Below are 70,222 nucleotides of genomic sequence, written 5' to 3' on the forward strand. Positions count from 1 at the left end.
CGTTGTGCGAGAGTCACCGGTGGAATAAAAAATGGGGCCCACAACCCCTCCCCAACTCAAGAAACTTTGTGTCACCAGAGTTGAAGTGCCCAGTTTGCTCCCTGAGTATCAAGACTTGCAAAAGGTGTTTGACGCCCAGGAGGCGGATGAGCTCCCCACCCACAAACTGTGCCATTGAACTGGTGGAGGGGGAGCCACTACCCAAAGCCAAGCTATATTCAATGAGTTGGGGGAAGAGGGAGGAATTACAGAGATTCCTGGAACTCAACCTGCGTAGGGGGTTCATCCAACCCGCCCAGTCCCTACATGCCACTCTGGTGCTGTTCAGAAAGAAAAAGGACGGCATTTTACGGCTTTGCACTGACTTCTGCGGCTTGAACGCGATTTCCATGAGTAATGCGTACCCCCTCCCCTTATACGGGATTTCTTAGGGGAGGACCTCAGAGATGCTTACTTCTGGGTGTGCATCAAGGAGGGGGATGAGTGGAAAACAGCCTTCAACACACCACTGGGTCAATACGAGTACTTGGTTATGCTGTTTGTCCTTAAGGGAGCTCCAGGGGTATTAATGAACTTAATCAATGAAGTATTGCACAAATAAGGGCGTGGTCTGTTACCTGGATGATGTTTTGATACACTCGCAAGACCTGCCCTCACACATCCAGTTGGTAAGAGAGGTGCTGCAGACACTGTACGAGCACAAGTTATTTGCCAAACTGTCCAAGTGTGAGTTCCACAAGACAAAGCTCGATTTTTTGGGGTACCGCATTTCCACGAGGGGCCTGGGAATGGATCCTACGAAAGTACAAGCAGTGGTGGAGTGGGAGCCCCCTCAAACCCGTTAACAGCTCCAGAGTTTCCTCGGGTTCGCAAATTTTTATATGGGGTTCATTAATAACTTTGCCGAGATCACCCTTCCCCTCACAGAACTGCTGAAAACCAAGGGGAAGGGGCCACAAGCCACAAAGGGTAGCTCTAGCCTCCTGTGGACGGGGAAGTGGCAAAAGGCATTTGATAAACTTAAGGCCTGGTTTACATCCGAGCCCTGCCTAATATACCCCGATGAAAACAAAAGATTTGTGGTGCAATGTGACACAAGTGACGTTGCCCGCATAGCCGTGTTACTCCAGCAGGGGCCAGATGGCCAGCTGCACCCCTGTGCATACTAGTCAGTGTGGGACAAGGAAGCCTCCGCCATCAAACTGGCCCTAGAAAAGTGGAGGCACTACTAGACGGGGTGTGGGAACAATTTGAACTCTGGACAGATCATAAAAACTTGATCGCTCTCATTGCCACCCGCAACCTCAACAATAAACAAATACGGTGAGTGGGGCTGTTCCCGCAGTTCAATTTTAAGCTGGGGCACAACCCCGGAAAGCTGAACTTTTTGGCAGACGCGTTGTCCTGCCTTCCTCAACACAACAACAAGAGGGAGGAAGTTATCGACTCATTGTTCACGCCCTCCCAGCTAAGCGCATTGGTAATCACGCATGTGCAAAGCCAGAAGGAAAGGGAGCCCCCTGATGGGTTCCTAACCAAACTGAAGCAAGCTTTCCTCGACAGTCCCCCAGAGGAGGATTTACAAATAACAAAGACAGAATGGGCTTTGGCGCCGAGCGGAGAAACTCCACGTGCCCCCCTCTTTACGTAAATTAGAGATCCAGAGGGTGAATGACTCCAAACTGGGGGGGGGGGCATTTTGGGTTTGTAAAGACAGTGCATTTGATTCAAAGACAATTCTGGTGGCCAGGTCTGCGTAAGGATGTGGGGGAATATATAACAGGATCCCCCGCCTGTATCATGGCAAAAAAGAGGGGAGGGTTGCTGCTGGGGCATTTACAACCTCTTCCCCCACCTCGCGCCCCTGGGAATGCATATCCATGGACTTCATAACTGACTTGCTTCCCTCAATGGGGAAGACAGTGATCTAGGTTGTGGTGGACACTTTTTCTAAGCAGGTTCACTTTGTGCCTTGCAATCAACTCCCCACGGCCAAGCAGCTGACTCAGTTGTTTATCTAGCACATCTTTCGGCTACGTGCTTTCCCTGCTAAGGTGGTCTCCGACCACAGCCCACAATTCATTGCCAAATTTTGGTCACACCTCTGTGAACTAGCAGCAATGGAGCAAGGGCTCAGCTCCGCCTACCACCCACAGACAGACGGACAGATGGAACGCACCAATGCGGTGCTATACGTCCTTCCAACAGGACAACTGGGTGACTCTGCTTCCTTTTGCAGAGTATGCTTACAACAACAGCGTGCATAGGGCCACCAAAGTGAGCCCCTTTCAAGCGGTATATGGATATGAAAGCAAACCGTTACCTGAACTTGCCCCCCCCTCATCAGACCCCGCGGACTTTACCAAATGGTGGCAAGAGATAGCAGGAGGTTGGGCGGTTATTAGTAAACAACCACAGAGTGCACAAGAAGCCTACAAAACCCAATATGATAAAAAACACTCTGAAATTTGGGACTTAGCAGTGGGAGACAAGGTGTACATTTCGACCATGCACTTGCCTAATGCACAAAACTGTAAAAAGTTGGGGATGAAATATTCGGGACCTTTTCCAATCAAAAGGATTATAAATAAAGTAACTGTTGAACTGGAACTGCCAAAAAATCTTAAATATGTCCACCCTTGTTTCCACGCCAGCTACTTGAAGAAGGACCCTGGACCCTCGCTTTGGCACCCCCAGATGAAACCACCCCCCCCCCACTCTGGTTCGTGGTCAGATTCATCATGAAGTGCAGGAAATCCTTGATGCCAAGATCAAACGTGGTGAATTGTTTTATCTCATTAAATGGACTCACTTTCCATTAAGTCAAGCCGAATGGGTCAGTTCCAAAAATACCAACTGTAAAGCTTTAATTAAAGGCTTTTACAACAAACATCCTGATAAGCCCAGGGGAAGGGGGTCTTAGGGGAGGCAGAATGTCAAGAGTCACTCCATTTTGTTCCTCTTGTCATATGTATTCAATTGTACAATGCTATGCTGTGCTTGCTATGCCTTTGATATAACTGTAACTTGCTGCTTATCTGGAGGGAGGATGGCATGTCTGTGAATTCGCTAGTTGCTATGTAACCAAGGTCAAAGAGCTGGAGGAGATGCGAACCATGAACTGATAGTAGGCACCTGTGGTGATGAGAGCTTAGCAAAAAAACCCCGCTTTTGCTTGGCACGCTTTGGCTTGAATTATAACGGTCAGAGCAAAGGTCTATAAATTGGAGGGACTGACAGAGAGGTCAGTTCCGACAACGCGCGTGTATACCCATGAAGCTGGAATAAAGATCTTGAACTTCAATAGTCTTTTCCTTGACTCTGTGTCTGACATTAGGGACAGGTCTTGGGTGGTCTTTTGCATCACCTACTCTCTGATCCTTCTAGCTGGAGATGCCAGGGATTGGATGTGGAACCTTCTGCATGCAAAACTCTAGTGCTGAAAGGGTATCATTCAGGCTACAGCCACAAATTCAAGAACTGCTGCTGGGCATCTGCTGCATCCTGTGTTTTAGAGTTGCCAACAACTGCTGCTTCTAGCAGGTGGTTTTTGGAAGATTTTTTTTTCATAAACCACGAACACAGATTTAGCAACACAATCTAGTACTAAAACTATTTTAAAAGGCATGTCCTTTGTTAACTTGATATAGAGGTAAGGCTGGGAGAATGAGTCTTCCTGCATGGAGACCAAACAGTGAACGTTTTCCCATGGGCAGAATATATGTATTAAGTAGCAGTGGTAAGCAGAGTAAGAGAAGCATCCATTCAGTCCATATAACAATATCCATATAATGTGTGTGTCTTTCCTTCCAATGTATATCCAGTGTGTGTGTGATGTGGTTTTTTAACAACAGGAATGAGGGCCTGCCTTGCACTTGCCAAGCCTTTTGTGGGAGCTTTTTGGGAAACCACTTGCATAGTGTGTGGTATCATAAAGGGGATGATGAACTGCTAATGGCGATGATTTGAAGAATGTGCCTGCCTGCAAGAAGAATGACAGGTATGCACAATCTGGGCTGCTCTGAGCTCTCCTCTTCTCTTTGGAATTAGCTTATCTGTAACTCTGGCTAAGGCCACAAAAGGACAGCTGTGCCTGCTGGGGGTCATTAGAAGCAAGGGAGTGGCTATTAGAAGCTCTCACTTGCCTTCCTACAGAGCCCGTCCAGACTGTTCCCTGACGCAACTATCATGCATTGATTGCATTGATCCAGTGTCCCCTCCAACACCCCAACTTGTCTGGATGCCCAGAAATCTTTCCCATGGAATAGTACTGGGGGCCTTTCTCTGCCAGGGACATGACTTGCGTCACATGGGGACGGGAGCTAATATTTACTGTGCTCTCCTTGGGGATGTGTTCGTTTGCTGCAAGGACAGCTGACCTCATTGCTCTCTGTGGTCCTCATTAGCAGTCCCACTCCTCAGCATGGCGTGAGCAGCTCAGCTGCTGTACTAAGCTCCAGCCTCCACTTCTGGGAGCCAAGTGGGCCACTGGTGTGTTACATCCTTCCCAATGAACAGGCTTCCAGTTTGCAAAGTTGTTACTATTCTGGTCTTGCCCTCCTTGGACGTGATGGTTATTAAAGAGTCAAGCTTTGGAGGTCCACCCAGGATCCTTCAAGCAGTCCACTGGCAGTTGTTTTCATGCCAGACACGTTTTGGATAACCTGCAGGGCACCCCCCCCCCCGCAATTAATTGCTCAGACTGTACAAAGGAGAACATCCAACTGTGTAAAATTACTTGCCTCCTGTGCAGAGCATCACTTCTCTTAACAGCTTATGGAAGTGAGATGAAATGGGGCCCATTAGAAATCCCTTTGTTCTTTGCCCACTAAACAATTGTGTCTGGCTTCACTGCTTGAAGGACTACTGCACAGAGGGAAGAAGCGTGGCAGCTAGACATCAGTTCCCCCAAACAGGCTGAGTTTTTGATCAAACAGGAGGCGCATGCTAGAAAGTAGGCATTCACTACCTGCCATTCCTGTCCAAAGATCACTGTTCCCAAAGGGCATATTCCAAGGAACTGGCACAGGGACAGATCACACCCCTGGCAGTGACACAGCACGTTTACCACTAGCCCCCAAACAAACTCCTCCCTACTGCCCCAGCCTGCTGTTCTCCCATATGGATGGTAAACAGTCCTGCCTATAAAAGGAATGTCTCCAAGACAAGGGAAAGGTGGCACCAAAGCCCTGCCAACTCTCCTCTTTGTAACATAATGTACTGAGGCAGGTTTGCTTTGCTTAATCAGGAATCTCACATCTCATATCTCCCCTCCACAACCTGTTATTGTAACCCTGGGGTTGTGAAAGGATTTTGCCTGGGAACAAGAAGACAGAATCATGGAAGACCAACAAATAATACAGCCTGAAGGCAGCAGGGTGGGCTACAGCCACAGCCAGCCCCGTAGCTAGGGGCCATGAGGGGAAGAGGCCATGGTGGACTGCAGGGGGAGAGGACCATTTAAATAATTCAGGAGGCTGGTGACTGCTCCTGCCACCCATCCCATGCTATTTGGACCCCACCAATCAGCTGATTTGTGGGCCCTTTAAATGGCATGAGAGGGGCAGTGGCTGCTCCTGGGTGCCCCTCCCACCCAATTTAAATTGCAAAGGAGAGAGGGGCAGTTTGGGGTGAGCCCCCCCCCCCAATTGTCAGGGGGCCAGGCCCCATGGGCCCCTGGTTAGCTACAGGTCTGGCCGCAGCTATTATGACTGGGCCCAGCGGCCTCAGGCAAGAAAATGGCCACACTCTGATTTGAGGGTTTTGGAGTCTGCAATTGCCAAATGGGTTGGTGAATGCTGCAGCCATGGCCTGCAGTCTGATGCACAGAATAAGAGTTAAGCTAAACTTACCCAATGTTACCCTTTTGTTTTGCACCAAGGAATGGTTTGTATGTTCTCTGCATATATTTAAAACTGGACAAGCTTTTGTGAGGGCAGAGCCTGGGCTGAATATGACCAAGACACAGAGAACCCTCCCAATTCTAGTGTTCAATGCTTTGGTAACGTTTCTAGAAAGTATGACAGCTGGGGAGGGAGACACCCAGGTGACAGGGACAGGATGCCATGTAAAAACCAAGATGGACAGTGGCAGGTGGGCACATCCCCATGCCTTTTTGTTCCTTTTATGATCCACAGTTCATGCTGAAACACAATGCCAGGCTCACCTTGTTAAACAAACCCGCCTACTGCAGGAATGCAGAGACTGATATTTGCAGGGCACAGAGAGAGTTCCACTGCCTCCTTCAACAGATCATGGTGACCCATTACATAGGGAATGACCAGATGTTGCTAGGCAATGCATTCTTTATCTCAGAGGATGGCACATACTCATCCCATGATGGGTAGATGGCTGATCTTGTATCAAACATTGAAAACTTTAAGACTATATCTCTTTAGGACTAACCATCTTTCCAGAAGGATGCAGAGCTATGACCACAGCCACTGCTTGACATCTCCCACATTTGGACTGCTGCAATGCCATTTTGAATTGGTTTGCTGGTCCTAATCCCGTTCACTAGATCCATACGCCACAGTTAAGAAGCAAAGATATTACTTATCCAAGAACGTCTCTTGTGCCTGGGGGATTGTGCAAATGTCTAGGTAAGGCCTGCCAGAACTGGCACAGTTATTGTGACCTGTTGGTAAAGTGTGCATGTCAAGATTCTGGCTCTTGGAGAATTTCCTGTGAGCTCAAGTCCACTGAATCTCAGCTCCAAAACGGTTCTGAATACAACACTACAGGCCTAAACGAATGCAAAGCCATACTAGGTATGAGCAACACACATTTCTTTCTCCAGTGAGCCACCACTGCCAGCCCCACCAGGGTTCTGAGTTAGGTGCTGCGGCTTCCTGCTGGCTTGTGTCTCTGCATCTCTCACATACAGACATAAGCTGTATTGAACCAGTCCATCACATTCACTATTATCTACTCTCACTGCAGCAGTTCTCAAGGGTCTCAGGCAAAAGTCTTTCACATCAGCTACTACCTGATCCTTTTAAGTGAAGATGCTGAAGACTGAACCTGGAACTTTGGCCAAGCAGATGCTGTACCATAGAGCCATGACCCCTCAAGTTCTCATCTTAGAAACCCAGAGAGGTTGTAAATGTACCTCTCCCATCATTCTGTTGTCCCAATTCTACTGCTGCCTCAATCTACCAAACAGGCTTGGCCTAAAGTGGGGGAATCAGAGCCCATGACAAAATGAATGGTAATGCTTCTCAGTGACTATAGCCACAAAGGTCCTTAAAGGTAAAGGTAGTCCCCTGTGCAAGCACCAGTCGTTTCCAACTCTGGGGTGACGTTGCTTTCACAGCGTTTTCACGGCAGACTTTTTACAGGGTGGTTTGCCATTGCCTTCCCTAGTCATCTACACTTTCCCCCCTGCAAGCTGGGTACTCATTTTACCAACCTCAGAAGGATGGAAGGCTGAGTCAACTTTGAGTCCGCTACCTGAACCCAGCTTCCGCTGGGATCGAACTCAGGTGGTGAGCAGAGCTTAGGATTGCAGTACTGCAGCTTTACCACTCTGCACAACAGGGCTCTACAAAGGTCTTTAGAACATGGAAAAGGGAAGGGGCAAACAAGAAAACAGAAAAGGGGTATAAGCAACAGGTCAAGAAGTTGCATCAGCTTGTTCTGAGGCAAGCTGCAGCACAAACAGATCTAAAATTTCCATCACTGGAAGAAAATTTATAAGCTGCAAGCATCCAAGCAGGTTGTGGTTAAGTGTGCGGACTCTTATCTGGGAGAACCGAGTTTGATTTCCCACTCCTCCACTTACACCTGCTGGAACTGTCTGGGGTCAGCCATAACTCCGGCAGAGGTTGTCCTTGAAAGGGCAGCTGCTGTGAGAGTCCTCTCAGCCCCTCCCACCTCACAGGGTGTCTGTTGTGGGGGAGGAAAATAAAGGAGATTGTGAGCCACTCTGAGATTGAGAGTGGAGGGCGGGATATAAATCCAATATCTTCTTCTTCAAGCAAAGTGCTGGACTCATGAAGATGAGCATAAGTGTATGAAGGGGGAAGGAGTGGCTCCCTCATCAGAAGAAATAAGGAGCCATAAGACTAGATGGAACAGAGCCAACAGCAATCATTGTTCTGTTTGTAGAGGCTGGCGAAAGTTGCCTTTTCTGATTTCCTTGTCTGCTGTTCTGCTCACTCAATAGGTAACAGGATTCTGTTAATCAATGTCTCGATCCTCATAAGCCTGCAGGAACCACTCCAGAGCTGGTGTCAAAGGTGCAGACTCTGGAAGCCTTAACTACATGGGAAACTACCCTGGCTTGGAAAGAGCAGTTACCTAACCTGGCAATGGTGAAATGCAAGCAGGAAGGAGGCAAAAATAGGCATGCACAATTGCCTGTATTTTAAAATACTGACAAGGTTGATTTGGACTCCTCCCCTCAACTTGGAAGTCTCTACCCATTGTCATGCATGGTCTAGAAGCCCTTCTTTTCATCCTAGCCAATAAGTGGGTCAAAAAAGTTTAATATTTAAATAATTTTTAGATCATTGTCTTAAATATATACTAAAGGATGGTCTTGCATGCATTTACTTGGAAGCAAGGTCTATTAAAGAGAGCTCCATGGTGCAGAATGGTAACGCTGCAGTACTGCAATCAGAGCCCTCTGCTCACAACCTGATTCCAGTGGAAGCTGGTTCAGGTAGCCGGCTCCAGGTTGACTCAGCCTTCCATCCTTCTGAGGTAAGTAAAATGAGTACCCAGCTTGCTGGGGAGAAAGTGTAGATGACTGGGGAAGGCAATGGCAAACCACCCTGTAAAAAGTCTGCCGTGAAAACGTTGTGAAAGCAACGTCACCCCAGAGTCAGAAATGACTAGTGCTTGCACAGGGGACTACCTTTACCTTTTTTTTAAAAGGTCTATTAAAACCAGTAAGCAGTGGTTTTCAAAGTAAGCAGTTTTGGACTGAGAAGTTAAAAAGAATAGTAGATTTATGACCTTTTTTGATCTCTGACTCAGAGCCACAAATATGAGCACATCAACTGGTCTTAAAGAGACCAGCTGAAAGACTGGCATTCATTTTGGGTTATGATTTCAAAGAGACTCCTTGCTCAGGTATTTCTATGTAACAGCTCTGACATGTCAGCACATATGTAGTTTGCAAACAGTGCACCAAAACTTCTCTGTGCTACTACAAGGGATACCTCAGTGCATCTGCCAGACCGCACAATCCTTCATGGGCACTCTGAAATGCAGTGCTGCTCCAAATGACTGCTCAGGCTGATGGCATGACACTGATGCAAAAAATTAAGAGGTAAGTAGTACCTTAATGACTAACAAACTTAATGGTGGCAGTACACTACACTGTAGTACACTACAACCTTCTTCTGGCCTCACACTGCAGTAACACTCCCTTGTCTTCAATGTACAGATTTGGCCGCCTATACCACAATACATTTGTTAATCTTTAAGTTGTCCTGCAAAGACTATCTGAATCCTGTATGTGTAATTCCTTACATGTACCAAGACACACACACTTGATTCAGCCAGAGAAGAGAACCACACAGCTCTTTGAAAGAGGCAACAGGATTTTCTAAGGAAGAATTCCTATGAAGCAAACAGCACTCCAAATTAGGAGCTAGAAAGAGCAGAAGGCCTGTTGGAGAGGCTTGCTATGGGGGGGGGGGGGCAGGGACAATATAACCTCTTCAGAGCATGTACAGCTATGAGCTTCCCTGGATGAAGGAGAGCCAACTACTCTCCATCTGCATATTGAGAGAGAGGAGAGGGTGTTCCTGAGAAAGAAGCCTGGCTTATCGAGGCAGCTTCTGGCACAAGTTTGTTTATTCTCTTTGAAATAAATGGGATACATTGTCAGGTTATTAACTGGAACTGGGAGGGGAGCAAGTTACAGTGAGAATATTTGAGCCTGTCTTAGGCGTGGGAAAGAGGGCCATGCACTACATGGGACATTGTAGATGCATTATTGGGTCTTCTAATATGCAACTCAGCCTCAACAAGCGACTGGGCTGATGTTGTGAACGTAAATCAGGGCCATGGTGTTAGGGGTATTAATTTTACCCCCAGCTGTTTTTAGGCCCAGAAAAGAAATTATATGGATACCTATTCTTCCCTATCAGGGCAAAAAGAAGCAGGATGGTAGTGATTGTTTTGAGCAGTTGAATGGTACACAGGAAGAGTTTAACTTCCCTGGCAGGCCCTACCCAGTGTCTCCTTCAACATGGCAGGTGTAGTTTGGCCCTCAGTCAGAGTGCTAATCCACCTAGGTCTGTTTTGTCCAACTAGCAGTGGCTCTCTAGGGGCTCAGGCAGCAAAAGATAACTGGAGACTGAACCTGGGACTGAGTGTTTGTGACTGGCGGAAGACCATTTTGTTAACTTCATGGCTGACATCTCTCGTGTCAAATCTAAACATCCAACCATGCCAGTTCTCTTGGAGGTCCACCCACTGGGTCTCCTCCAGGAAAAAGGTAAAAACTAGCAACTTCCTAATCAGAAAATAACAGAATCAGCCATTCACCCAGGATATCAGCAGTGTGGAATTTATGTTTTGAGGGTTCTGGAGTACTATCCTCAGCTCAAACATAAGACCCTGGCAAGCAAGTAAAGGGAGGGGGAGAGGGAGCAAAGAGGATCTTACAAGAAAAACACTTTGCGCTGTTTAAGGTTCCACCTCCAGGTCTTCATGCTGCGGATCTCGGTTTAGCATATGAATTAACTCAGGCTTGCCACCCATTTTCAGAAATAAAACTGAGCCACAGGCCAGGGGAAGCAGCCATGGCTGAGCACGTAGGTAGGGTCCATTTCCCTTCATATGCAGCAAGCACAACACAAGCAACCCTGACACAGTGGGAAAAGGGGAAGAGCTTCTCTGAGTGGGAGCTGGTGACTTCCCAGGCCTCTCTTTGTAGAAGAGGAGAAGGTGAGATTTGACAGGGAAAGGGTGAGACCTCAAGACTAGGTCTGCCTGGTTGCTTCTTTTTCACATGGCCTGCTAAGAAACTTCATCTATTTCTGCAATGATGTTCCAACCAGATCTCACTGGAGCAGCTGTGGTGTGTGACGGCAGCATGTCTGAAGTCCAGATTCCCAGGAAAAGGGCCTGTCAATCATGTGACACCCTTCTTACCCACATGGTTTACTTTTCTCCACTCTGCCTGTCTCACGCTTGATTTAAATGTGAGACTGGCAACGTAAAGAGTTTCTCTGTTACATGGGCTCATTGTCTCATTTGAACTGTGTTGCAACCCATGCAAATTACCTATGCCTGTTTGCATAGCACCCAACTCAGTATCTCCAGTAGCTCTAATATAAAAAACCAACAGGTATAACTTCTTAGCACAGATTGCAGCGCTGTTTAAATGTGAGACACACGTTTTGTGGAAGCACAAAGTCCCAAAGATGAACTCTTCTACCTCACTAACATCATTTTAAACCTGGTCACCATACAGAATAGCTGGCATGGGGGTAGAGAATCACATCAGCCTATGTTATAAAACTGAACTACAGTGTATTATAAACGTAAATTACTGTGCTAGAGTTGTTGCTAGCTGCAACCCAAGCAATTTAGAGCATTCTTGGAATTTCTCTGCGGAAAGACTAAGCGAATTTTTGCAAGGGAGAAAGAAAAGGAGAAAGACAGAATTAGTGACAGCTATGGGATGAGGGGAGATTGCCTTTTGAGTACTTGCTTCTGTGCAAGCTGATAGAAACTGGAATCACCCCTCCCTGGGCCAGCATTACTTTCATTAGGCTCTGCTGCTTTCCCCACAAAGCCGTGCTTCCCACAAGACTGACCAGGATTAGTAAACTCAAGGTGAGGCCAGGCCTGGTGCTCTCCTGGAATTGCAACAGATCTCTAGACTAGAGACATCAGTTCCCCTATTGGAGGCTGGGCTCTATGCCAGCATATCCCTCCTGAGGTCCCCCTCCTCAAACGTTGCTCTCTCCAGATACTGCCCCAAAGTCTCCAGGGATTTCCCAAACCAAAGTTGGCAGCTTTAGGATTAACCCAAGGCTTTCTAATACCTTCTGATCCATACCTTGGAGAAAAACAGCCAGAAAGGAATCAAAACTAAAAGAAATATCAATTAATAAGGCAGATGAGGATAAACCAGCCAAAAACCGCCCCTGGGGCTGAGGCTCAAGTCTCCTAATAAACAAGAGGCCTTCACAAGCACCTGATTCAATCTATTAAATTCACAAAACGAAAAATGAATTCTGTATCGAAGGACACCGAAACTGTGGCGGTTTCGCAGGAGAGGTGCTGCCACATTAATGCCGCCTAAATGGGTAACAAGTCGAAGGAATTTAAGCCAGAACCGGACACCTGACCTCCGCCAGAATCCCAGAACTCGGGGGGGGCGGGGGCGGCTCCACGTGTTTCTCTTCAGGCTTGGCCTGGGCTAGCCGGCCTCGTCCCTAAAGCCGTTGGGGTAACCTGAAAGCAAGTCAAAGACAACTCAAGATACCAGGGGGTTCTTCTGAGCAGCGAGAGACCTCTAGCCCCAGGCGCAGTCTGGCGTCCACCCAGCGTTAACCCGGCACCCCGCCTCCCCATACCGTGCGCCTTAAAACTGTGCGGCAATATGCTGAGCCCGGGCCAGATTGGGGTCGGTGCAGTCCACTCTCCCAGGCCATGGACCAGCAGCCCTCCCGCAGCCTTGCCTCCACTCCACCCCCTCCCGCCGGCAATCAGCAGTTTTGCGCTCCGCCTCTTGAGTAGCCACGTGTAAAAAAACGAACGGGGAGGGAGGAGATGGGCTTGGCTCATCCTTGGGCGGGTCTAGCATTTTCAGCTGAGAAATTTGAGTTTGTGGGGAGGTTTTTTCAGGCTCATTTAAATTGATCTGTAGATGGAGCTTCAGGGCCGCTGGGCTCCTTCCTCATGCAGGCGGGGCCTATGCAATCTGCGCCTGGGCGGCTCAGAGGCCTTTGCTGGCTTTTCTTACTTCCATGTATTGTCGCGCTCACGACGGAAGCTCTCAATCGCCTCCCACCACCCCTTCTATTCTTGCATAGCGAGCTTTTGTTCATCAGGAAATATACTGATTCCTAACACCACTCCTTGGGGAGAGGGTTGTCCAATGAAAACGAACCTGTGCGTGACGTCACCTCTGCAAATCACCATTAATTGCTACTGTTAATTGTTAATCTCATTACATATGCTAAAGCCACTTTCACCAAGTGGGGCGATATATCCACAGTATTCCAATGTATTTCTCTTTTAGGGTAGTGTATCAGAATAATGCTTTTGTATTGACATACTCAAACTGGGGATATTGGCTGTTTATCTCATTACATATATTAAACACATCTTCTACTATATTTTAATGTATTTTTTTCATGATGGCAAACTAGAATGATGTATATATTTATGTTACATGTTAAAAGGTAAATTAGTTGGATAGGAAAAACTTCTGGGAAAGAAATGCCTTCTTTTTGACCCAGGTTTATTAGCAATAGAATAATTAACAGGCATTCTCACATTCTGGCATGTTACTGTTTTATGGTTTCCCACACTAGTTCAACCCAGATCAAAGGTTTTCTGAATTTGTTAATGTTACTATTCTGCTATTGATTTTTAACTTTGTACCACTTGGCATTCCAAACCCCACCAGCTATATGTGGCTCTGCTTACTGTACCTCATTCCTCGTCTGAAGAAATGTGCATGCACATGAAAGCTTACGTTCTGAATAAAACTAAGTTGGTCTTAAAGGTGCAATTGACTCCTATTTTGTTCTACTACTTCAGACCAACACGGCTGTCTATTTGGATCTGTTAATTGTTTAGATATATATAGCTCTTCCCATCCTTTCTGGATGGGGAGCAATATTTCCATCCCTTGCTTTCCTTCACAATCGATTCCTGTGAGTGCAAAGACTGCTGCAACTATTGCTCATCTGTGCTCAGAGGATGACTTAAGTCTGGGCAGTACCATTTCAGAAGTTGGAGGGCTCACAAGTTTGGACGCTGCTTCAGGCAAAAGGTGCCAAGCACGTAAAGAGCTAGTGTGGTGTAGTACTTAAGAGTACTGGACCAGAATGTGGGAGATCCAGGTTCCATCCCCCAACTAAAAGAGAAAGTTTACCAGGTGACTCTGAGCCACTCTTGCTCAGCTTAACATACCTCTCAGGGTTGTTCTGAGGCTGAAATAGCAGCAGAGGGAATGATGCTGTAACCCAAGCTGGGATCCTATTGTGGAGAAAAGCAGGACAGCAGAACTCTTTAGGAACCTAGAAACATGATTTTAAACACACACAACGAAAGCTTTCATAGGGTGCTGAATTTCCAGGCCTTGCCAAGCTCTGTGCTTTTGTGAGCTGTGATACTACCATTCCATATTCACTACCAGTAGCAACATACTGACATTATACCTGCAGGTAATAAATGGATGAAGGAAGGGATGATATTTGGATATGAAGCAGATTTTACAAGCAGGTCTCCTGGGACCCTACATGCACCACCAAGAAACTCTCCACCGTGTGGAAATGAATAATTTCCATAACTGGTGGAATTACCCACTGTGGGTTCATCATTTCAGTCTAAAGACTGACTTGAGTTCAGCAGAATTGAAAAGCTATGGTATAAAATCAAAGGAGTGGAAGAGAAAGCAATTGAGATTCCAGAGAATGTCTTGAGAAATCACTTAATGCAGAAAATTGCTGAGTTGAGCAATTTGTGATGCAAAGATTGCTGCTGCTGTTTGCGCTCATGCTTCTATTTAAGGGGAAAAAATTGTCATTTAGCAGTTGGCTCGATATTGCACATAGAAAATTGCATGGGAACTGGAGGCTTTGTATTCAGCACATTAGAGGGATAAATGAATAGAACTGAGCGATCATAGCACGCAAACACAGAACTTGGCAGAGGCTACAAAATGAGTACCCTGAGAAAGCGTCTGTTTTGTTTAAGGATGATGTTCACAGGTCCTTCACGCTGCCATAGATGGCCCTGGATAGCCTTATTTCATTCACTCTCAGAAGTTAAGCAGCTTAGTGCTTGGATGGGAGATCCCCAAGGAAGTGCAGGGCTTGTAGACAGAGCCAGGCAATGGCAAACCATCTCTGAACTTCTCTTCCCTTGAAAAACTTACTGGGTCATCATAAGTTGCCTGCAGCTTGTTTGCACTTTTCCACCTCCATGTCATAAGTCCTTAAGGCTAATGGTATCTTTTTTATGCTTAAGTTTATAAATCGCTTGCAGTAACTAAAATTTTTTATAGCACTGTATGGTTAGTTAAATTGTCTATATTTTATCTTTTATGATTGTAATTTTAATGTTTTATTATGAGTTAGCTGCCCAGAGTCTGCTTGCAGAGTGGGTGGCATATAAATCCAAAGTAAGTAAGTAAATAAATATGTGAATTTGCATACTTTCTTCCCCTGTGTAGAGACACCAATGGCCCCAATGGCTCATGCATGCTCCTGTGGGGGGGGGGATGAGAAAGTTTCCACTTTGCACAACACCTCAGGAACTTGCTCTTGTTTCCCTCCATACCAAATCTGAAATAATTTAAAATGTATGGGCAATGTCTAATGAAGTGTGGGGAAAAGAGGGGACTGATTGAGATTTCCATTAGCAATGCTGGCGCTTCTGCTTCCTATGTCTGTTTCTGCTTCTCTGTGAATCAGAACTGGCTCCATTACGGTGCTGGTAGGAGGGACCGTTCCCTTGCCTCACAACCAACATTAAAATCAGCTGTGGAGGATCGCTTCCTTGCTTTGTTCTCTTAATTTGAACTGGCTGTGCTCATCATGTTGAGTTTTGTAATGCCGCAAATGGAGTGGGGGGCCTTTGCAAAGAGGTGGGGTCTGGGCTCAGTTTGCTGGGCACAGCAATTGCTGTGCAGATGGCACAGCCCCTGCAGCGTGGCCAGCCAAGTCCAGAAATGTAAAAGCAGGAAGCAGCTCCTTTGCTTCTGACGCAGATGTGGCGGTTGCTATGCTGAGCCGGGAGCATGGTATAGCACGAGATGTGCACTCACATCCCACCATGTGTCACATGAGCTCTGCGCGAGCTGCTATTGGCTTGCTGTGGCTCATGCCACGCCTGGAACAACCACAGTTGCTGCAGTGACATTGTTTTGTTTTGTAAAGCAATCCCCTTGCAGGCATGTCTCAAAACACAACTCATGCCTTCTCATACTCCGATTTAATGACTGCACTTGCCACACAACTTGGGAGGTGCCAGGAAAAGCGGGTAACCCCAGTACAGCAGCCAAACACAAAAAGAACAGGTGATGCTTTCGGCAAGATCAGCAAGCAGGAACATGCTCAATCGAACATTAAGGACATGCCCCTCCCCCAGCTTCTTGCTTCACTTGGCCAAAGTTGCAAAGATGCCATTCAGCAGTTCTGCTTTACAGCATAAAGCAAACCCCCTTCCCTTCACTCTCCCTAAGGAAGCATTGATTCAGAATGAATGAGAGACCACCACATGTTCCTGGTCCTGCTCCAATGCTTTCAAGGGCGGAAAACCAAGACTTTTATTAGCTCTGCTCAGGAGCTGTAACAAATGCCAGAAAGGTTTGCTTGACTTCTGGCTAGAGGAAAATCCATTGGTTTGCAGCAATGCCAGATGCCAACAAATCCACCACCTAATCTTCTGAGCACTGTGAAAGGTTATGGGAAGGTGAGCTGGCAGCAATGGAGAAGGGAAACTGGCCCCTAGCTGGTCAGGCCTGCCTGGTGCTCTTTCACCAGGAGTAATTAACTCATACCTCACCATAGCTGTGTAATGCCCATCCATGTGTATCTTTGGCTGGCAGAGGGTCAGAAGGGGACAGAGAACAGCATCATGGTGGTACCAAATTGGTTGCTGAGTCATCCAGGGTCTGAGCAGGTCTACTATCCCTACAGCTTCTTGCCCATCCTATAAGACCTGGGCAAAACTCATGGGCTCAGACATACACACTTCATATAACCATCCTGAGAGCCTCAATTTAAGACAAAGCAGGCACCCTGCAATTTCCCCTGCAACCAAAATTATCTGCATGGAAGAAGCAGAATTCAACCATCCTGTTGGTAAGCAGAGATCAAACTTCTTCCACAGCATCTGTTATGGGGCAGACTTCTTTGGGATAGGGAAAAGATAAACAAGGAATTTTACATGAGAACCTGACTGTTTTCATTCTTTGAAAGTTTGCCAAAACACTGTACCTGTTCTTGCAGGGAAGAAACTCTGGGCTTGAGACTCATCAGAAATCTGACTGCAGAGCAGGTGCTGGATACAGACACAGCATAGCGAATTGGCTGCTGCAGGACATTCCTTTCATTGGGAAATCATTGTCCCAGATTCTAAGAACTTGAGAAGGCCTCAGCCTATGAAAGCTTGCCTTTTATGCTTTGTGGAACATGTCTACATCAACGCATGAACTGCCACAGAGGACAAATGAAACCACAAAGTGGGATCCTGCAGAACAATACCAGCCTCTATGGACTGGCTAAACATTGCCAGTGAATGAAATCCCTCAGGAGGAAGCGTCTCTTCATGCAGTCCAGGCAGCTCCCAAGGCCTTATGCAAAGACAAGCACTCCATCATAACTCACCACCCCAGGACCAAAATCTTCCCACTCTCCACTACAGCCTCCATTACAATCCTTTGGGAAAGTCATCTGTCCTAATAGCATTGTGTCAGTGTTATCCTGACACCCTTGGAATGCCTCTGAGCTGCACATGCCTTTCAGATACAGATATCTGAAAGATTTGCAAAAAGCCACAGAAATCAGGCAAGCCTCTTCCCCCAGGGCCTTTCAAGAGCGTGGTTGATCTGTGCGAAGACTGGATAGGAATAATGGCCTGAACTGGGGGAAGATTCCACTGTCTGCCTAATTCCAGTGAACAATGCAGTGGAAATTTCTTTGCTGGTGAGCAACTCCAAAGCTGTACTGCTACAGGAACAGAGCTGACAACATGCCGTATAGAGGAATAGAAAGCAGCAGCAGCAACTTTAGGAGAGCCTTGGTTTCTACATCTTCTTCCCCCCATAAACTTCCACTTTCTGTTTGGTTTGTTTCCATCTCCCTGCACGCAGAGCACTTTTCATATGAGGACTCCCCACCTCCCCTTAATAAGAACAAAGATCATCTTGAATGTATTTATACAAAACTTAGACTTTATTGCAGTGTCTCAGGATTTACACCATCAGTTAAAGAACATGACAAACAAGCAAGATCCCATCCTGGAGGAGGAGAGGCAGCTCCCTGAGTCAGCCTAAGACTCCTCTTGCTGCCCCCCCCACCTCATCCTTGACCCACCACTGCTTTGCCCTTGATCTGTCAGCAGCATCATGGGCTAGGGTCCACCAGGGGACTCGTAAGGCAGCTGGCACCAAGCACCTCCTCACACAAGGGTTGTCTGCGTCAATGTTATCAGGTGGGCATAGCCCATCCTTTGCTGTTTCCATGCAATGGCACATTCTCTTTCCAGTCTGAAACCCTGCCATATATAGTTAGTTAGGAGTGCACAAGTCTGTTCATAAAGCAGTTCTGCACCTCTGGTAACAGGAAAATGGGCTGCACACTTCACAAATAGAGTCTTATAATCACCGAATGGCTGACTGTCCAGGCCATGCAGCTGTTCTCCATCCCCCGGCAGGTGGGGAGGCAGCCCTCTCTTTCTATTTTTTTTTAAAAATAGCTGTCTTCCTCCAGTTAACAGTCTTGTGCCAGTGGCCGGGAGATCCTTTCCTCCAGCACATTGTCCTCTTCAGAAGGTTGTGAGCAGGGAGGGACGGATGGCAAGCCTGCAACTCCTTCGGGCAAGGTTGCCTGGTTGTGCAGGGCTCCCCTCCCTTGCACTCTTGACTTCAGGAGACAGTCTCTGGCCAACCCAAGTTAGCCGGCCAGGAATTAACCAGCCCCCTTCGGGGCATCATTCCAGCAGCAGCTTTGGCTGAGCCAGAATCCTCCAAAAGAGAGATGAGGAAACCACTCAGAAGGAGATTAAGTAGAAAATGTTCCGTGGCTCTGCCCACCCCAAGGACAGAGCCACCTTACACCGCAGAACCCCCAGAGTGCTGGGCTGGGGCAGCTGCTCCTCGGCTCTGCTTTTCAGGTGTGGGCGAAGGCACCTCCAGCGGCAGCCGGGATTGGAACTTTTCCAGCTGCTCCGGGCTGGCCAGGTTCTTCAGGAGGCTGTTCTCTCGCTCCAGCTGGGAGTTCTTCTCCACCAGCTCTTTGATCTGCTCTTTCAGTACCTCCACCTCCTCTCTCACTGCATACATCAGGTGGTTCTTGACTAGATCCTGCAAAGGAAGAGAAGGGTGCCCGGGTGAGTCAATGGCATCCAGCCCTACTCCAGAGAAACCTCCCCTTCCCCAGATGTTACTCTCCAAAGAAAAGCAAAGGGGCTGTTAGTTAGGAATGCTTGCCTCCAAACTTATTCAGACAGGAGCATCACAAGACCCCCAGTGTGGGACTAAGCCTAGATGAGTCTTTTTGCAGATTGGGCTTGGTCCAATTGTTTTCCTAACTTAACCTACCTCAGTGGGGCCGTTGTGAGGCTAAAAAGGGGAGACAGAGAAGCAGGCACACCAACTCCTGCTTCTGGAGAAATAATAAATTCTAAAAGTACTAAATAAGTCATAAAAAGACCAGGCTCACATTGCCCCAAGGATCTGAGACTAGCAGCTAGGGTGGCCTTATGGCTGGAGGGCTGGTCAACAGGCAGCACAGCTGTCCAGAAGTTCCAGGGATTGTTATGCAGTTGCACCTACTCTTCAATGGACAAGGTAGGTGGGGAGGAGGAGGAACCCTCAGAAAGGTTCAGGAGCTGGGTACAGTTGTCCAGGAGTTCCCTATCTCCATTCCCAGCTGGGCAAGAATGTCAGTGAGGTGGGAAGGGGCATTCCACAGCTATCCACCAGCCAGTGTGACTAGCTTTACACCTCCCCTCAATAAATGCTAGGAATGATAAATATAGACTTAATAGTTGTTCACGTGCCTGTTTATAATGCTTCTGGACTTTTATGGCTATTTGACATAAAGGGATAAAATGCAGTTGGGGTTTGCCAACTGCCACCAGGACCTACAGCTTGAAAACGCAGAGCTGGTTTAATGAGTAAGCCTTCAACCAGCTATGCACATGACCCAAAGGTCTCTGCTGGTTCCTGCATTTCAAGGCACTGATTAGACTCCCGAGAGTTTGCCGCAGAGCTGACAATAGAGGAGGGCAGCAAAGAATGCGGGGTCCTCCCCACCCCCTCCAGCGAGGCGATCACAGATTGCTTCGGCCGCCCTTATCTAAACGGGAGGCTGCCGCGATGCAGGAAAGGAAGTCCTGGCTACAGGCGGGCGGAGGAGCTGCAATGCGGCGTGGCCAAGAGCAGGCGGCAAACAAAGAACGACCCCTCCCTGCTTCCCTCCCTCTCCAAGCCAGACTCACCATTGCCTGCTCGATCTTGTTGTCGATGGCGACCACGCTGGCCCCCGACGCGCTGCAAAGAGACAAAGAAGGCTGAACGTGAGAAAAGCCGCCAGGCAAAGAGAACTATGGCTCCTCCCCTCCCCCCTTAGCCGCAGCCCCCCCTCCCCTCCCCTCGCGCGTCTGTTGGGCGCTACCTGTTGTCCAGCTTGACTGAGACCACATCACCACCCAGGAGGGATGAGAAGAAGGAGATAGAGAAATTGTGCAGCTGGTAGACAGCCACCTCCATCGGGGACTGGTACATGCCGGTGCTCATAGCCACGGAGCAGGGCTGTTTTGAACTTGGCCCGGGGAACAAAAAAAAAAAATAAGGAGCCCTCAAACACTAACCCTACGCCGAACCGAAACTGCTAGACTACTGCGCCTCTTCCGCCGGTCGCTCTTCCTTATATAGCACGGCTTCCCTGACGTCACATGGTGTCAGCCTGGCATGCAAATAAACCCCACCCCTTCAGTACAAACCGCCAACGCGCCGGCGCGTTCCCAACTAGGCACTTTCTTTTCCCCGCCCTCTCCCTGGCCTTGTGCAAATAGGGAGCAAATATATATGCTTGGCACAGCTCAGGAATGCGGCTGCAAGGCGATGCGCTCGGAAAGGCCGTTAAGCTTAAGGAGAGCATTATTAACGCTTCCGATTTCAGCAAAACTATAGACATCTCCAGTGGCTTCTGTTATTAGTAGCCTCTGTGCTTTTCTTGATCTCTGACAGTCTTTTACATAATTACAGTCTCAAGTTGAGCTTTATATGCAAAATATACGGCACAATATAAACCAACTCTTCCTTGCATTTCGTGGTTCACCCTGAAGCTTATGTATTTTCTCTCCAAGATCCTCAATAAATGCTTGCAATAGTAAAAGGTAAAGGTAATCCCCTATGCAAACTCCAGTCGTTTCCGACTTGGGGGTGACGTTGCTTTCAAATTTTCATGGCAGACTTTTTATGGGGTGGTTTGCTATTGCCTTCCCAGTCATTTACGCTTTACCCGCAGCAAGCTGGGTATAGGACCCACTATAGACATCTGACCACGAGTCATTTTGTAGAAAAATAGGTGGTGGAGCTCATTAGCATAACTCATTGGCCTAGGGTGCCCCCCTACCAGCCAAACACAACCGGATACAAGAAAGAAGTGCCCTGGGTGAGCAAGCCCTGCTTGGGCTGACTAGAGATCCAGCCAGCCCAAGCAGGCCTCACTCACCTGGGGCCCTCCTTGGCCACACACCCCCCCCACACACTAAGGCCAGCAAGCCACCCACTACCCAAAATCACATATGAAGTGGAGAAAGCGTGGCATGGGCTTCTCCAGGGGTTAATGAGGGCTGCTGGGGGTGTGGCAAAGCTCCTAGTGGTTGCCCATACTCCTAATCCAGGGATTGTTATGCAGCTGCACCTACTCTTTAATGGACAAGGTAGGTGGGGAGAAGGAGGAGGGGGAACCCTCAGAAAGGTTAAGGAACTATGCTGCTGTGAGCTCCTGCTGAATTCAAGGCCTGCATCTGACCAAATGGGTTCTCTAGAGTCTAGACCACGAAAGTTTTAAGGCGGAATACAACGGTGACAAAACTTTAAGGTGCCCCGAGACTCCTTTTTATTTGAACTTCAGGAGCAAACCGTTTGCCATCAGTAGGATTGCTTGACTTAACAGGACCTTGACCGCAGATAAAGCGGGGAATGGGGGAGAGGCCGAACATCGCTTTGGTAAACTATGATAGGCCTCTGATCTGTAGCTGTGGCAGGGCAAGGTGGTATCCTGGGGAATGCCGCTGGCTTCTCTCTATCTCATATACGCATACATAAAAGGCCTGCTACTAGGTCAGACCATCTAACTCTGCTAAGCAGGCAGCAGCTCTTTGGAGGCTCCAGCAGAGAAGTCTTTTCAACACCAGCCTAAAGTTCCATTTTCTTGGAGCAGCCAGGCAACTGACCATAGAGACTAATAACTGCAAAGCTGGCCTATTCTAACAACAAGCCCACCTAGTTCTGCTGCTTTGTCTACTGTGACAGCAGCTCTCAGGCAGAGGAAGGGTTTTTATTAGCATCTGGAGATGCCAAGGACAAGCCCTGACCTTCTGCATGTAAATCACGGTATTGCCACTGACCCACAGGCCCTTCGTGTGCAGCTCAGTGTCTTTCCTTTGGAAAGCACTTCCGTTACCACGATGACCCCAAAGAATTTTACTTGGGACTGCGATCCGATTGCATGAATGCCAAAAAAATTGCTTCCGAGCAAAAGCCCTTCGGGCTGCAAATCCCAGCGCTTTGGTTTAATTGAGTTGGCTGCCGTTAGGCAGGAGCAGTCACAACTCTTCCCAGGCCTGAAAGCTGCACAGAGCAAAGCTCAGATATGTTGCCAAATCAATTAGCGCCCCACTGTCCGCAAGCGCCTTCCTGGTCGCCTTGCAAGTGTATTTTGCACATGTGCAAAAAATACAACCCGCGCCCGTTTCCAGCAAACAAAGCCCAGGGCATTACAACACCAGAGTCTGGTTCCAGAAATCCAAAGTATCGCCCAAGCGCAGAACTAGGTCGAGGCTTAAGATTACATAAGAAGTTACCAAAACATGTTGTTGTGTCTTTCGTCAGATCCAAAACGGGCCTTCCAGCCCGGTGTGTCTCTGGTTTTAGGATGACCCCTGGCGGTCACTAGCAGCATGTGCGGGAAGTCATGGAGCAGCTGGGCTTATAGGTTGTAATAAACACGTTTTGCATGCCGAAGATCCCAGCCTCTAACGGCCTGATGTGCTCAAAGGCAGCCTCACAGTCGATTGACTTTCTGCAAAATGCAGAATAAATTAGGGGTTTCATGGTTCACGGGAACGGCTGGGTTCCCAGAGTAAGAAGCAGCACCTAAGCAGGCATCCTCCTTTGGGTTTCTGGGTGGGAAAACAAATGGACACCCACCCACATTATGCCCACCTAGCTGCAGAGACACTATTTTAGGGATGCCACTGGGGCACCAATTGTAATCAAATACATTGCACTCCACCCCACTTCTTGCAATGTCACCTAGCTGCAATTCAAATTGCATGTTATCGGAGCTGTGCTTTCATTCTCACAAATGTACTGAAAAATGCATACCTTTGCACACATTCACATCTGGGGAAGGCAATGGCAAACCACCCTGTAAAAAAGTCTGCTGTGAAAATGGCGTGATGTGATGTCACCCCAGAGTCGAAAACAACTGGTGCTTGCACAGGGGACTACCTTTACCTTTTTAAATCAAGTCTTTGACTCTGCCCAGTGCATAATCTGGCCTCTTTTTCCTTTGGATTAGGAAGCCAAGTGAGGCTGGAACAGGACAGAAAACTGAGTGTTTCCAGGAACAGCCGTCTTGTGCCCCTAGGTCCCCCGCTGCCCTAATCATAACAATGGTCCAGTCCACAGTTCTGCTGAATGGCAGGAAGGCTCTCTGAAGGCTCTATGGCGGCATGGGAAGCAGTGTGTGTGTTTCCTTTGAGCCACAGGAGAGCAAAAAAGCAACACCAAATAATAGCTGCCAAAATCTTCTGCTTGGAAGGACTGCAGAGAGGCCAGGCAGGGAGCCCCATAGAGAGGGCCAGGTGCTTGGTTGCCATGCCACCTTTCTAAATGGCAGGGTTTCTGCACCTTTCAAAACTGTGCAGTGGGCAGAAATAGATTCTTTGAGCCAGGCATACCGTGTTGCAGCTTCACAGCAGTGAGCAAATGTTTTCAGAGCTGTGGCCATACGCAGCCACATCTCCTTTCCTGGCAACATTGTGTGCGTGTCAAGAGCAGCAGGGGCTTCCAATAGCAAGAAGAAGACTGCAGATTTATACCCTGCCCTTCTCCCTGGATCAGAGACTCAGAGTGGCTTACAATCTCCTATATCTTCTCCCCCCACAACAGACACCCTGTGAGGTGGGTGGGGCTGAGAGGGCTCTCACAGCAGCTGCCCTTTCAAGGACAACTGCGAGAGCTATGGATGACCCAAGGCCATTCCAGCAGGTGCAAATGGAGGAGTGGGGAATCAAACCTGGTTCTCACAGAGTCCGCACACTTAGCCACTACACCAAACAGGCTGTCATATTGTTCATGGCAGGCCCAGTGGCTATTGCTAGACTCGGACCTGTGGGGCTTAGGCTCCAATCCCCAGGACTGGATCTACATGTTTTTTGAGGAGGGGCAAAATTAAAAAATGATGCCCCCTTATGGGCCATTCTATCTTATGGTCCCATAGAATACAATAGACTCCATACCAAATTTGGTGCCCCCCCTCTGTCGGCGCCCAGGGCAAGCACCCCCCTCTGCCCCTCCCCCCCAGATCCGACCCTGCCAATCCCTGCTCACATGAGCACAGGTTACTCCCACGGGGCCTGACTTCCCCCTCTGGAAAACAGCCCTTGTTATCAACTTCTACATGGATGGTGCTGTAAGGGCAGACGAGATAAGGCATTTGCAAAAGTGCTGCATAATGATGGCTGCTATTAATAACTTGCTCCCCTCCCGCCCCTTTGGTACTAACAGTGGGGGCAGCCAGGGTGTCGGTGCCCCTCCCAAATCAGACCCTGCCTCTCCTGGCTGGTTATTTTTCACTGCTTGCGTCTGCGGCGGGGACTCTGCCTGCTGGCAGGCTCCCATTTCCAGCTGCTGGGCGGCTGCTCCCTTTGATAGAGGCCTTGGCAGTACTCCCAGTTCTTGGTTTGCTGGCACACCAGCACACAGCCAGGAGGGGCCTCCAAAGCATGGCTGCCTTGTGCTCCTTAGCACTGGGACGGGCTTCCTTTCTGCCTCTGCCGCAAAGCAGCTTGGGGGGGAGGTGGGGGAGAAGAGGAAGCCTGCTTTGTTTTGCAGCAGCAGCTGTGTTCCTTCTCCCCCAGCCCTCCCTCAAAGCGCTCCTTTATCTACCTCATCAATGGGACTCCTCTGGAGCTCAGCACTGCTTGGGAGAAAAACCTTTCTGGCATCTGAACAGAGCAGAGACTCCCTGGATACCACCATAAGTCAGCTGTGACATGACGGCACTTTCCACTACTGTAGCCTCGCTAAGGTCTCCCCCCCTCCACTCACCAGTGGCTGATCACAATGCATGCAGACCCTTCCACAGAGGTTGGCTGGGCCCTCTGCTCAAGTAGCCAGGGAGTCTCTGCTCACCACATGGTTTTCCAGGCAAGAGACATTCAGCGGTGACTGCCATTGCTAACGCTCTGTGTAGCAACCTTGGACTTCCTTGGTGGTCTCCCATCCAAATACTAACCAGGCCCAACCTTGCTTAGCTTCCAAGATGTGATGAGATCAGACTAACCTGGGCTGTTTGTCATATCATTTGGGTTTGCCAAGACATTTCAAAAGACCAGCTCCTGAGAAAGGATGCACTGCATTCTTCTTGCTTCATTGACACCACCTGCCCTGTCTACCCGGCGAGGCAAAGCTTAGCAGAAAAAGAGGAGCCTGGAATAGGAAAGGTGCCACCAGCAACTCCCTGGCAAGGACACTGAGTGAAGGCAGTTTCCTTTTCTATTGTCTAAATGGGAGGGAGAAGGGACAGGCATCTGTACGACAGGCCAAGCACCTCTAGGTTCCTCCAGATCATTTCAGAGACATTCAGTTTGCTTGAGCTGGGATGCTTGGAGGGGTGGCAGAGGCATCCTCTACTTCTGTTTGTACAGGGATGGAGTGTCAGCAGCTCATAAACTATGATCACAGCAGCCTGCAGTCCAATTACCCATGCAAACCTGAAGAAAAGACCCCACTGTTCTGCAAATGGCTTCTCGCCTCCAGAGGAAAATTAGACACCAGCTTTAAATATTGAGGGTAGCTAATGCTTCAGCCTCACTTTAGTGCCTTGACCTCATCAAGAAATCAGAGGGGGAAACCTTCAAATACAGTAGAGGCACCTTCAGACATATTTCTCCCAAGGAAGAGAGCCATAGTAATAATTACAGTATAGAGACCTCAAATGGCTTTTATGGTGGGGAGGTGGAGAGAGAGAGACGGAAAAGGGGGGCAATTTTAGCCCCTTCATTATTTGCTTCATCTATTCTATACTCTACCTTTCTCTCCCTTGGCGATCCAAAGCAGCTTACATCATTCTCCTCCGTTTTATCCACACAACAACCCTGTGAGGTAGGTTAGGCTAAGACTGTGTAACTGACTCAAGGTCACCCTGTAAGGCTCCATGGCAAATCAGGGATTTGAAACTGGGTCACCAGACTGGTCTCCACCCAGCCTTCCAGGTTGCAGCTCTGGGAACAGCCATCAGTGGTCCTTTTCTTGAAATAGAAAAGCGCTGCCAGAAGGAAAGAAGGGATAACTGCCCTCTCATAACTATAGCAGTCATTCTTCCACAGACTAGCTAATACTTCAGGCATAGTGTTGTAACCAACTGATACCTCCTTTTTAAAGCACCTTTCTGAGGTTCAGCCCCTTTAGTATGCGTCATTTATAGGTAGGAACTACTCCATTGCCAGCAAGACCCCCAGCAGTCTGTCCACTGGGACAGCTTCAATGCTTGTCTGTCACTGGATCCCTCCCTCCCATGTCAGCCTGGAAGGGGCTTTTTCTTGGGCTCAGGGGAGATGAATAAAGGAAGCTTCATTGGTCTTCACAACTCCTGAATCTGCAAGGTGGCATCTAGTTCAGAAACCCTCCATGTGGGAACAAGATGATGGTGTCTCTCCAGTGGCTTTGGACTGATGGAGGGGGGATTTCTCTCCCTCTTCCCTTCAATCATCATGGGGGCTAGTGCTAAGCAAGGAGAACCACAGCAGGGGATCTGTTTCCCTCCCATGTGCATGACTTCCATGCCTGACCAGATGGGGGCTGGTGCTTGCTGTCTTCTGATGATGTTTGGGGGGGAACAGAAGGGCCACAACCTTTGGGGAGAAGTATTTCTCTGCAAGGGTGGGGGCTCTCTTCTATCTCCCCGGTTGTGGCTCCAGGTGCACTGACATGAACCACACCCTGTCACTGTCCCAGGACTGGCTGACTGAAGGCAGCTCGGTTCTCTTGATAATACACTCCGAATCCTGTGCACATAGAACTCGAATGTTTGCACCAAGCAAAGCCACCCTGGGATAAAGCAGGCAAATTAGGCCAGCTGCAGGTGCAAGCGTTGAGTGTGCATTTTTCACAGGCTGCTCTCCAGTTGTATAAGAGCCGTCCGGTTGCTCCTTGGGCCTCTGCCAGGTCTTGAGTGAATCACCACCCGCAGCAACTCTGGCAAGCTGTCCTCTGCCTCCTGAAGACTTGACTGCTTCTTCTGCCCCCAAAGCCTCCTGTGAACTAGGGGATGGGCGAGGACTCCAAGGGAAACAGGCGCATTTGTTCCAGCAGGAAGCAAGGCCAGGAGATTCCCACCTGCCCAACAAGGACAGCGAGTTCTGTGTCACTGGTGGACAAAGCCACTGTCCAGAGGCAGCTGAGCAGAGCCTCCTGGCAGCCAAGGCCCCAACTGAATATGCCCCAGAAAAGCCTCCTATTAATAGCTGTTTTGGCTGCTACAGAGAAGCTGACCTTTTATCAACGGAATGCTTTCTCTTTATTTTCTGTGCACTTTTGCTTAACCTTATTCCAAATAATAGCTATAGACTTGGACCACAATCAAGTTTAGACTGGCATGTAATCTATAATCTTGCCATAGAGTTAATTGATACCAACTGGGAACAAAATTTAGCATCCCAAGAAACTTAGCTTCCATTTTCTTCCTTTAAAGAAAATAAAAGTTCTAGTCCTTTTAGCAGCCAGGGCAGACTGGCCATTTAATTTACAGGGAAAGTTCTAAGTGGGCAACTGCCCTGGAAAGTTGCCAACAGCTGGGAGAAGGTGAGCCAAGCCCCCAGCCTGGCCAGCAGCACCAGTGATGGTTATTGGCCCATCAGTTATCAGTTGTTGCCCACCCCCCCTCCTGCACTGCTGCATTGGTGGTGCAGGAGGTAGCTCATTGTTGGCATCACTGCCTTGGTCTGAGTGGTCCTATGGCACTGGCGTGTAGCACCACAGATGCTACTCAGCTTGGCTTTCTCCTGAGCCTTTTTTTTTTGACTTCCTAGTCTTCTTGTACAGGCTGTGTCTGCAAACCCCCTTCCCAAAAAGGTTTGCAAATGCACAGGCAATCTTGGAAGCCAGAGGGGTCCAAATAGGGAGGGACTGAAGCTCAGTGGTGGATGCAAGCACCTGCAAAAGTGCTTTATAGCTAGTCAGATGACAGCTGCATCTAGCTTGGCATTGGTTGTTTCAGAGGAGAACTGTGTTGGTCTATAAGGTGCTACTGGACTCAAATCTAGCTCAGTATTGCCTACTTTGCTGGCAGCAGCTCTGCACTATCTTTCCCAATAGCCTTTTAAATGAAGATGTCCAGGATTGAACCTGGACCACATACACCATGGCTTCTCAGAGGCTTTGTATGCACAAGGTCCTGGGCTCAGTCTCTGGCATTTCCAGCTCAATCTGCCATGGGGCAGGTGTTGGGAAAGGCTCATCTCTGTCTGAGACCCCAGAGAGTCTCCACCAGTTAGAGTTGACAATACTGAACCAGACAGACTGAAGCTCTGAATCGAAAGAAGGCAATTTCATATATTTATAGTACAATCCTACGCAAAATTACACTTTTCTAAGTCTACTGACTTAATGGGTGTAATTCCATTTAGGGGTGCACCATTAGCTAAGTGGGATATTCAGGGGTGAGGACATTAGTATCCTGTACAACAATATGTCCCACCTCTTGATTGTTAGAAGAAATGTTGCCATATAGGTGCAGTTTATATATGAAGCAGAATCCAGCTTTTCTTGGTGCATAACGGTAGTTCTGTATTTGAAAAAGACATGGAACCCTGTGGCACAGAGTGGTAAAGCTGCAGTACTGCAGTCCAAGCTCTGCTCATGACCCGAGTTTGATCCCGGCAGAAGCTGGATTCAGGTAGCCAGTTCAAGGTTGACTCAGCCTTCCATCCTTCCAAGGTCCGTAAAATGAGTACTCAGCTTGCTGGGGGTAAAGTGTAGATGACTGGGGAAGGCAATGGCAAACCACCTCATAAAAAGTCTGCAGTGAAAAAGTCGTGATGTGACATCATCCCAGAGTCGGAAACGACTGGTGCTTGCACAGGGGACTACCTTTACCTTTAATCTATTCTATCTGACTTGGCTCTTTGGGGGAACAACAAAGCCCTAATCCTTTTAGGGGATTCCTACAGACCTGGGCCTGGTATTGTGAAGCAGGGGAAACTGAGGCCTAAACTGAGGGGGAATAAGGAACTATTTGTGGGTTAGATTTGGGGAACTCAACATTTTTGGCATTTAGGAAGTGAGTCATTGTGCCTGATCTCTGCCTGGAGTAGGCTGCAAACCCGTAGTCACGGTTTTAGAAAGATGGGAAACATAATTTGGCTGGGATTGGTGACGCTCCATCCACCAAGCACCGCTTTAGAGTAGCACTTTCTGCCTGCCGCAGGCAGAGACAAAGGTGAATAGGGTATTCTCAGCTCAGTGGCTGGCTATCTCCTTCTAACTGAATGAACCACCAAAGCAATTCTAAAGATGCTGATCAGAGGAGCGATTTTATCCTGCCCAAGGCAAGTGCTGCACTCCTCCCACCTCTGAACAAACAGGCAACAAGCAGTTTGACCATGGTATCAATGCCATGTAAGACTGGACATGCTAGGTATTGATTGGCATCACCTCTCCTACAACAGACCCTATTTTTGCCATACTCAAGAGGCAGCCACAGAGCAATTCAACCAAGAGAAGGTAAGCAAACCCTGTTGCTTCTCGACAGTCTGCAAATCCAGTGAGTTGTCAAATCTGCTCCAACAGAGTGCCAAGATGAATGCCACAAACACCATGGAGGGACTTCTGATTCCTGAGCTGAATAAAGCAAGACCTCTTGTTCTGTTGCTAGCTGCCTGGTTCTGGGGCAGTGTGTTCCCTTGGGGAAGCAGCATTCAGCAAGGACATCACCCAGCATGTCTTCATGCCATACACAAATCTTGGTCTTCTCTAAGGGCTTAACTGCACCTTTGGCTTTTGGAACCTGAGAAGCTACATGTTTTCCTGAACACAACCCATGGTCAGGCTATTTTCATGGCTCATTTGTTTGCTCTCATTCAGCCATACAGGACTTCTTCAAAACGCAGGTTAAATGGTCAGAAAGCATTTTTGGCAGGGGAAGCCTAGACTTTATACTAGCAGCAAAACTGTTTTAAATCATTTTAAATTATTTAACTGTTTTTATTAACTGTCGAAACTCCAATGTTTTTCATTGTTTTATTGTTTAATCTTGACTGTTGTGAGCCTGCTTCAGTGGGGAGGGCGGGATATAAATCCAAGGAATAAATAAATAAATAGACTGCCCTCACTGGGTATGTAGCTGAGAGGCAACCTGCAGTGTCTCGACTTCTCTCCCAGAATGCAGGATGTACAGAAATCATGCAGACACCCCCAAATGGCATATTTTATGGAGGTTCTCGAGACACAATTGGGGTTGCATTTTGTTTTAGTGTAGAATACTTAGTGCTCTGTATATAGCATTGCGAACTGTAAGTTCTTACTGCTTGCGTTCTTCCACACACAAGCTCAGCTCTTATTCACCCTTTTACCAAACATGAGGTCTTATTGCAAGTCCCATAATAGTAATATTAAAAACATCCAGCTCTGCCAAAGTGGGAGTAAGCTTTAGGATTTCTGATGTCCTAAATGTGTTCCACCATCCCACTACCCAAGAGTATATAGGGTAAAGTTTTATGCTGATGGATCAAAGGGTCTGCAGTCTTCCCACAAGTAATTCCACAGCCCTTCTCCAGCCATGCATGTACCACCTACTCCTGCAGATTCCATATAGATGCCATGCCTTGGAACAGCTCACCATGTACTCAGATTTTAACAGGTGCCTGGAGGCAGTTTTGGAATGGACGGGGGCTAAGAAGCTGAAACTCAATCTCAACATAATAGAGGTGCTGCTGGTGGAGAAGGAGACTTCACTCGGGATATCTCCGGTTCTGGATGGGTTTGTGCTCCCTCTAATGGAGTAGATTTCTAGTTTGGGGGTGCTACTGGACCTGGGCCTCCTGTTGGAAGAACAGGTAGTGGTAACAGCCAAAGGTGCCTTCTACCAGCTACAGCTGGTAAATGGGCTCCCTAGTGGGGAATATTTAGTTCCTGTGGGGTATGCCTTGGTAGCATTTAGGTTAGATTACTGCAATGTGCTGTACATGGGCCTGCCTTTGAAGACTGTCCAGAAGCTACAATTGGTATGGAATACTGGGGCCATAACATTGAATGGAGTGAGTGATTGGGACCATTTCATTCCAGTGGCTCCTAATTTGCTTCTTGGCCCAATTCAGGATGTTTGGCTTTAGAGCCCTATATGGCTTGGGGTCAGCCTACTTCTCCCATATGAACCTCCTCATTTACTGCAGTCATCTTTGGAGGTCTTGCTTTGGATGCCTCCAGCATCTGAGGTTAGATAGGTAGCAACCTGAGAAAAGGCTTTCTTTGTTATAGCACTGAAACTTTGGACCTTCTTCACCAGCAGGATTTGTCTGCGTCATCTCTGTTATTTTTTTTTTAACATTTTTTTTTATTATAACATTGCACAACATATTGTTATTATCTTCCACTGGCAGGTGAAGACTTCTTTGTTTTGTTTGGCATACCCCCAGCAAATTCTTACTGGCCCTCTTCCCTGATTGTGCTGTGTTTGTACGTCTATATATTTTTATTGTATTGTTGAATACAAGTTTGGTGTAGTGGTTAAGTACGTGGACTCCAGTTTGGTGTAGTGGTTAAGTGCATGGACTCTTATCTGGGAGAAGCAGGTTTGATTCCCCACTCCTCCACTTGTACCTGTTGGAATGGCCTTGGGTTAGCCATAGCTATCGTAGAGGTTGTCCTTGAAAGGGCAGCTGCTGTGAGAGCCCTCTCAGCCCCACCCACCTCACAGGGTGTCTGTTGTTGGGGGAGAAGATATAGGAGATTGTAAGCCGCTCTGAGTCTCTGATTCAGAGAGAAGGTCAGGGTATAAATCTGCAATTCTTCTTCTTTTATGTATACATTTTAAATATGGTTTTAATGTTTAAAATGTTTAAATGCCTTGATATTTGCCACCTTGAGGACTCTTTTATCTGAAAAGGTGCCATGGACATGTTTCAAAGAAGGAAAAGATTTGCTGGACACAGGCTGGCCTGTAATCTGAGCACATCTCAAGTTGCCCCCTAGCCCTAGATGAATGCTGAGCCCTCAAACAAGAAGTCTGTACAAATCTCACATACGGTGGGAAGTGGCAAGCTCTGTATTTTCAGCATTCTTTGCCACAAGTATAAAAGAAGCACCATTGTTTGTTTCCCAGTTTGTAAAGGCATTTTAAGAGGAGATTTCTGAGTCACTACTATCAAGTCTCAACCCGGTTGCCCTAAATCAGCTGAGCCTGTCCCTCTCCCTGTCTGGGTTTTTCCTGCCACAGAAGTCTCAGGAAAGACTACTGATCAGGTCCTCTGGGGAGGCACACCCTTGGTCCTTTTCTTTCTTACAAGTTCCCCATCTGGCCCCTTCTGCCTCTCCATCCAGACTGTCACAAGTGCCTGACAGGGCACAGCAGCTGGTGGCTCTTCTTAGTCACCCTGGGTGAGGGGTTGTTAGCTGAGCCTCCCTCCCTCCTTTCTCTTTCCAACCCTCCGGGAACACTACAGCTTCCCTCTCAAAGAGCCAGCCCAGCTACAATTCAGGGTGCCACTGCTGGACTCCATCCAGAGAGCCAGTTGCAAAAGACCAGGCCCATGTCTCTTAGGGATGCTCCCAATTAGACCTTGACAAAGATGGATTCTCATCACCAGAAGCCACGGAGAGGCTGCACAAGAACTTACCATGTGGCACCTTTAACCATGTGGTGATCTGCCATGCAGATTACCTCTTCTCCATTTCCAGGAAGAAGTGACAGCACAGATGTGCAGCTAAGAAGGGACAGCACAGAGCTTCACCACATGGCTGAAGGCTACAGCCCATTGAATGGTGCATTTTATGGCATGACCCTCCCCGACTCTTTGTACCCCATATCAGATATTCAAGGTTAGACTTTTTAAAAAGTAGGCAGCCCTGTTGATATACAGCAAAAAATGAAAAGTAAAAGCCATGCAATACCTTTTACTAAGACCAACCAAAATAGCACAACACAGTGTATGTGTCTTTGAATTCTCCAAAATTCCTCATCAAGCTGAATGTAAAAAAGGGTGTGTGTCGGGGGGGAGGGAGATGACAGACAGCCTCTCATATAAAATGCTTTGCTGGCTTCAGTGGGCTCAGAGTGTGGCTGGTTAGTATTAGGCTGCAACCTAGGCATGCCAGGAACAAGAAGTGAAAACAGGAGCCCCTTCCCAATTGAAAATATATAACAGCCACATGTGTCTCAGGGGTACCCTGCCTTTGAAAATGATGGTTCCAATGAATTTTCATGGCAAACAGGCATTCACAGGCCTGATTTCCCCTCCTTGGCATACCTTGGAAGGCAGTTTATCTGAGTGACCCACAGACATGCACCTGGTTGGCATCTAGGGATGCCACAAAGAGCACTTCAAAGCCATCCAGGGAAAGCTTCTTTGCATGTCAAGCCAAGCATTCAGATGGACCACCTATCAGAGAGGCCTGGAGCTGAAGGAGACCTTCAAACTCAGTGCAGGAAATGCAAAGTTAGAGCATTCCTGACCAATGGCTACCCAGCCTCTAGCTGGGAGGGACAGCCAGCTAACTCTAAAGGTAGTTTGTTCTCCTGTTGAACTGTTCTTGTGACTAGAACATCCAGAATCCAGCCTTCTGTGACTTGTGCATCCAATCTAGTCTTCCTTCCTGGAGCCTTAGAAAACAAGTCTCTGCCCTATTGCCTGGGATAACCCCTTCAGCTATTTCGAAGGCATGACTATGTCACTCCCTGTGTCTTCTGTTTCCAGGCTAAGCATACCAGTTTCTTTCAACGCTTTTTCAGAGGACCCGTTTTCCAAACCCTCAGACATCTTTGCCACTTCCTCTTAAAAGTGTGGTATCCACATCCGGACACAGTATTCCAAAGGAGGCCTGCTTAGTATGCAGCAGAGTGTAACTATCACTTCCAAGCAAGTGTCCTCACAGTTGAAAGAATGTGCCCTGGAAATGGCCTCTGGATGACAGCCTGCAACATAACGGAAGAGGTATATCATCGACCCGGGACACAGCCTCCGTTGCCATGGGAAGCCTGCAGTCTGGCAAGGAAAAAACCCATCAGGGGCTAATATTTGGTCTGCATCCCAAGGAGCTGCCCTTGGCCTAACCTAGAAGGAAGGGAGACCAAGACAGAGGCAGCCGTCTCTCACTAGAAACAGTCTCCTACATGGCTCTGGGTTGCCAGCTCCTGCTTGGTTCATTCCTGGAGATTTGGGAGCAGTGCCTGGGGAGGGAGATCAGCAGGGATGAGATTTCATAGAGTCTGCCCTTCAATTCCAAAGTGGCCATTTTCTCCAGACAAACTGCTCTCTCTATAACCTAGAAATCAGCTGCAATTCCGTGAAGGTAGTTTCAGAGGGCGGCTGCTTTAGTAGACAGTAGAATAGCTAGATTTGGGTCCAGCAGCAGTGTAGAGGCTGACAAGATTTTCAGGGTTTACATGTTCAAAGCAAAGGGATCTGACTCATAAAGGCTCACCCCCTGCAAATCTTGTTCTCTCAGGTGCTACCGGACTGGAATCCAGCTGTAATTCTAGAACCCTAGAGATGGGGAAGCTGGAGTTGGGGAACCCTAGCTGGGCACATCTGTGCAGGGAAGATAATAAAGGCAGAGGGGGGAAGCAGTCTATATCTGTCTGTAGTTTGCAACTTATCCTAGCCCCTCAAAAAAACCCTTCTCTATCTTTGGTGCAGAAAGGAAGGGGCCCTCTTCCCCTTTACAACACGCAGACCCCACTGGTCCACCCACTTGGGGAAAGCATGAGATGCCAGGATGCAGCTGGCACTGTCCTGCCCACATGGGCACACAGGAAGGATTTACTTCCCTAGGAGACCAATGTGGCACTCTTCAGAAAGAGAAGGCAGCTGCCAAGGTAGGAGAATGACTTTGCCAGACTGATCTCCTTTCCCTTTACTGTTGTTTTGGCTACAGGCAAGGCCAGCACCCGTTTTGCACTGACACAACATGAACGCCTATTGGAATGCACCTTGTCTCCTCCCAGGGCCTTATGTAAGGCCAGAAAGGGTGGGTCCTCTTGTTTTCAACAGCCTGTTGCAGCACCCGCTTGCCTCTCAGCGCCACCCCCTCCAGCCGGCATGCACAGGGTTTGTGCTGCACATGTGGAAACACACGTGCACTAGCTACAAGAGGGGATGTGTGGGAAAGTGCACACATCGCTGCTTAAGCACAACATACGGGTGCTAATGTGAACCTCTTGCTGCCACCATCCCGGTAGGAAGCTGACTGCAGGGGTGTCTGTTGCATTCTTGGCAGCAGAGAGAGAGATCACTGCAGGCAGGTGCCAAGAGCTCCATGGTGAGTGTGTGCAGACATGCGCCTCTTTGGCTGAACGCCACCACTTAGAGGCTCCCCACTCAAATTCCTCAAGAGACACCCACTCAGCAGTTCCCACGCAGGCGCTGCTGCAGAACACACAAGGAGAGAGAAGAACCCTTCTCTATAGCCTTCCTGCAGCACCTTCTCATAACAGGTGTCCCACCTTTGAGTTACCTACAACCTTGAGGAAAAAATTGTAATATGTGGAAATTGACAGGAAATGTATCACCACCAGGTAAATAACATTCCAGTCAGCCTCTGTTAAAGGGACAGCACCCTTTTCCTCTAGGCCCCTTGAAAATGTTCTTCTCTAGGCTCCCCAAAGCAGCAACAAAGCAAGTTCCTTTTCTGAGAAAGAAGAAACTAGCTGTGCCTGTTCTTCTGAAGGAAGCTTCCCTTTGCAGGGAGGATAGGACTCCCCCTCCAGTGATAACTGTGTAGTGTGTGTGTGTGGGGGGGATACCTGTCACTTGTTAGCCACAGGGATGCCGTGCAGCCATTGAGGTCAGGGTCGGCCCTAGACTGTCTGGCTCTCTAGGCAAGGCTAACTTCTGGCACTCCCCTCTCCCGGCACTGATAACATCACTGAGTCACAATTTAGCACCCCCAGAAGGCTGGCACCCTAGGCAGTTGCCTAATTTGCCTAGCAGCAGAGCCAGCCCTGATTGAGGCCCTTGTAGGTCTGCAGCACTGACTCCCCTACTTACAGCATTTCAGCAGCTCAGGACACCTGCATCCAAGCCCACTGCTAAGACAGACCGTGCAATGTTCCCCTGCCCCCTCCAATCCACAAACTGATAAGGACTTCTCATCTTCAACAGGTCCAGTGCAGCCTCCCTGGTTAAGGGTAGTCACCACTGTTGCCAGGATCCCCTAGAACTGGCATCGACTCTTCTGCAAAGATGGGCACGGCACTAAAGGAGAAACTGCATTGGCCATTTAAACCTTTCTGGCTAGCGGTGAAGTCTGCAGGGCCACTCCAGGGGACAGGAGGGCTCCAGACCAGCTCTGCAGCTCAGTGGTTCACAGAGCCCAAGCCCAGCAGCCGACCCACAATATCCTTGCGGCCCTGCACCACTGGCTAAAAGGTTAGGCCAATCCTGCCCTCAGCCTGGAGACCTCCCCCCCAACAGCAGCTCTGGGCTCAGTCCCAAGGACTTGCCCCAGTGGGTCTGACCCGGGGGAGCGGTGGCCAAGCCCTTCCGTGCCAAGGCCGGTGAGTGACCCACCTGTGGAAGAAGAGCAGGATGGAGAGCAGCGTCTGGTCGATGTTGCGGTTGCAGATGCCCTGGTTGAAGAGGTAGCAGGGGTCGCGCACGACGGGCTCCAGGGAGTCCTGGCGCATGATGCGGCTCAGCTTGTCCGCGTTGAGGTTCTCGCAGACCAGCTGCTCCCGCAGCTGCTGGAAGGGGCTCCCCAGGTTGTTGTTGCAGCCCACCGGGCCCTCCTCCAGGCCGCTGCGGTTGGCCAGGTCGAGGCAGCAGCTGCAGCAGTCCAGCCCCACCGGCGAGCGGCACTCCTCTGGATACAGCGGCGGCGACGACATCCTTGACCCCGCCAGGCTGGCCAAACTTTTGGCCCGGCACGGCCGCCGCCGGCCCCCGGAACGCTGCGCCCGCAGGTTGCTGAGCTGGCTGGCGGAGCCCGGGCTGCACCCAGCCACGTGTGCCTGGCAGCCGATGCCCTCTCGCGCTGTCCTCCTGGGCGGGCAGCGCCACCGCCACACCGAGAGAGACGCTCCTCCTGAGCACTTGCGCCTGGCTCCTCTTCCAGCTGCCTGCCGCCGCCGCCCCCAAACCCCTTGCCCGCTGGCCCCGAGCTCCTTTCCGGACTCACGCTCGCCCCCTCCCCGAAGGCTGCCCCGGCCACTACAGCCGCCACCCGAACCTCGCCGCTGCCGCCTGTCGCGCCTCGGGTCGCCTCTCCGGACAGTTCGGCAGCGGTGGCTCCCCCGCTCTTCCCGTCCTTCGCGTCCCGCCCCTTTCCCTCGATCCCAGCCCCGATTGGCAAAGCCTTTCCCGGCCCGGCCCCAGCGCCCTCCCTCCCTCCCTCGGGCCGCGCCCGGCTCTCCCCCTCCTCCTTCCCCGCGCCTCCGGAGAACTGCAGAGCCGGCCCAGGCCTGGCCTGCCTCGGCCCGTTGCCTGCTTGTGGGCACAGCACAGCCACCGCCGCCGCCTCCAAGGACTCCTCGCCACTCGCCCTGCCCTCCCTTGGAGAGCTGCGGGCTGCCACCAGGCAAGATCTTCAGCCCACCAAGCTTCCCGCAGCCAGGCCAGGCGGAGAGGGGGAGAGCTCGACCGGCTGCATTTCTGCCTGAGAGGCAGCTGGTCAACGCAAGGAGCTTCCTAGGTCCCTCTTCCTTCCCTTTCTCGGCAGTGGCCTCTCTGATGGCCGAGGGAGGACGGAGGCGCGTGGATCTCTTCCCCTTGGCCCCCAGAGTTGCGAGACTTCCCTCACGATTGCAAGAAGGCACGTTTGGCTCTGAAAAGCAGACTTGGAGGGTCGGTCATGCTTTGGACGAAGCAGAATTGCAAGACTGGAATGTTTTGACTCCCCGTTAATATATATATATAATATATAGAGATATATATATATCTTTGCCCCCCTTTCTGCCCAGCCTCTTTTTCTCTCCACTTAGCCGAGAATGAGGGGTTGGGTGTGCGTGTGGGTGTGTTACCAGCTCTTAACCAACCACCCCCCCCCCCCCCCCATGCCCTGGAAGGCGTCAAATGAAAGTGAAAGGAAACTCGAAGGCGAAGAAGCACCCGAGTTTGATGGCGCCGCACAAAGCGACCTGCTGGAGCCTCCCGCCTTTCCTCTGAAGCCCTCTGCCAGGGAATCGCCTTCGCGGCCGGGAGTTATGGGCCTTGGCTTTTGCCAGCTGGCGCGCCTCCAGCCGCTAACACCCGCCGCTGAACTTCTGCTGCACTAGGCAGCGGGCCAAGGGAACCCTTCCCGGCAAAACTTGGGCTGCTGCTGCCACCTGGCGGGCAGGCTGAAAGGGGATCGGCGGCACCTGCAAGTCTGAACAGTTCATCTCATACGGGAAGGGCCTCAAAATCGTATGAAGCCCTCACATGCAAAACGTCCACTCTGTAACGTTTCTGAACAGAGCTCCAATGTATGCAAGAGAGGCACATGGACTCACACCTAAAGTAGTAACTGACGATAACATTCTCTCTTTTTGTGGTCAAATTGCAGGTGACTTACGGCAACCCATAGGGTTTCCAAGAGAAGTAAAGTTCAGAAGTGGTTTGCCAGTGCTGCCTCTGCATAGGCGCCCTGGTATTCCTTGGCAGTCTCCCATCCAAAGAGTGACCAAGGCCAAAGGCTGACCCTACTTAACTTCTGAGACTGGACCAGATCCTAGCTAGGCCTTCAGTCATCTTAGGTTTGCCCACTTGACACTTTGGAGGAAAACATCCTCCTGATTGATCCCTAATTGATCCTCTTCACTGTGCATTTGGCTATTTCACTGGGGAATCTTCTTTTAAAGCTTTGTTGCTATTGTAGAATGCTGATTTTCAGAACAGCAGCAGATGCTTCTGGGAGGCTGAAGTGTTCTTCTGTCTGCTTCTGCATGTTTATTTACAATATTTATAATGTGCCTTTCCACCGAAAAGGTCCCCCCCAAAGTGGCTTATGTGCAGCTTAATAAAGCATACTATTTAAACTTAGGCTAACCCATAACTGCTTGCCAAAAATGATCATTTACCCTGCTTGCAAAACAATATCTGCAGACCCACCATACCCATTCTATAAAAAGTCCTCTACAAGGAATAGTTTTGCAGAACCTTCTCATTGTTAACCAAGATGGCAGCCCCACCCCCTCCTGTGCTGTGTCAGGCTGTTCCAGGGGATGTGGGGCCACAACTGAGAAGGCTGATGACCATCATTCTTCCAAAGAATGGAACAGAATTACAGGAGAGAAGAAAAGTTGGTGCCAGGCTTCAGCCCAGAAGAGATTATTTTCTTTTTCCTGGCTCAGTTTGTACATTTTTATTTCTCCCTTGTTGTTTGGCATAAAGATCAGGACACTATTGAATGTATATTAGAGGAATGGCAGGTGGTGGAGTTCATGATGGGATGGCTGACATTGTCTGCACTGTTGATGTAGGGACAGAGCTGGCATCTGGATTTGTCTCATGATGCACTGCCTGGGTTTGTGGATCTGTTAGGTGGCCCATTGCTGCTGCTGCTGCTGTTTAAATTACGAGGCTGTTGAATCCAATCCAGATGATCCCGTTCTCTGGAGCTTTGTTAGGGCAGCCGTATGTTGGATGCTTACTATACTGAAATCTGTGGCATTTTGTTTACTTGATGCTTCCCATTCCCATATTCAAGAATAACTTCTGTTTGTGTCTTCAAAAGGCTCTTCTAAAGCACCAGAAGATCAACTGTGTGAATGTGTTGTACCCAGGGCCCAGTGGCCCCTTAGAGACTCAGATGTACCAGGGAAAGAGGTGGCTTCATCAGAGGCGTCACTGAAGGAGTGAAGACGGTGGGGCTGGATGGTGCTTGAACCACAGCATCTTAAGGACAGAAGACTCACCTTCTGCAGCAGACCTAAAGACAACCATTCTGTCTTCAAGAGGCGCAATTTAAATGCCCCTCACATTTAGGTTAGAGGGGAGACAACCAGCCTCTGGCTTCTGAGAGCAGCTGATATCCTTTCCTCTGAAAAAAAATTTGCTGCAACCCCAGACTGACAGTGCAATCCTATGCAAAGCTACTCCAGGCTAAGCCTATGTATTTCCATGAATTTAGATGGGAGGAACTTCACATAGGGTTACACTATCAGTCTGGTCCCTTTGCCTCTTCAGTCCAACTGCCCCATCCCAAATGCCAGCTATTTTAGGTTACATGGGAAGGTTAATATGAGGTCCTGCACATGATCTACAATGGGGGTGTCCAGACTGCAGCTTGGGAGCCGCATGTGGCTCTTTCACACATATTGTGTGGCTCTCGAAGCCTCCACTGCTCCATCTGCTGGCTTGGAGAAGGCATTTCTCTTTAAATCTCTTATCCAAGCCAATTGGCAGCTTGGAAAATGCATTTAAAGATAAAGTTGCTTTCTTTCCACCTCTCCCTCCCTCCCTCCTTCCTTCCCTCCTTCCCTCCCTCCTTCCTTCCTTCCTTCCTTCCTTCCTTCCTTCCTTCCTTCCTTCCTTCCTTCCTTCCTTCCTTCCTTCCTTCCTTCCTTCCTTCCTTCCTTCCTTCTTGCCTGCCCTGCAGTTCTCAAACATCTGATGTTCATGTCTTGTTAATTTATTCTATGTGGCCATCCCAGATCTACAAAATGGTTCAAACCTTTTGAGATTGAAGAATCCATCCCCATTTTGGTCTCCTTTCCCTTTTCTTCCTTCATTTTTTTATTTGGCCACCCTAATTCATGTTAAACTCCTCCTGCAGCTCCCCCTCATCTGTTTGGCTTCATTTTCTCTTGGAATAAAAAATCTGAAATCCTACATTCGCTTTTAAAAATCCTAATAAATGTCTGCTTTCAGTTTCAAACCTGGGCTTTTTTTTAAAGTGTGTGTGGGGGAGCATTTCCTTTTGTGGCATGTTTGGAATGTAGTAAGCTTGTTTTGATATAGATGGGACACAAGGCCACTCCTGCCACCCCCACAAGCCTGCCAGACACAAACAGCTGTGCTGTTGCCAAGATGGAAACATAAGACAACCAACTGAGAAAAGGGGAGAGAGAGGGAGACGCTGACCTTTCAGTGCCTTTTATTGCTCGTGTGGAATTCTGAACACCCAGTTACAGTTCCCAAGCATTTTAGAAAGTCTTGGAGTGGGAGTTTACATGGAAAGCCTGGCAAAATCCAACAAGACAAGGACGGGACAAGCACACACCTCTCATCTTCAAGCGAGTGCGGAAGGGGGCTCTGGTGAGGCCCAGTTTCATCATGTCTCAGACGGTCTGCAATTCAAAGGCAACAAGGTGACTAGATGGGCTTTCTAATAGTTGTCCCCAACACCACTTGCAGTAGGGATGCCCTCCTCTTCCCCTGTGCAGCTCCTGTTCATTTTGTTGGGGTTTGTGCAGGAGATATCCAATGTTTCCTCTAGGCTGCATGTGCAGCAGGGCCTTCTGTTTGTCTTGTACGGCAGAGATTTCAAAGTGCAAGAGTACACCTTTCAAAGAGAAAAGTTACATTGGCTATCCTTACCTACTGTGGCTTTTCCATCTCAGCTTTGCTGAATGGAAGATTTAATTAATTTGCTCAGGGAGCATGACGGTTAATGAGCTCTGAAAATAATGCAAAAGGCAGCAGGCATCGCAAGGGGAGGCTGAGCCACATGATCAATTCCCACCTCACATCTTGCCTCTCTTCCCCTAGGAATACATACACAGTTCCCAGCCAGCTCATTTCAGATCCCCACATCTTGCATGCACCCCCTGTGCCCCTTAAGCATTTAGATTTTTTCAGAATTGCTAATCTGTCTGAGTCTGGGCAAAAGCGAACCTGTTTTTAGTTGCGCATATTTGGTCAGAAGAAAATGGGGCATATAAATATTCTAAATACATCAATCTCCCAGCATCCTCAGTGGCTTCACCAGGCAATTACCTGGGCAACACTGGAGGGCACTGAAGAGCATTGTGCAAAGTCTCTTATGATTATCTATTGGTGGAGGTGCCTTAGCTCTGCCATGAAGTTAAAGGTATGGCAACCAGGATATAACCACCTGCTCACTATTGAATTAAGTTGAAAATAGATGGCATCCATCTCCCTCTGTTTTTCCCTTCGGGAAACTCGCTCTTTTGCTTCCTGCTTTCTTAGATCCATGCAGTCTGAAAAACAACAGCACATGAAGTTGCACACAGTGATGAATGGAGCTAGTCATGAGCCAGACATGAGGTGACAACTGACCGTCTGTCTTGTCCCTCAGTCTGTTGAACAGCTCAAGACCATCTCGGCAAGGAAAGGCTAATATGTGAGGAAGGTGTTTGTAGCACATTGATCTGTTAGGAACATCCTGTGGTAGAAGCACCTAGAGATGTAAATTTTCTGGAAATTTTGAAACCATGGTGGGGGAGAGGAAACTCATTTTTTCTGCCCCCCCAGAACCCCTCCCCCCAATATTTTGGGAGAAATTGAAATATATGCAATACTTATATAGCAGTCCTGAAGGAGAAAATTGGAATAGGGACTTGACTGACCCCTACATTGGTGTAACTGCACAGGCCAATAACACAGCTGCCGCTGAGTCCCACTGATGCAGGAACACTGCAGCCACTTGCTGGTGGAGCAACGGCAAAACCACCATTGGTGGCATAGATGTGGGTATTCCATAGGGCGTGTTGGCAGTTAGGTGGCTTCCAAAGTGTTCTCAGTTTGGGAATTCCCCTCCTTAGCAGGTGCAAAGATGTGCCAGCAAAAATGGCATTGTAGCCCATTGACAGCCATGGTAACTTCAAATATTTTCCCCCCACAGCTGTGGACATGCCTATAGAACCTCAAGCAGCTCAGAATACCAAATAGGTACAAATCCAATCAGCAAATTCCCCTGCTCTGGCTATGCCCCTCCATGGGACCCAATCATGGCCAGCGTAGGGTTCCCAAGTTCCCACCGGGGGCAAGGTTTCCCTGATTTCAGGGCCTCCAACCTGCCACCCCATAGCAGGGGGAGCTTTGTCCCTGAAGAGGTCCAGCATGCCATGACATGCCTGGTGCGATGTCACCTGGAAGTAACGACATCATGCCAGGCGTGTTGTGTACACAACACTCTAGCAAGTGGGTAAAAAATTCTATGGTGCCATAGAGTTTTTAATTGCTAGAGCACTGGGCACACAATGTGCCTGGTGCGATGCCATCACTTCCCGGTGACATCATTATGCCACCCGAAGCCAGGTAAGACCTAAGACAGTGCCACCCTACAAATGATTCCAGGAGGTTGCCCCAGAATTTCACAAGTAGGATGCATGCCACAGAATGATGTCTGACAGCTCCTTGCTGTATGGGCTTACAGTGAGCACATATGTACCTGGGTGGTGGGCACAACACAGACAGGGCTCCTAGCTGAGGGGATGCACCACAGAGAGAATAAAGGTCACACTTTGTGGCTGACCTCTCCCAGATTTTGGCCCACACAGGTACACCAGGTCCTCCACTGGGATCTCAAGGGGCAGCCGCATGTGAACAGCTAAGCAAGGCTCCCTGTCCTCTTTCCCCCACATCTCCCCTGGGCACACAACAGTGACACCAAGCTGCTCCAGACACTCCTGCAAGGGAGGACAATACGGCTGCCAATGTCTGGTTGGGAAATTCCTGCAGATTTTGGGGAGTGGAGCCTGGAGAAGGTAGGTTCTGGGGGAGAGAATGGACTCATCAGGATATAATGCCAGAGTCCACCCTTCAAAGAGCCATTTTCTCCAGGGGAACAGATATTGTCTGGAGATCAGTTGTAATATCGGGAGATCTCCTGGCCCAGCCTGGAGTTTAGCAATCTTATAAGGGTAATAAGCTAATTTTCACTCAGTCTGTGGGTAAATGTGATACAGTAGTTTGAAGGAGGGATGAAAAGGTCAATTACATCAGGTTAAAAGGACAACAGAAGGCATGCAGCTATTGGGAAGCAATGAACACTTTGCATGTTCCCTTTATGAACATTAGGTATCCTTCTAGGTGCAGAAATACGTCTTGGATTTAAGAGCTGTATATGTTTATAGCATGTCCACCCTGTCTTTTAAGAGCATTTTACTCATTTAAAAACAGAAGATGTTTCATAAGAATGTTTCATAAGAAAAATGGGAGGAAAAGGCCTTGGGGGGAGGGAATGACATTTCCCTCTGAATTTCTCTGTGCTCTTTCCGCCCCCCCACCCCACCCCCAGGCCTTCACATCTCTAGCAGCTCCATTGGGGTGGTGGGGAGAAGGCAGGTGGTAGGAGAGCCCAGTCTGTTTCAGCTTGACCTTGAATTGTTGAAGTCCAATACTCCCTTTAGCTGTGGAATTTGGTGAGCAAAATTTCTACTTCGTGAGTTACTGGCATAAAAATTGTGAGCTCCTGCATCAATTAGTTTGCTCTGAAGCCATTTTTCCTGAGCCAAGACGAAAATGTGTGAGCCAGAGGCTAAAAAACTGTGAGTCAACTCACACTAGAGAGAACATTACTGAAGTCCATTCCACTCCTTGGTCAGGCTGAAACATGACCAGGAGATGCTAGGTTTAGGCGTACACTGGTTGCAGAATTCTGGAAAAATTCTCACCCAGCCTCCCACTATAAATTATTTGCATCATCTGCCTCATTGGTCTCTCCCACATTGCCCAGAAAGCCAAAAATACCCTCCACCCCACATAGCAATCTCCACTCCATTGCCCCCATGAGTGTCAAGAGACACTGGGAGGCTGGCAAAGGTGCCTGTGCCCTGTTGCACCACAGAGGGCATTTTGGGTACCTGGGATCTTGGTGTGCAGAGGGTTGGATTTTCCTGCTTCATCCTATTTTATTTAAAAATGTGAGTGAAATCTTGCACGGGGTATATTATTGCTTGCAGGCCGAGGGTGGCTGCGTGTGTGCTCTCCTTCCTGCCAGCTTTCTTTGTGGTTTCCTGTGTGTTTCAACATGTGCTGAATTACAGCCTTCTGTCAAAGAATAGCCACTTGCCAGGCTGCACATCTATTTCATATTGATGTTACTCCTTCATTCATCAGGGAGCAGATGCACCTAGTCAGGAACTCGCAGATGCACCTAGTCAGGAACTCATTTGCATATTAGGCCACCCCCACCCCCCGACACCAAGCCGGCTGGAACTGTGTTCCTGTGCGTTCCCGCTCAAAAAAAGCCCTGCACCTGGTCCTGCCTGAGGGCAGCCTTGGAAGAGCATCTCAGGATGGGTACCTGGGAAAAAGAACCTTTCTGCTAAGGAAATCAATGCTGAGTTCAGCTGGGGAGAAACTGCTTTCCCGTTAAGGCTCTTGACACTTTCTCAATGGGGTAAGCAACAACTCTGGGGGGTGCATGTGGTGGTTGATTTAGATCAGGAATATGTGGAAAGGTGAAAGAGTTAAACCCCAACCCTAGTGAGATCACTCAGATCTCGTTTGTCCCATTGCTTTCCCTGTGACTGAAAATCAAAACATGGGAATCCAAGGGATCTCTCAAGTCACATTCTCATTCACTGGCAGGAGTTGCTTCTTGTGCCTCTGAACCAGAAAAAGCATTTTGACAGCCAGTCCTACTAGGAGCCCAGGAGACACAAAGGACAGGTTACAGGAGTACTTACAGAGCACGTGGATAGCTATGAGAGGAAGGAGAGAGATCCCAGATGTTCCAGCTATGACAGCCGTTAAGTCAACAGGCTCAGCATTTCTTTTCTCTGTGTGTTTTAAAAGAACTGATAAAATCAAAGCATATTCTGTGATCTTTAAAGTGTATTGGCATTTCAGCTATCTATAGACTAGGTCTTGTTGAATATCTCACAAAGGATTTGCTGGGGTTTAAAGTTTATTTAAAAAAATAACGCTGGGGAAATTGTCAGATGTAGGCCATTTTGAAGCCAGTCTGCAGATAAAGATATTGGCAGGTGCAAAGCCATATTGGCCCATTTCTGGAAGCTAAAAGTGTTGGAAATATGTATCTGTTCTGTATGTCCTTTGCAATGTTCTAAAGTTCCAGTCATTATAGGGTTAACACTGCACCTGATTCCCTATTGTCTGCATGACCTAGGAAGAAGATACTGACTGCTGTCAATCAAAGTCTAGAAGGGGAAAACCTGTTTTGTTGGTTTGGTCAGTTAGTCAGGTGACTTCCTTTGTTCAGGCAGAGAGGTCAAGAAGAAGGAGGAGGTAGTCTCCATTAAGCACATGATCTTCTAGTGTAAGCATGTAGTTCTATAGTGTTTGTTGTTTCACTTCCCAGTACCCTTTCCCTGTAGAAATAAATATGTTTTTGCTTTTTCATGTTAAATGCCTCTCAATGATTATTTGATCCTGTGATCCATCACACTGTTTGAGGTAAAGAAAAAGTAGGTGAACAAACATTAAAATTCAAATATAAAAAAACTCAGGGTTTTTTTTTGTTTTGAAAAGCACTGTTTTGAAGTGAAGCTGTGTGGGATCCAGAGAACAGAGGAAGAGAGATAAAATACATTTCTTTTTAAAGCTGAAACATTTAATCATGATTACAGACAGCCTTGCTGGCTGGCATGAAGGTGCCAAAAGTTCCTCCCAGTCCAGACAGGCAGACTGCCCTCCTGATAGATTAAAGGCTGGCAACAGGGGGGTATCTAAAACCAGATGGTTCCATAACAGACCTTGGCTTTTGGTCAGAACTCACCTGGCAGTGAAACTCCATTCCATTTCTGTGGCAATGTTTCCTATGCTAGGATGCTGGCATCCCTTGGTCTACCCACAAGTCTCCATAAATCACTGGCGTGTCATCAAAAAGCAAGTCTCACCTTGGAGCTGATAAATCTGCTTTATGAGCAGACTGGATGTCAGAGCAGCCAAGATCATCCCTCCAGGGGTGGTAAAGTTCACTATACGTTGTCCTGGAGAAACGGGGGGCGGGTGGTCAGGGAGAGAAAGGCAAGAAACTGGCTTTAGAATCAAAAGGCAACTCAAACTTAGGTTGCTGCAGGGCAAAACTTTGCTTTTTGCCAGACCTTGTCCCACCAAAGGCTGCTGACGACTTTGACTTTGATGTTCCAGTGGGATCTTCTAGTGGTGCTTTGAAGAACTTTAGAGATGACCTGGAGCTGGGTTCTGACTTTCGTTTGCTAGGATGCTTCACTGGGATGTACTCCTCTGTGAATTTGTCACAAAGCTTTCTGTACATGGTGGTTTGTGATGACTTGGTCAAGTCATGGGAGGGAGGGCAGGGGTCCTTTCTTGGAGCTGCATTAGACAAGTGGCCTTCTGGTTTCAAGAAAGCCAGTTTGGTGTAGTGGTTAAGTATGTGAACTCTTATCTGGGAGAACCGGGTTTGATTCCCCACTCCTCCACTTGCAGCTGCTGGAATGGCCTTGAGTCAGCCATAGCTCTCATATAGGAGTTGTCCTTGAAAGGGCAGTTGCTGTGAGAGCCCTCTCAGTCCCACCCACCCCTCAGGGTGTCTGTTGTGGGGGGAGAAGATACAGGAGATTGTAAGCTGCTCTGAGTCTCTGATTCAGAGAGAAGGGCGGGGTATAAATCTGCAGTCTTCTTCTATATTCCTAATTGTGAAAGGAGACTTCAGTGTGAAGTCTCTGGATCTTCCAAGGAGGGGGGGGGATGAGCAGGAGATATCAGAGGTCTGGGAGGGGCTGCAAAAAGACCCCATCAAATCAGATTCAGGCAACTGCCACAAGGTGATGATGATTCTTTGGGGTTGTCTCATTTCCACTACAGTTGTTGACTAAGCACAGCAGCTGTGAGGTTTCCACCTGGTGGGTCTTCCTGAACTCTCCCTGCCTCTGTCCCCAGCAGTGCCTCCTCCCTTCATGGCACTCAGGCGATGGGGCTTTCAGAGGTTTTTAAATCTGTAATTAAGAAATTGCTATGGCATTATCTATTACAATGTTTTAAAAAATGAGAAAGCCCTCTGGGGTCACATGGAGGGTGGTTGCCATGGTGGACCAGAACAAAGGGAAGGTGCTGATGTTGGTGGGACCAGGAGAGATCCAGACTTTCTTGTCCACCCTGGCTTTGCTTTGATCATTATTATTTTTTAAAAGTAATAGTTAGAAAAGATTGCAGAGAAGCTGGGGGAAATCTGGAAGGTGCACATAAACAGTATGATGCTGAATGGAAATGGGGACACCCCCCCTCATTTCCCATCAGTACCAAAACCAGACCAAACAGCCAGTGTAGAAGTGACCTAAGTGTTCATTTCCCGCGGTAGTCAACCAGATTCCCCCAGAAGGCCTATGGGTGAAGCCACCATGGCCAAATCATCCGCCTATTAATTGCCCCCCTCTGTGTTCTTGAGAAGTAGATGGTTCTTGAACAAACAGGGTTCCCTCTAGTCAGCATGGCCATAGCCACTGACTGAGTTTCCTGGTATGAATTTGGTTCATCCCTTTTTAAAGCCATATATGGTAGCAACCACCAGTGTATCCTGTGGCTGTAAATTTCACAGGCTAGTTATGCCTTGTCTGATGGAGTCTTTAGTCTGTCCTGAATCTACTTCCCAGCAACACCATTGCACACTTTCCCCTCCTCATGTTCCAAGGGAGAACTGGGGGGGGGGGGGGGAGGTGGATCTTGCCTCATAGGGAAGAGGCTATGAAAGGGGCTACAAAGCCTTGCTGTAGAGCAGACCAAATTGCTTCCATGAAGACAGAAGTCTCTCCCTCCCAAGGAATGCCATGTGAAACCCCACAAAGGCCTACCAGTTTCAATGACTGACCTGCCTTGTCTGTGACCTGATGAAGGATGTTCAGCTCGAACGCCAGAGTGGCCATAAGCAGCAACGTGACCAGTATCGCATAGAGGAGGAAGATGATGGGCACAACGAAGGCAGCAGAGAGTCCTGGGAGAAGGATGCTAAAACTTAAGATGTCCCAACTGGCACCTTATTAATTCAATCTTGCAGATGTAACTGGAGGCCCGACTGGGCTAAGGTACTGGAAAAAATATCTGTCTGGCAACACTAAGGACTACAGCTTGCTTTTCACACAACAGGTTGTGTAAGGCAAGAGCAAATGCTGGCATGTGAGATGCATATGGGCCTGGCTCAGGATCTTACTGGCTCAGCCATTCCCTGAGCTCTGCAATCCTCCCACCAGCAGCTTCTCACCTTGTTCATAAATCCAGAGAAGGAGGGACACCAGGGCTAGCACACAAGCCAAGCACACAAGCCCATTTGCGTAGACACTCAACCATTTTGAGGCCTTCCCCCCTGGGGAGAAAAAAAAAGACAATGTTGTGTTGTCCTTGTGTGAAATAACTGGGTCACATTAACCCTTTAAAGAGCATCCACGGTATACAGTCTGGATGCAGCCCATCACCTGAGCAAGGGCATTTGCTCCATTATAATGAGTCAAATCAGGGCTTTTTTTGGTAGCAGGAACTCATTTGCAAATTAGGCCACACACCCCTGATGTAGCCAATCCTCCAAGAGCATACAGTAAGCCCTGTGATAAGAGCCCTGTAAGCTCTTGGAGGATTGGCTACATCAGGGGTGTGTGGCCTAATATGCAAAGGAGTTCCTGCTACAAAAAGAAGCCATGAGCCAAATCAAGGCCAGATGGATATACCTGACCAGTTACAGTCTGTGGAGCTAGCAGGAGACAGAGAAGACTTCCCATTCCAGCACCAGCCTAGCACATGGATCAAGGGTCAAGGAAAGAAAGAAGAACTAGTGGAAGAATGAAGGTCCAACCTAGGTAATAGGCCTTGGGTTGCTGAGCTCTCTGACATGAGTTTGGCTTGCTGGCAGGGCTGTGGGAATGAGTGCCTTGGGTCCCCCAACTGGCTTTTCTGCCAGCACAGAGCTCCTGCCTCAATATGAGGGACTCTCACTACCAAAAGAGACTCTTGTATCAGTGGAAGGACTCATCACTAGCAGAACAGATTCTTGTGATCCAGTTGAGGTGGATGACAGTGGTCAGCTTATTTATTTATTTTAATTTATATTCTGCCCTCCCTGCAAGCAGGTCAGGGCAGATTACAGAACAGATTCCAAAACACGTCAAATACAAGCGTTAATGAGTAATTTAAAACAGTTTAAAACAAGATAATTTAAACAGATTGCACTATTTCCAAGCTGGTGCTGCTGGGTCAGTAAGGCAGGGTTGGAATTCTAGCAGAAGCTCCTTTGCATATTAGACCACACACCCCTGATGTAGCCAATCCTCCAAGAGTTTACAAGGCTCTTTTATGTAAGCTGTTGGAAGACTGACTACATCAGGAGGGTGTGGCCTAATATGCAAAGGAGCTCCTGCTAGAATTCTACCCCTGCTGTAAGGCCTTCTTGATCTGGGCCGTGTAAGCCACAGAGCAATGTGCAGGGGGCAGAAAAAGAGTGGCAGAGCTCTGAAATAAGGAAGCAATTTCAGTAATTAGTTTTGGGTACCAGAATGCTGAGCAACTTCTACTCTTGCAAGAAGCTTATGGAGAACACCTGCACAGGCTGCTTCACACAGCTCACCTGACTGCAGGGAGGATACTCAATACAACTGTCTACTACCGATGAATCTCACCAAAGAACTGTGAAGAATAAATCACTACCCTGGTGCTGAAGAAGTCTTTATAAGGTCTGCCAAAGGACAGCTTATATGTAGGCCAGGGATCTGTGACCTATGGGTGGCGGTGGAAGAGTCAGCAAAGCAACTGCATCCGTTTCCCATTTGATGGCAAAACCAAACAGCCTTCCCTCCGTCTGTTTCCTCTACTTAGCTGGCAAGTATCTTTTATGAGAGAGGGATCTCTTCTGCTCAAAGGCTTGCAGCCACTTGGAAATTTGATTCTCTGCTGCTTTGAGGCTGGTCTAACAGAGTAAAGACCATTTTCCCATTGGCTCATGGAGTGCATTAACACACTCACATAGCCACAGCTGCACAAACTGATCTCCATGCCCACCAGACACACACACACACAAATATACATATCATCTACTGTCCTTGGTTTTTGCCTATCTTTCTGCCAACCAATCGGCAGGCTCAGGGCCAGACTCAGACTGTTTGGCACCCTAGGCAAAGCTAACCACAGTGCCCCACCACAGTGATAACCAATTCTATCCTATGGGCCCAGGGTGCAAAAGCAGGAAGGAAGCCCACCATTTCGAGGGTTCAATTCTGTGCCCCTGGACTGGTGGCACCCTAGGTGATCACCTAAGTTGACTAGTGGGAGATCCGACCCTGAGCAGGCTACTGGTAGTAAAATCCCAGGATTGATTGTTTCCAGTAGGTTACCATTGACCCTGGGTTTGTGCAATCCAAGGAGGGAAATCCACTAGCCCAGCACTGGCCCCACTCAGGGGACCCCTTACTCACGTATTATAAGTTTTTGTGGCTGACAAAAAGGAATCAGTATCCCGCATCCACAGAAGGAAGCAAACACCAGTGCTGAGACAGAAAGCCGTAAAGAATCCTCCAGTGCCATGGAGAGACCTGGAGAATGAAGCCAAAAGAACAAGCCAAAAATAGCACCCAAAACAACAACAACAAAGGCAACATCTAGAAGGAAACTCCCTGCGCAATGGAGCTCATGATGCTTGAATTCCCCATTTCTTGAGTAAGGATCTGATTATGTTAAAGGGACTTCTGTTAAATGGAATTCTGGGTGGCCAACTTTCTCGGGATCCTGACCGTTGTGTGCACAAGACCAACTGTGTCAAGTCAGAAACAGAAAACCTAGAAAACTCTTCTTAGGGACTAGAAGCCCAGAAAGGATATCTCACTGGCAAAGGTCAAGCTCAGCAAGGATGACTTGTTCCAACATGCAGGGCTGCTGGAATGGGAGAAGTAGAAGTCACAACCACACACACTGGTGACTGGCAGGCTTAAAATGCCTACAAGATAACACCACCCCCACCCCACACATAGGAAAGCTTCTTCCCTTTCCTATGGCATTCAGTGGCTTCCATTTTGCCCTGAAGAATAACGGAATGACTGGCTGCTCCTGAGAAGACTTCTCTATAGGGCAGGCAGGGCAACTGCCAATGAGAACAGGCAGAATGTTCCACCCTGCAGTAACAGGAGACAGACACTGGAGCACCCTTCATCAGAGACAAGTTCAGCCCACACAACAGCAGATTCAAAAGCTTCACACAATGGCCTTGATAATAATTGATGTTCATTTAGTTACAAGAATGTTCAGAGGCAGTGCAGAGATTTAAAAAAAACAAAACCCAGAGGTGGTCATGTATCAGCACGAGAACATCCAGCTGTATTAAGACTATTGCGTGCACATGCGTGGGTTACTGTTCACTTCTATGGGAAGCAGATCTGGCCTTTGGTAGAAAAGAAGCAACAGAGTACTGATTGAGGAAAAGGATGGTAAGCATGGCCAGAAATCAGCTCCAGTCCAAGCAATTTCAAAACCTAAAGCCAGGAAAGTGTTGGACTAACTGGGGAAGAGGTGAGCAGGACTGCAATGGGACAAAATGTGTTGCTGCTTATATTTTTGTTACAAAACTGACTTTCTGGCACTGAAATACTTAGTTTTTAGGGACATGAAAGGAAGGCATTTGGACCAGCACAGTCCTTTGAGGTGCTGCCACCTGCAGGGGACTAGACTAAACAGGTGCTCAGCAGCACACTGTGGGCCATGTAGGCTGGGTAGTATGTCCAACATGCAGAGGAGGACAGATGAGGTACACCAAATGCCTGCAAACCCAAATGCCTGCAAACCCACAAGAGATTACTTGGTGTCCAATGGGTGAAAATACATAGAAGTCTAATGGCACCAAAAGGACTAATAAGATTTTATTCCAACATAATCTTTTGTGGATGACTTTGTCAGATGCAATGACCAGATCCTAACTAGGCTGTACTTTTATGGGGGAGGCATTAAAAATAATTTTTTTCAATTTATTTTATTTGCATGCCTCCTGCATAAAAGGATTGATTAACAAGGAAACACTCATTGTATGATGTGAAGAAGTGGGCTGTGGTCCACGAGCGTTTATTGCTGGAATAAAACCCTGTTAGTATTTTAGGTGACACTAGACTCCTGTTTATTTTGCGGCAATAGACAGACAACGGACTCAGGCTGTTTTGTTCATGTCCAGTAGGGGGCGCTCTAAGATCAGGCTCCCGCGCCTTCATCAATCGCAGAACTAGCACGCAAACTCTTTGAAGTCCAGCCTCTGCAAAGAGAACCGAACCCTGCGGTTCCTCAAAGGCTGCTTAGATATGGCACTGGATTTTGCAGCCAGCCCTGTTCTTCGGATTACACGAAGGGGGCTGAGATACAATTGCCTCTACGCAGGCAAGGGGCGGACTAAGGGTTGAAAGCCTTCCTGTTATCGCGGGATAGAACTGTCCTGGGCTTCGCAAGATCTTCAGAGTTTCCGCCCTAAGCAAGTGGCTCAGTTCAGAGGTCAGCATCATTTCTCCGAGTGTCCATGCCACATCTCTGCCCTCCCCCTCTCCCTGCTTCTGGCCCACATGCCAGAAGTCTCTATGAAGTCTCTCAGCCCGAAAGCTAAGCCCCTGTCTGTCACTCACGAAGATCTTCCAGCCGGGAGACAGAGGAATTCTGGGGCCCGATTGGAGCCTCCTCGGACTCATTCGCTCTTAGGAGATGCCACTGGGTGGACGTCGAAGCCTGCATATTCTCTGGCGCTCGCAGCGGGACCGCAGAGCCAAAAGGTGCAGCGCTGGTTTCCTCCAGGGCTCCCTCTGCGCCTTCCCAGCGTCTGAAAGAAAGTCAGCCACCCCAGCAGTGGGGGGAAATCAAAAGAAAGACACCATCAAAAAGCATCCCCCCCCCCCAGTCTGCCTCAAAGCAGATGCTCAGAATGTGAAGACCAGATTTTTTTTGGGGGGGGGGGAACGTTTTTTCCAGGCCGCCGCCTTGAGTCTGGGTGAGAAAGGCGGGCTACGAATAAAGAGCTTCCCAGGACAGTACTGCTTTCTTTATTTGCGTGTATGACGCGGTTTCTGTGGAATTGTTTCGAAAAGGTTTGTGATCCGCCCTGAGCCCGTAAGGGAAAGGGCGGAATATAAATTGACCAAACAAACAAACAAACAAACAAACAAATAATCCGCCTTGAGAAAGACGGAGCATAAACTAAACGACAAAATGGTGTACTTTCTTCTATGGCCCGCCTCTCCCTGAGACTCAGGGCGGATTGCAGGATTAGAAGAAGACGGAGAAGGATGAATTTTTTAAAAAGAAGTCCAATATACAATTAACAACGCCATCTCTATGTTCGTGTGCATGTTATTCAGCACACCCCGCCACCCCCACCGACGAGAGTTTGCCAAGCCACGGAGCCTCTTGCATCCTCAGCGGCTCGGGTCGCTGGGGCCCATCACAACAGGCGCCCGAGAACCAAAGAGCTGGTTCCAGCCGCTGACCTGAAGAGGGACTTGGCCTGGGGGCAGTTGCCAACCCGAAGCCCCGCCGGAAGGCCTCCATCGCCCCTGCGCCAGCCAGGAAAGCGGCACAGCCGGCTGCAATGGAGACAAGGCCGGCCACACAGTCCAGAGTCCAGAGCTGCTGCTGGGAGTTCCCGCCCACCTGTTCGCTGGAAGAAGCCCGCGGCGTCGAGGAAAGAAAGAGCGATGGCCAGGGGCCAGGGACCTGCGGCGGGCGCTCCCCCTCTAGAGCGGCCTTCCTTCCTGCAGGGACCCGGGGGCGGCGGGGGCAGCGAAGAGGCAGCGGCGCCCTGTGGCTCCCAGCGGGAGGAGGGACACCTGGCTGGGCGGGGGGGGGGAGGGGATCTCCCACAGTGCCGGCGCTGCCCGAGCGCGGGCGGCCTGCTAGGGACATCAGCGGGACACGAAGACCCCGCCCAGGTGGTGCCCCAGAAGCCCCCGCGCCCGGGTCCTGCTCCCGGCTTGAAGACAGTGGAGGCTTCTCAACATCCCCCCCCCCCGCCCCCCCAACCCCTTTTCTGCTTCGGCTGGTTCCGCTTCTTCTTCGGGTTCGGTTCCACACCCAGCTGAGACGAAGGCAACCTGCCCGCCCGACAGCCCCATTGCTTGTGGTCCCCCCCCCCCATTTTTGATGGCGAAAAGATGTTTCCCTGCAGCACCCTGCAAGCCCAGGACGAGCTCTGCGCAGCTTCCAGCCCCGACTTTTGGCACTGCCGTCCCCCTTTCAGCAAGTCTCCCTCGCTCGCGCTGGCTTTCCTGACCGCAAGGCCCCCCGCCACCTTTGCTTGTGCTGCCCAAAGCTGGAAGGTCTCGCACTCAGGTCCGAACCAAGGAGAGCCCGTGGAGTGGTGTCTTTGAGAGAGAGGAATAAGAGAAGGAGAAGAGATCAGATTTATACCCCGCCCTTCACTCAGAATTTCAGAGCAGCTTATTATTAATATTTGGTTAGTTATATTCCGCCCATTCCCCCATCGGCGGCTCAGAGCGGAGCACATAAATAGAAATAAAATCACAATAAAACCAGTTACAGCGTTCATCAAAGTGCAGTCTCAAAGTTACAGTCTTTCTTTTCCTATCCCCTTGTGAGGTTGGTGGGGCTGAAAGAGCTCTTTTCCCAGAACTGCTCTTGAGAGAAGGGCTCCTTCAGAACTGTGACTGACCCAAGGTCTCTCCAGCGGGTGCAGGTGGAGGAGTGGGGAATCGAACCCGGCGACTCCCAGATTAGAGTCGGCGGCGCACTTAACCGCGACACCAAACTGGCCGTGACCTGTGAGCCACAGTCCTGGCTGGGCGCTCTTCCGCAGGGCGACCACTAACCTCCGCAAAGGGTCTCTGATGCCCGCCGGTCTAGTCTCAGAGGCAGGTGCGAATCTGGGCCCGAGGGAAAGCCCAGGGGCCGGCTGGCGCGGCGGGGTTGGCGGGGCCTGGTCACCAGCGCTGCCGGGGGGGCGATGGCGGCAGGACGTTGTTTCTTCTGGGCTGCTGCTTCACCCGGCAAGCTGCTGCAGCGGAGAAGCCGAGGAGGGCTCAGAGTCTGGCCGCGGCCTCTGGGGGCCCTGATGACGTCCACGCCCAGAAACCAAAAGACTTGGCAAGGCCCGCAGATGATGGGAAAGGTGATCCGGCGTTCGGTTCTGCTGGCCGGAAATCCACCCGGAGCCTCCCCCCTCCCCCACCCTCCGGGACCCGTGTCAAATACTGGGCGAGCTGGATCTGCCTCCTCCTGCGGTCTTCCCCTCGCCTGCCTGGTGCTCTTGTTCGGTTTCTTTTGGAAGCACTTCCATGGGGTGTTGCTTTCCCTGCATTTCCTGTAACTCTAGCATTAAAGCTAAGTGGATTGAACGAGCCGTGCCTTTAAAAATGGCTCCTAGGCTCGACTTATTATTGTTCTCAAGTGACACAAGCTGGTCTCCAAAGTATCCCTGATGCCACTTAGGAAACTGTCTCAGACATTTGGCGACTTGCTTGGACATGGAAATGTCTCTCCCTCCCCCCCATTAAGGAGTCTTGAGATTATTTCCGGAAGGGATCCTTCCACTGTCATTCCTCCCCTTTGCATTTGCACAGAAAACCTGCATTGGCAGCCAGAATCACACCAAAGGTCTGCCTTTGACTTTGTAGTTCACAATAAAGTGAAAGCGGCACTCCAGACCCAGGTAGCAACTGTCTTCAGTCCCTCACTGGGCAGTTTTCTCTTGAAACAGGTTGCACGGTCTCTTTTTAGGGCAATTCTGCCAGAGAGAAACTCAATTATTCCCCAGAAGACAGTAGAAGTGGACAGCACTGCCAATTACTAGCCAATATTGCCATTTTTTTGTCTTATTTGAAATGCTCAAGGGCCACAATAATAAGTTCCCCATAATTATTTATTTCAGCCCATGAATAAAATAACCAGAGGGGAGCAAAAAGACCTTAATTTTTAACTAATGTAATATGGCGGGCCCTGATGTGATCAGGAGATGCTCCTTAAAAGCCTGATGTAAAATGACAGATGCGCTTTCATGTGCAGCGTTGTGTATTAACTCCACTGAAAAGTGTGTTTTAATAATAAGGGCATTATGCTTGTAGCAGAGAGGCAAAGTGGCCCAGATTCATCTACCTTTAGTTTGCCCCAAATAACACCAGGCCTAGAAGGGCTGCCAAGAGCCACCCAGAGCCCTCAGACAAAAATTCCATCTGGGCCTCCCCCCTCATATGACCCTGATCCAAACTAAATATCATAACAAAACAAATCACTTGACTGGCTGTTACCACAGGTCTATAACAGTAAAAGGAGCCATATATCTGTCTGTCCATTTGTAGCAGGTAGGCATAACTCAGAAAATAAAACATGGAATCTCAAAATTGGCCACCAGCTTCTGGATGATCATGAGAGAGTTCTACAGCCAAAAATGAAAGGCATTGGAATATCCAGGCCCAAGCTATCTCCAGACCCTTCCCCCCTTGCTATTTGCAATAGAAGCTAAGCTTGTGTAGTAGTTAAAGCAGAAGTGTTGGACTCATTTGTTACCAGGACTGGATCTGACATAAACGTCATATTGTTGGCCATGTGTGCCATAAAAATGTAATGCCAAGCATGGGAGATATAAACTTTATAAAAGACACAGGCAAATCCAATTAATGACATTATTTTTTACTCAAAACACAAATATGCTTAAAATATTAACATTCTTACAATATCTCCCTGATGCCCACCCTCTCACTTCCACCACCTGTAACTCATTAGCACTTGGACAGTATGCACAACCTCAGGCATCTGGCAATAAAGGTAAATGACCAGCTGCTCATGGGATGGATAAGAGGCCTGGACGGGCCAGCCCACTGGCTATATATTTGACGCCCCCCTGAATTAAAGTGTCAGAGAAGGACCTGAGACACCCAGGTTCAAATCCCCTTTATGAAACCTTACTGAGTGGCCTTGGGCCAGTTAACACACGCTCAGCCTCACCTACCTCACAAGGTTGTTGTAAGGATAAAACAGAGGAGAAGAGAACAATATAAGCCACTTTGGGTCCCCCCTGAGAAGAAAGCTGGGATACGAATAAATAAATGTTCTAACTGCTGATCCCCACCAAGGCACATTAATATTTGTTAACCTGCATGTAAGTGTGAAGCAGCCTTGTGAGAGCCAGATTGGTATAGTGATTAAGTCCATGGACTCTTATCTGGGAGAACCCAGTTTGATTCCCACTCCTCCCCTTGCAGCTGCTGGAATGGCCTTGGGTCAGTCATAACTTCTTACAGAGTTGTCCTTGAAAGGGCAGCTTCTTGTAAGAAGATAAAGGAGATTGTAAGCCACTCTGAGACTCTGATTCAGAGAGAAGGGCGGAGTATAAATCTACTGTCTTCTTTTTCTTCTTTTACTACTTTGATTATGGGGAACTATTAACTCCTCCCTTTCTGTTCATAACATTAACAAAGGTTTGCCATCATACTATTAAATATATTCTAAGTTGCCAACCAGGAGGGGGTGAGGAGTTTTGAAAAATGGGGGGGGGGGGGAGAAAAATTAGAAGTAGGAAAAGACAAGTGGCAGATCATGAAAGGAAGGGAGCAAATTGAAGACACAGAAAAGTGTGGGGGGAAAGTAGAGAAATGTAGGGAAAGACAAGAAAAGGTTTTTTAGTTACCACAAACTAACCAGCTGCCCTTTTGCAAGATCTGACTATGCAGGAGCTGGGTAGAACTAAAGGAAACCATAGGCCTTGCTAGGAGGCTGCATCCAGGTGAGGACTATAGCTTTTCTTGGCTGGTCTTGCCTTGCTCCACTGCTGGCCTGGCTGATGAGTTTAGCAAGATCTGATCAACAAACAACTTCCATCAGCCTCCTATGAAACTTTGCTAAAGGGCTCAGTGAGCAAAAGGAGTGTTTTTCAGTGTGCTCTGCCTTCCCTGTGCCCCTACTGGCTGCAGTCAGAATTGCATTAGAATTTTTTTTAATGCATTCTGTGAAAACAGCATGATGCAGGCTTGTGGGGCCCTCCAGCTGACTTTGGTCCCTCAGTTTTTGTCCCCTCAGTCCCCACTCTCAACAGGTCTGGCCTATTAAACTTCCCTGGGACTGGGTTATTTCAGCCACTGATTCCCGTTTCACCTTGACAATGGTGAATGGGTCCATTTCCAGAAGCAGCACAGCAGGAATAAACAATTACCAACAGTTAAAAGAGGCAACTGTGATTAGGAAAAAACAGTAGGACGGAATGTCTGCTAGCCTCTGTTTTCTGGAGCCCAGTCATAAGAACATAAGAGAAGCCATGTTGGATCAGGCCAATGACCCATCCAGTCCAACGCTCCATCACACAGTGGCCAAAAAACCAGGAGCCATCAGGAGGTCCACCACTGGGACCAGGACACTAGAAGCCCTCCCACCGTTGCTCCCTCTCCCAGCAGAATACAGAGCATCACTTGCCCCAGACAGTTCCATCTATACCTTGTAACTAATAGCCACTGATGGACCTCTGCTCCATATATTTATCCAATCCCCCTCCTGAAGCCGTCTATGCTTGTAGCTGCCATCACCTCCTGTGGCAGTGAATTCCATGTGTTAATCACTCTTTGGATGAAGAATTAGTTCTTTTTATCTTTACTTTAAATACATGTTGATGGGGTCTGAAAAACTGGCAGAGACTGACCAGGAGAGAAATCTTGGAGCTGGTAGATAACTCACTGAAAATGTCAAGAAAGTGTGCAATAAAAAAATGCAGCAATTTAATTGAGTGCCCATGAGTTCTTATATCATGAGAAAGGGAGAAAAGTACTTCTTTCTTTACCTTCTCTATTTCATACATAATCTTGTAAACCTCTATCATGTCACCCCTCAGTTGTCATTTCTCCAAGCTAAAGAGCCCCAAGCACTTTAACCTTTCTTCATAGAAACCCTTTAATCATTCTAGTTGCCCTTTTCTGCACTTTTTCCAGTGCTATAATATCTTTTTGAGGTGTGGTAACCAGAATTGTACACAGTATTCCAAATGAGGCCATACCATTGATTTATACAAGGGCATTATGATACTGGCCAATTTTTTTCAAAACCCTTCTTAATAATTCCTAGCATAGCATTGGCCTTTTTTTATTGCAGTCTCACACTGTCTCCACATTTTCAGTGAGTTATCTTCCACAACTCCAAGATCTCTCTCTTGCTCAGTCTCTGCCAATTCAGACTCCATCAACATGTATTTAAAGTTAAGATTTTTGGCTTCAATGTGCATCACTTTGCACTTGGCCACATTGAACCCCATTTGCCATGCTGATGCCCACTCACCCAGCCTCAACAGATCCCTTTGGAGTGCCTCACAATTCTCCCTGGTTCTCACCACCCTGAACAATTCAGTGGCATCCACAATCTTTGAACCTCATTTGCCATGGAGAGCAAATCAGTACAGGATGAATTGATAACAGGGCAGGACCCAGCTTTTCCTGTTCTGAAAAATATAAATAAAATTCAGTCTGTACAATGTACATCTTTGCCCTAAAAAGCAGGACTTCACAGAACTTACAAGGGCCCCTGCACTAGGAGTCTGGGAAAGATTCCTCAATACAGGCTGCCATCTCTATGTTTCTTAGCTCAAAGACAGCACACATAGGGCAGGGGGACTTTGGAAGAGGGGAAGCTCCCCCTTCTAAGCAGGGTATTTGTAACTGCCTGATGTTCTTCTTCCTTCTGAGGCAGCTAAAGAGAAAGGCTTCTGAAGTGCAGAAAGCCAGCTTCTTGGAAGAAGGCAAAAAATGAAATGACTCTGGGTAGCTCTTGCCTTGTTCTTTGTTCTTGGAACTTTGCAGACCCTGCAGCATCTAGGACAGAGTTAAAAACTAAACATCTCCACTGGGAATAAACAAAGTGAGTGTGTTTGTACGTGGGAAGGTTAAAAATCAACACAAGCAAAAGCAATTTTTGACTAGGAACGGAAATGGATGTACTACTTAGGGATCGGCAAGGCTACTCAATTTTGCTTGGCAAATGGTTTGGCACATCCAGATGTTTTCCAAAGTCAGCTGTAAACTCCAGGGTAGATTTCCAAACTCTGAAATGGATGCTGAAGCAACTGCTTCTGCTGGCCCCAGAGCAGCAAAGTAATGGGAAGGACCAGGCCCTTCTGGCAAGACCTAGCCCAGCAGAGCGAAACATCCCCAAGTGGAGCCTTTGCTAGATTTGCACCCCAGGCCATCGAGCTCACCTGGTGCAATGGTGGTATTGCAAAGGCCTTCTTTGCCCACATAGTGAGGACTAGCCCAGCTTGAAAACCATTAAGCCATCATGATTATGAGCCACACTCACAGCCTGTGCACACAATTATTTCCAACCAGAACCTCAGGCCCCAGGAGGGAAGCCATGGCACTGCTGAGACAGACCAGGATCACAGTGTAACTGTGAATCAACAATGTAGTGGACTGGGCAGGGGCAAGGGGAGGCAAATGACATTTTGGGCAGCCTCAGCAACGGCTCTGTATGCAAGATAGGAAGCATGTGACTTGGGAGTCAGATCATCCTGCCAGAGGGCTGCTTGCCTCTCCATCACCAAGGTTTTGAGCCACTAACATCAGGACAGCTGCAGTCATTCAACAGGTGCAGCTTCCCTTATCACTCCATTTCCATTGAACCCCCCCCAACATCCTGAAATTGAATGACATCATAGGGGGTGCTTTAGCTAGAAGCATAATTGCACTGCTAAGTACGTTCATAATTTAATATTTAAACTCCCTCAGTTTGTGATTAAAAGCAAGATAATCTCTTTTTGAAAACAGAAATTGAACTTCTGTGGTTGCAGGGCAAACCAGGACATTTGACTTCCAGATACGCCTTGAAATCTTTCTGTAACTGGAAACCTGAATGTGGCTTTCTCCAGCTGGATAAGAGGAAAGGTGTGAAGAACTGCTTGTATCAAGAACTACTTTAGGAACAACTGTCTGGTGCAATGTGGGCAGCAGAACAAAGCCACCATTAGTGCTCTGCAATCCTGTCAGCGTGAGGGATCAAGGGCCCCATCCTGGCAGAGACCGCCTCTCCCTCCAATGGCACCTGCTCCCACACTGACTCTGTAGTGCTAAGTGTGTGTGTGTGTGTGGGGGGGGGGTGTTTAGGAAGAAAAGAATAAAGTGGAGTGGGATTCTGCCAAGCCACAGTTTGCAAATAGGCAAGTCGGACATTAGGAGTGTGGTTGAAAACAAAACCGCCAATATGGCAATTTGTTGCATAGAGAGCCATGGTGTTGCGCCCTTGCTTGGAAACACTGCCTATGGTTGTCTGGGAATCTGGAGACCCACCTCAGCTAGAAAGTAACAGTGCCAGAGACAGCACAGAGAAGGGCCTAGACTCCCAACTGGCTCAGGTCGACGGGTGGGCCTCTGCTTTGGAGGGGACACCTCTGCCGGGGACGGACATCGATGGCCTCGGCTTGCCCTCCGGCTTTAGAAAGAGAGGCTGCTGGGGAGGGAGCCTGTGGGCCGAGAGACGGATCAAAGGTACGAGCTGGAGCTTTGCCCCGCACGCCCGGGGCTGGTGCGTGCCATTTGGCTGGGGGCGGCGGGAGGACTGAGGCTCACTTCAGAGCAGCTATGAGGCCCGCCTCAGCACGGTGCCAGCCAGCAGCAGATGTGCCCTCCCTCCCTCCTTGGTACTGCGCGCGCGGCCGCCTGTCCTGGTCTGAGACTCCAAAGACAGTCGGCCATTCTCTAAAGCTGGCGGCGGACCAGGAGGGACGGCGGAGAAACAAGGCCCGAAACTCGGGGGAGGGCCCTGACAGATTCCCTGCTGGGCCGAGACTCCCTTGCTAAAGCAGCCGATGGCCTTTCCCTGGGCTAGAGGCCTCAGAGCAGGGGGCTCTCCCCTTCCTGCTGCAAGGGACTTCTCGCTTGGCACAAGCTGGCCTTCCTTTCTTTCTCGCCGCCCCACGAGTTCTGCCAGGCAGGCCTAGAGCCAAACGACTCCGCTCAGCTTTGAGGCTTTCTTCCGGGTGGCAGTGAAGGCCTCTGCACTTTAGGGGTGGAGAAGGTCAGAAGTACTGCGTAGGAGGGCGGCGGAGAGAAGCAGAGAGCAGCAAATCAGATGGAAAACGTTTCCATTCCTGAGCCCATGAAAGGCTGCCAACTGTCCGGGAATATAACGCTATGACTTGCTCCTGTGCCTTTAACAGGAAGACAATCAAAGACACAACTTCAGGGCCTGGTTTGAACTGCTTAGTTGGATAGTTTCTGATAAAACGTTGTCAGGTAAAGCCGATAGTCCCCTGTGCAAGCACCAGTCGTTTCTGACTCTGGAGTGATGTCGCATCCGGACGTTTTCACGGCAGACTTTTTATGGGGTGGCTTGCCATTGTCTTCCCCAGTCATCTACGCTTTCCCCACAGCAAGCTTGGTGCTCATTTTGCTGAACTTGGAAGGATGGAAGGCTGAGTCAACCTTGAGCTGGCTATCTAAACCCAGCTTCCGCCAGGATCGAACTCAGGTCCTGAGCAGAGAGCTTGGACTGCAATACTGCTGCAGCTTTACCCCTCTGTGCCAGTGCCATGGGGCTCCTAAACCCTTGTCAGGGGGCAGCTATTCCAGTGTCTCTGTTGCTTAGCAGCCCAGAGTCCAGCATCCTGCCTGTGCCCTCCAGTTTGTCTTTTCATTCAGTATACTTCCTTGCCTTGAAAAACACCAACAACTTTAATGAACCCCCCCCCCCAAAAAACTTTATTTGGTAGAAAGAGCAGATTTTGCTTCCCCCCCTAAAGCATTCTAAAACCCCCACCAGTATTTCCAGATGTTATACAGCTGTTTTACACATCTCACCCATTTCCAAAACAAGTCACTGCCAGCTTTCACAGAGGAAAATAACATGACAATGAATGAGGCAGAGTTTCAGGGGGTTTCCAAAGCTTTCATCCTCAAAAAAGACACACTGACAAGCAGAAACCAGCCTACCAGGATCCACATCACCAGTAAAGCAGCAAGCTAGAGACACCAAGAAGGCTGTACCCCACCCCCACCCCAGATGGAAATAGATGGCAACCTCAGGTATCAGCCACGTGGCTTCCTTTGACACTGGGAAAAGAAGGGAGTTTACTGTGTGGCCAGTGGTCACTTCTAGCATCACTAACCGGGTCATGCAGTTAAGCATCATTCCTACACTAGCAGCTCCTTATTTATTCCTGCTTCCAGACTTCTGAATTAGCACTTCAAGATCTGATCCCAACTCTTCATTATCCCAGGAAAAATCTATGAGCGGTGTGTCTGCTGGGGAGGGGTATTACAAAATCCTTTTTCTGGGCATTGGCCCTGGACTCAGAAGTGTGCACATGGTTAGGTGCCATTGGACTGTCCCTAATAAAGTATACATGGATGCAGTTCTAGACAAAATGCCATTCGCAAGCGTCATTTAATTGAACTCAATGCTCTGTATTGTTTTTGCCTGAAGTATATGTTTTCTTAGAAATCTGTTATCTGTTTTAACTTGGGTTAAAGTACAGCTCAAGGTTGCCAGCAATGAGGAAAGACTGCCCAGTGCCCTCACCTCCAGGGTGGAGGGAGGGGTCATGTTAAGAGCCCCCCTTTCTCACTTAGGTATTCCAATTTCTCCCATGCTCTCAGGACTGTTCAAAGCTGGCTGGCCAGATTGCATGTCACAGTCACATAAATCACCCAGCCCAGTCCCTTGAGAGCTTCTGAGTGCTGTTTGTAATAACAGAAGGGTTTTGTGTATGTGTGATCAAGCTTCTAAAATGTCTGGCTGGAAATCATTTTGGACATTAGAACAGAGCTGACTAAGAAAAAAAAAACACCTAGAACATTCAGGAATAGCAAAGCATGGGGGGAAATGGGAAAAATCAACAACCCCTCATTTATTGTCTTTTTTCCCCAGAGGACTCCCTTCCCCATTCCCCCAAGGGTGAAAATAATGGAAATTTGGGGAACCTCTGGGGTGGGGGGACTCCCATTAAATACTGTCTCTTTTGGCATGGGTGAAATGCTCTCTGAGGGAATATTTTTCTCAGTCAAAATTGGAAATAAGGAATTTTTTAAAATATGAGAATCTACAGGAAAAGTGACATCAGGTTGCAGCTGACATGGCAACCCCATAGGGTTTTCAAGGCAAGAGGTGGTCTGCCATTGCATGCCTCTACATCCAAATACCAACCAGGGCTAAACCTGCTTATCAGCCAAGATGTGACATCAGGTAGCATGGACTATCCAGGTCAGAGTATCTATAGTATTAGAAAACAATAACTGAAACTAATTTTGTTCCAGTGAATATGTTGTTATAATGGTTAACTCTATCAGATCTGCTACTAGTCCTAGTGTGACTGAATGAGACTGTTTTATCCAATATGCTTTCTCATTCACTACAAAATTTGTTTTCTACTTTCAACTTTTGTTTTGTCCTACCCTCCCAGATGGCAAAAACAAAGATAGATGTGCTAAGTTAGCACAGAGTGAAGCAACTCTCTCTATTATTTGGATATATATGTAAATTTTTGCTTGTAGAAAATGAAGGCATTTATACTTTCATATTTGGGCATTTCATAAATATGCCAGATAGGATAGTTTTATATTCTAACTAACTTATCAATAATGCATTTATATTGTTAAATCAGTAAAAACAAAAGTAGATTTGATAAAGAAGCTGCACATATTTCAGTTTCCCCCCAAATGTCTATTATTTTCAGGTGGGGGGGGGGTTAGAAAAATGTTTTCCCCCATGGCTTCAAAATTTCCAGAAATTTTACATCTTTGATTCATGATTAATATAGATGATTGCCCACTCTCCATCAAGCACTGCTAAAATAAATGTATATACACACACCAGTGGGATGAAGAGTTCCCATTTTTGTAGGCGCCTCTTACCCCAGTGCTGTCTGACTTGGTTAGAGACCACTGATGTAGGACACAATCTACCCATTTACTAAGGGCTTTAATAAATGCTGGGGTGGGAGGGGGTACACCAGTGCAGCTGGCATGTGGCTCTGGTGGTGGGAGGCATTGCAGGCAGAGAGGCTTTTAGGGGCACACGCCCATGCTACCAATGCAGAACTGAAGCCCAGAGCCTCCAGTATTATCCTGGAACCTTGGGAAATGTCCCTTCTTTCTCTGCGTCAGTATAATGTCCTCTAAATGATCATGCTGATTAAATACCAGTGGGTTTGTGGGTAGAAAGGTGGCTATAGTCCTGAAAAATAGGATTAGGTTGCTGAGGGCCTGCCCTGTGCTAGCCTCCCAACTCATTGTTGGGTCATGAGGAAAGCAACACAGGTCTGGAATAGAAATGTTGGTGCCTCCAGAGGTCCAGTATCATGGAGTGCTTGCGAAAGGAACTGCAGCACCTTGAGAAACACAGCAACCCCGATGGCCATGCTGGGGTGTTGGGAGATGGACAACAGCCACATCTGCACCTCTAATGCCATGCACAACTTGCCAAGGTTCTCAGCTGGCAAGAAAAAGTTCTATGTCCAAGAAAAACAAAAAGCCGGCCTTGGAGAAGCAACCAGCATCCGAACATTTCCTATAGCAACTGCCAGGTGGAATACAGTAAGCCACAGTAATTAGTTTGGACTTGAATCCTGCTAAAATCTCAGGGCATGGCTTGGTGGATGTCCTCCGAACGTAGCACTTTGTAGACCACCCAGTAGAAGATGTTGAACACCAAAAACGTGAAAGGGAAGACAGCTCGGGAGATGGTGTCAATCCTCTTGGCCCTGTCCAAGTAAAGCCTTCGGATCATCTCTCCGTCTTTCAGGAGTGAAGTTGGAGGTGGTGGGCTGTAGATCTTGGGGCTCTCTATGGCTCCTCCATCCTTCATGTGCAAGCAGTGGCCCAGGCCATAGCCCCGGAAGTAGAATCGGCTTTCACGAACAATCTCCTCTTCCTAAAGAGATGGAAGGAAGGACTCAGTAAGCACTGCTGAGATGTGGCATCTGTTGAGGCTGCCATTGAAGTGTTCCTCTGCTGGCTTTTGTCCAAATACAGCTCAGTGTAACAGAAAAGGCCAGTATATAAGTGCAGTATGGCTTGGCCAGCTGTACTGAACACATCATTCATCCTAAGCACTGTTTGGCTGTAGAGGTGCAAAGCTCATGCTCTGATCTTGAGTGCTGTTTCTTTTTGCACTTGTTGGGGAACATGGGATTGTCCCAGAGACACCAGCAGCCACCACAACAGCACAGAGGTGGTGGTGCAGGAAGGTGAGAGGGGGAAGGAATCTGTGGCTTGAGGAGTATACTTTCTGGTTGACTTTGAGTAGCCAAAGGATATCTATTCCTTTAGATGGCCACTCCAGCATGGAGGTCAGTGGGGCTGAGCTTGCTTTTAATGCTTATATCTGGTCAAAGCTAATGCCAGTTGGCATCAAATCCTGTGCCCATTGAAGCACCCTGTGATACTCAAAACACCTACATCAAACTGCCTGACCAATTTAAAAACACCATTTGGGCTGCTTATTTCTGCAACTTAGTCCTAACTTGCTCCATTCTCATTTTCTCTTCCTCCCTCTACGCTCTTTTGATTGTCAAGGGCCATTTGGTGAAACCCAGCTCCCACCCCCACCTGTGCATTTATGGGCTTGCAGGCAAAAGGGAGGGGTGAGGGAGGGTGAGGTTTGGGGTAGGGCAGGTGCACAATAAGACCCAGGTGGGAGTGAGCTGATGCAGGGGAGGAGGTGGGTTTGGTTTTTACCCTGGAGTCGGTGCTGCCGAATAGAGAGAGGGTCTCGGACGTGGACTCGCTGCTGGGCAGGGCATCCAGTTCCTGTAGGGACTCCAGGCTGGGCGTCTGGCTGGTCAGACCCTTTTAAATCCAGCAGTGAGTGCAAACAGAAACAGGACAGTGGGTGACTGAGGGCCCTGCTTGCACAGATGCACTTTGGGCTGGTTCACATATGCACACAACATTGCTAGCTGAGAGGTCTGCGCAACTTTGGACCAGCCAGAGGATGAATGGCTCCCCTGGTTTTTTTTGCAGTCTCAGGCAGGCGGCAAAACTGGGGAGCTTGACACAGTTCTAACAGGCTGTGGCTGGTGGGTGCCATTTGGCTGGGAAGCTCAGAAGTTGTGCTGACATGCTCAGTGGCTTCCCACTCAATGCTTCTGCAGAAACATTTGAGGTGATTATGCCCAGTGAGTGGTGTTAAGATGATCATGAGAGCCAATGTGGGTGTAGTAGTTAGAGTGTCAGATCAGAATCTCGAAGACCCAGGTTCAAATCTCTACTCAGCCATTGATGTTTGCTGGATGACCTTGGGCCAGTCACTCTCCCTCAGCCTAACCTACTTCACAGGGTTGGTGGAAAATTAAAACAGAGTAGAGGAGAAAAACATTGTAAGGCTCTTTACAGCCCTGTTGGGTATAAATCCATAGATTAAAAGCTGTTTATACCGAATGCTTGTGTTTGTGCGAATCAGCTCCAGCAGAGTAGGGGGATTTACTGATTAGGATTAATGACAAGCCTGATGGTATTCTGGAATCCTGCAGTCAGCCAGGCATGTTGGGATTGTTTGGGGACTGGACATGGCGTCTAGTACTCTGCATGTGGTAGCTGTTAAGAAAGCCAAAATCACAGAAGTGATGAAATCTCCTGTGCTGAGTTCCCTGTGCCTTACAGAACTCCTTGTCCCTGCCTGTCAACTGTATGCAAAGTAAGCATACATGAATCTGCTTAATCAGCTTAATTTCTTCAGGTTCCTGAACCCTGCCTTTCTTGGCACAGGATTTAATTTGTTTGGAATTTCTGACAATGCAGAGCCCACGTGGTGGTTCTAGAAGGAGATCACAAGATGCAAGGATGAGAAGGGAACAGCAGTGAGTGGGGAAAAGGGGCAGAAATGGGGAGAAGGAAGGAAGCAGCACAGTCTCCCTGACCCACTGCTGGGATGCGGCCATTGCTTACTCTCTGGAGATCAAGCCTGCCTGAATGGAAGTCACATTGTGTCCAGTGTCCTTTCCCCTGATCCTAGGTATGTGGGGTATGAAAAAGTGAGGAAAAAAGCCATTCTGCACATGCTCAGAAGCACACCTTGTTATTAAAGGCTTCACATATTCCTAGTCTACTTCTGGCACAGATTATCTCTCTGGCCACTCCTGGGGAAGCAGCTCACCTTGACTAGCACCTGCTGCCTTATTTTGCAGGAGAAGCCAACTATTGGCTCACTGGATCAGATGATGGAGTGGGGGGGGTGTGAGTGGGAACGAGGAATTGCATGTCATTTGAGGTCCTATGTTATCAATCCCTGGGTCTTTCTGTCATATGTCTCTATAGAAGATAACTACTATGAGGCACTGTGCAGCTGAGGGGCTTCTGGTGGCTTGTTCTTCTTTCTTGCCTCCTGACCACCAATCCAAATCCAGGCTGCCTTGCCCTGTTTCAGGTGAGGGTTGTTTGCTCTGTTGATGGCTCCTGAGGCACTTTTGCCCTAGGGCTATGAGCAACAGGCTGCTTTCCTTTCTCTTAATGCCTTGGGATTCAAACTGGCAGTCTTGTTCACTAGAGGGCAGCCCAGGCATCCTGATGAATTGGTGGAGGGGGAAGAGCAGCCAAAGGGAAATGCACACATGGGCCAGAGGGTGGCCTTTCCTAGAATGCTTTGCCAGTTGCCAGCCACCTCCTTCCACCTGCCCCTTTCTACCGAGATGATTGTGAAGTTGCCCCCGCCCCAATTCTGTGGATGGCACTGCTGGAGTTGAATTTCGGCCATCCGCTACCTGACACAGACTAGGACAGGCCATGAGGGCCCTTCTAACCATGTTCACCATTTGTGAGGTCTGGCTCTCTCTAGCCAGTGGTTATTCTCATCTAACTGGCAACTCGCTTCTGATTTGGGACCTTCATCCAAGGCTGAATTAACACATGTTGAGACCCTAAGCTATGTCAAGTTTAAGAAACAAAAAGTGGTA

The 70,222-nt window shown here is 48.5% G+C and overlaps 3 protein-coding genes across 5 annotated transcripts in view; all 3 read right to left on the reverse strand.

Moving 5' to 3' along the window:
* Positions 1 to 18,078: 18,078 nt before the first annotated feature.
* Positions 18,079 to 37,445, reverse strand: TSC22D3 (TSC22 domain family member 3). Of its 2 annotated transcripts, none has more exons than XM_060249989.1 (3): positions 37,114 to 37,445; positions 20,371 to 20,422; positions 18,079 to 19,231 (listed from the first exon to the last, which is right to left on the reverse strand). In XM_060249989.1, exons 1-3 carry the CDS (start codon positions 37,428 to 37,430, stop codon positions 18,980 to 18,982), a joined length of 621 nt encoding a protein of 206 aa, XP_060105972.1. In that variant the 5' UTR covers positions 37,431 to 37,445; the 3' UTR covers positions 18,079 to 18,979. The 2 variants fall into 2 exon arrangements, with proteins under 2 accessions (XP_060105972.1, XP_060105973.1); XM_060249990.1 differs by lacking the exon at positions 37,114 to 37,445 and adding an exon at positions 20,547 to 20,924.
* Positions 37,446 to 41,600: 4,155 nt separating this feature from the next.
* LOC132579371 (uncharacterized) lies at positions 41,601 to 54,936 on the reverse strand. The gene is made up of 9 exons (XM_060249678.1): positions 54,843 to 54,936; positions 53,988 to 54,178; positions 51,810 to 51,926; positions 49,613 to 49,714; positions 49,223 to 49,345; positions 47,292 to 47,384; positions 46,119 to 46,211; positions 42,578 to 42,683; positions 41,601 to 41,810 (listed from the first exon to the last, which is right to left on the reverse strand). Exons 2-9 carry the CDS (start codon positions 54,091 to 54,093, stop codon positions 41,795 to 41,797), a joined length of 756 nt encoding a protein of 251 aa, XP_060105661.1. The 5' UTR covers positions 54,094 to 54,178; positions 54,843 to 54,936; the 3' UTR covers positions 41,601 to 41,794.
* Positions 54,937 to 65,988: 11,052 nt separating this feature from the next.
* LOC132579552 (glycine receptor subunit alpha-4) overlaps positions 65,989 to 70,222 on the reverse strand; it is a 19,278-nt gene continuing 15,044 nt past the window's right edge. Inside the window, exons 9-10 of one of the 2 annotated variants that reach the window (XM_060250002.1) lie at positions 68,010 to 68,120; positions 65,989 to 67,203 (exon numbers count right to left, since the gene is read on the reverse strand). In XM_060250002.1, the coding sequence (XP_060105985.1) occupies positions 66,910 to 67,203; positions 68,010 to 68,120 (405 nt within the window). In that variant the 3' untranslated portion in view covers positions 65,989 to 66,909. The remainder of the gene's footprint in view (positions 67,204 to 68,009; positions 68,121 to 70,222) is intronic. The other variant, XM_060250003.1, reaches the window with a different exon arrangement.

Source organism: Heteronotia binoei, chromosome 11, assembly GCF_032191835.1.
Source record: "Heteronotia binoei isolate CCM8104 ecotype False Entrance Well chromosome 11, APGP_CSIRO_Hbin_v1, whole genome shotgun sequence".
Lineage (NCBI taxonomy): Eukaryota > Metazoa > Chordata > Lepidosauria > Squamata > Gekkonidae > Heteronotia > Heteronotia binoei.

Excerpts from the sequence above, each read along its gene's own strand:
- TSC22D3 (XM_060249989.1), bottom strand. The coding sequence starts at position 37,430 with ATGTCGTCGCCGCCGCTGTATCCAGAGGAGTGCCGCTCGCCGGTGGGG. Across the intron at positions 20,423-37,113 it reads ATCCTGCTCTTCTTCCACAG|CGCGTCGGGGGCCAGCGTGG; the intron begins GTGGGTCACTCA and ends GTCTCTTTGCAG. Across the intron at positions 19,232-20,370 it reads ACAAGATCGAGCAGGCAATG|GATCTAGTCAAGAACCACCT; the intron begins GTGAGTCTGGCT and ends CTTCCTTTGCAG.
- LOC132579371 (XM_060249678.1), bottom strand. The coding sequence starts at position 54,093 with ATGCAGGCTTCGACGTCCACCCAGTGGCATCTCCTAAGAGCGAATGAG. Across the intron at positions 51,927-53,987 it reads CTCCCGGCTGGAAGATCTTC|GTCTCTCCATGGCACTGGAG; the intron begins GTGAGTGACAGA and ends TTCATTCTCCAG. Across the intron at positions 42,684-46,118 it reads CATAGCTATCCACGTGCTCT|ACTGCATGGATCTAAGAAAG; the intron begins GTAAGTACTCCT and ends GTTGTTTTTCAG.